The sequence below is a fragment of the Drosophila sulfurigaster genome, chromosome 3, assembly GCF_023558435.1.
Source record: "Drosophila sulfurigaster albostrigata strain 15112-1811.04 chromosome 3, ASM2355843v2, whole genome shotgun sequence".
NCBI lineage: Eukaryota > Metazoa > Arthropoda > Insecta > Diptera > Drosophilidae > Drosophila > Drosophila sulfurigaster.
Window position 1 is genome coordinate 32,045,315 of NC_084883.1, and position 63,365 is coordinate 32,108,679.

General features: G+C 36.5%; 13 protein-coding genes and 2 long non-coding RNA genes across 19 annotated transcripts; 14 read left to right on the forward strand and 1 right to left on the reverse strand.

Moving 5' to 3' along the window:
• The first annotated feature begins 1,251 nt into the window (after window positions 1–1,251).
• LOC133843666 (uncharacterized) lies at window positions 1,252–1,972 on the forward strand. The gene is made up of 3 exons (XM_062277310.1): window positions 1,252–1,459; window positions 1,543–1,746; window positions 1,810–1,972. The coding sequence occupies exons 1-3, from the start codon at window positions 1,342–1,344 to the stop codon at window positions 1,905–1,907; spliced, it is 420 nt and encodes a 139-aa protein (XP_062133294.1). The 5' UTR covers window positions 1,252–1,341; the 3' UTR covers window positions 1,908–1,972.
• Window positions 1,973–3,999: 2,027 nt separating this feature from the next.
• Window positions 4,000–5,863, forward strand: LOC133843396 (uncharacterized). 2 transcript variants are annotated; one of them, XR_009894502.1, is made up of 4 exons: window positions 4,000–4,171; window positions 4,267–4,479; window positions 4,551–5,618; window positions 5,696–5,863. It is a non-coding gene; the product is annotated as an uncharacterized LOC133843396 (long non-coding RNA). The 2 variants fall into 2 exon arrangements; XR_009894503.1 differs by lacking the exon at window positions 4,267–4,479.
• A 1,585-nt stretch (window positions 5,864–7,448) lies between these two features.
• On the forward strand, window positions 7,449–8,589 carry LOC133840026 (uncharacterized). The gene is made up of 3 exons (XM_062271679.1): window positions 7,449–7,790; window positions 7,856–8,059; window positions 8,120–8,589. The coding sequence occupies exons 1-3, from the start codon at window positions 7,667–7,669 to the stop codon at window positions 8,587–8,589; spliced, it is 798 nt and encodes a 265-aa protein (XP_062127663.1). The 5' UTR covers window positions 7,449–7,666.
• A 229-nt stretch (window positions 8,590–8,818) lies between these two features.
• Window positions 8,819–10,056, forward strand: LOC133840870 (uncharacterized). The gene is made up of 3 exons (XM_062272999.1): window positions 8,819–9,094; window positions 9,159–9,368; window positions 9,431–10,056. The coding sequence occupies exons 1-3, from the start codon at window positions 8,992–8,994 to the stop codon at window positions 9,739–9,741; spliced, it is 624 nt and encodes a 207-aa protein (XP_062128983.1). The 5' UTR covers window positions 8,819–8,991; the 3' UTR covers window positions 9,742–10,056.
• A 3,689-nt stretch (window positions 10,057–13,745) lies between these two features.
• LOC133844686 (uncharacterized) lies at window positions 13,746–14,960 on the forward strand. The gene is made up of 3 exons (XM_062278774.1): window positions 13,746–13,972; window positions 14,035–14,238; window positions 14,306–14,960. Exons 1-3 carry the CDS (start codon window positions 13,852–13,854, stop codon window positions 14,596–14,598), a joined length of 618 nt encoding a protein of 205 aa, XP_062134758.1. The 5' UTR covers window positions 13,746–13,851; the 3' UTR covers window positions 14,599–14,960.
• Window positions 14,961–15,547: 587 nt separating this feature from the next.
• Window positions 15,548–16,785, forward strand: LOC133842982 (uncharacterized). The gene is made up of 3 exons (XM_062276313.1): window positions 15,548–15,991; window positions 16,056–16,259; window positions 16,325–16,785. Exons 1-3 carry the CDS (start codon window positions 15,871–15,873, stop codon window positions 16,630–16,632), a joined length of 633 nt encoding a protein of 210 aa, XP_062132297.1. The 5' UTR covers window positions 15,548–15,870; the 3' UTR covers window positions 16,633–16,785.
• A 764-nt stretch (window positions 16,786–17,549) lies between these two features.
• On the forward strand, window positions 17,550–18,603 carry LOC133844438 (uncharacterized). Its single transcript, XM_062278421.1, has 3 exons — window positions 17,550–17,781; window positions 17,858–18,055; window positions 18,120–18,603. Exons 1-3 carry the CDS (start codon window positions 17,661–17,663, stop codon window positions 18,482–18,484), a joined length of 684 nt encoding a protein of 227 aa, XP_062134405.1. The 5' UTR covers window positions 17,550–17,660; the 3' UTR covers window positions 18,485–18,603.
• A 1,330-nt stretch (window positions 18,604–19,933) lies between these two features.
• LOC133843336 (uncharacterized) lies at window positions 19,934–21,171 on the forward strand. The gene is made up of 3 exons (XM_062276843.1): window positions 19,934–20,203; window positions 20,265–20,471; window positions 20,537–21,171. Exons 1-3 carry the CDS (start codon window positions 19,960–19,962, stop codon window positions 20,965–20,967), a joined length of 882 nt encoding a protein of 293 aa, XP_062132827.1. The 5' UTR covers window positions 19,934–19,959; the 3' UTR covers window positions 20,968–21,171.
• Window positions 21,172–23,801: 2,630 nt separating this feature from the next.
• Window positions 23,802–25,273, forward strand: LOC133842018 (uncharacterized). The gene is made up of 3 exons (XM_062274907.1): window positions 23,802–24,057; window positions 24,122–24,325; window positions 24,394–25,273. Exons 1-3 carry the CDS (start codon window positions 23,937–23,939, stop codon window positions 24,858–24,860), a joined length of 792 nt encoding a protein of 263 aa, XP_062130891.1. The 5' UTR covers window positions 23,802–23,936; the 3' UTR covers window positions 24,861–25,273.
• Window positions 25,274–25,743: 470 nt separating this feature from the next.
• Window positions 25,744–32,564, forward strand: LOC133842920 (uncharacterized). 2 transcript variants are annotated; one of them, XM_062276226.1, is made up of 4 exons: window positions 25,744–25,784; window positions 31,000–31,227; window positions 31,280–31,486; window positions 31,561–32,564. In XM_062276226.1, the coding sequence occupies exons 2-4, from the start codon at window positions 31,110–31,112 to the stop codon at window positions 32,025–32,027; spliced, it is 792 nt and encodes a 263-aa protein (XP_062132210.1). In that variant the 5' UTR covers window positions 25,744–25,784; window positions 31,000–31,109; the 3' UTR covers window positions 32,028–32,564. The 2 variants fall into 2 exon arrangements, with proteins under 2 accessions (XP_062132210.1, XP_062132209.1); XM_062276225.1 differs by lacking the exon at window positions 25,744–25,784 and having other exon boundaries at window positions 30,805–31,227.
• On the forward strand, window positions 26,273–30,308 carry LOC133842922 (uncharacterized). Of its 2 annotated transcripts, XR_009894455.1 has the most exons (4): window positions 26,273–26,580; window positions 26,643–26,846; window positions 26,915–27,414; window positions 29,864–30,308. XR_009894455.1 is itself a non-coding variant. In XM_062276228.1 (3 exons), the coding sequence occupies exons 1-3, from the start codon at window positions 26,460–26,462 to the stop codon at window positions 27,334–27,336; spliced, it is 747 nt and encodes a 248-aa protein (XP_062132212.1). In that variant the 5' UTR covers window positions 26,273–26,459; the 3' UTR covers window positions 27,337–27,628. The 2 variants fall into 2 exon arrangements, 1 of the variants encoding a protein (XP_062132212.1); XM_062276228.1 differs by lacking the exon at window positions 29,864–30,308 and having other exon boundaries at window positions 26,915–27,628.
• LOC133842921 (uncharacterized) lies at window positions 28,599–29,869 on the forward strand. Its single transcript, XM_062276227.1, has 3 exons — window positions 28,599–29,020; window positions 29,085–29,288; window positions 29,355–29,869. Exons 1-3 carry the CDS (start codon window positions 28,900–28,902, stop codon window positions 29,783–29,785), a joined length of 756 nt encoding a protein of 251 aa, XP_062132211.1. The 5' UTR covers window positions 28,599–28,899; the 3' UTR covers window positions 29,786–29,869.
• Window positions 32,565–32,700: 136 nt separating the features above from the next.
• On the forward strand, window positions 32,701–34,088 carry LOC133842924 (uncharacterized). Of its 2 annotated transcripts, none has more exons than XM_062276229.1 (3): window positions 32,701–33,100; window positions 33,161–33,394; window positions 33,474–34,088. In XM_062276229.1, the coding sequence occupies exons 1-3, from the start codon at window positions 32,992–32,994 to the stop codon at window positions 33,737–33,739; spliced, it is 609 nt and encodes a 202-aa protein (XP_062132213.1). In that variant the 5' UTR covers window positions 32,701–32,991; the 3' UTR covers window positions 33,740–34,088. The 2 variants fall into 2 exon arrangements, with proteins under 2 accessions (XP_062132213.1, XP_062132214.1); XM_062276230.1 differs by having other exon boundaries at window positions 32,716–33,100; window positions 33,179–33,394.
• Window positions 34,089–38,009: 3,921 nt separating this feature from the next.
• On the forward strand, window positions 38,010–49,835 carry LOC133843031 (5-hydroxytryptamine receptor 2B). The gene is made up of 9 exons (XM_062276384.1): window positions 38,010–38,668; window positions 41,783–42,573; window positions 44,841–44,974; window positions 45,352–45,461; window positions 45,540–45,729; window positions 45,800–45,937; window positions 46,629–46,961; window positions 47,897–48,349; window positions 48,571–49,835. Exons 2-9 carry the CDS (start codon window positions 42,156–42,158, stop codon window positions 48,667–48,669), a joined length of 1,875 nt encoding a protein of 624 aa, XP_062132368.1. The 5' UTR covers window positions 38,010–38,668; window positions 41,783–42,155; the 3' UTR covers window positions 48,670–49,835.
• LOC133843032 (uncharacterized) lies at window positions 48,552–51,243 on the reverse strand. Its single transcript, XR_009894465.1, has 3 exons — window positions 50,995–51,243; window positions 50,343–50,934; window positions 48,552–48,675 (listed from the first exon to the last, which is right to left on the reverse strand). It is a non-coding gene; the product is annotated as an uncharacterized LOC133843032 (long non-coding RNA).
• Between the last annotated feature and the right edge of the window lie 12,122 nt (window positions 51,244–63,365).

Here is a 63,365-nt window from a genome sequence, read left to right on the forward strand (position 1 = left end):
TTGGAGGCTTTTGGCATTTCTGTTGCCGACATCAGTGTGTTGCTTGCGAATCAGATTGTTGTAAGAATTTGGATAATTGGTGGTAAGATATGATCAAAATTAGATATTTGTAAGCTATAAGCTTCAAATCTTATTTTTTCAGCTGCCATTACTTTGGATTACAGTTTTATCCATCAACATTGTATTTAATATAGGGATTGTTAGTCGTGTGTTCAGAATCACTGATCTGCAATTAGAGAATGGATATATTTTTCAATTGCATTTGGTGATCATCGAACCCATTTTTCTGGAAACATTCTCTGAAAAGGTCAAGTTATTAATTTATATATTTATCGGTAAGTACTACATACTTACATATCTTAGCCACTGATCATTTAATATATATGTATATATTTTACTCCACAGTTTCGGTTGTAGTCATTGTATTATATATTTTGGGCTTTGTGTTCGACGAGCTGCCAAATTCCACCCAATCCAATGCTACAAAACGAATTACAACTTCGGGCGGTACTGAAAGTTTTCATCAGCATCAACAATATGCGAGCTTGAGTGCAAATGGGAGAGCTCAATTGCCGAATTGAATTTTGCAGTTGGTGAACTATTGACCAATTCACTTGGCTAAGATAAAGACTGATATGAGGCTGCCCATATATTACGTAATCACGTTTTCCGCGATTTTTGACCCCTCCCCCCTGTTAATCAAAAGTAATCTTTTAATGAACATACTCCCCCCCACAATGATTACGTAATCACAAAAAAAGAAAAATATTCAAATTTGTTCTTTTAATCTATATTTGCAAAAGGAGATTCCAGCCAATTTAATATTATTTATTACCGCAAGTAAATAATAGAATATGTACATATATGGACTTAATTATAGAGTTGCATTCGGTACTTATTAACGGAGTAATCGGCGCGAAGCCAATTTTTGAATAAATACTTTTAACAACAAAATTTTTATAAAATGATTACGTAATCATTGTCCAAGACCCCTCCCTCTCCATGTAATCAAACATAATCACTCCCAATTGTGTTTTAGTAGCAGACAACATAGCGGCTGTCCACCATTCGACTGGAACCAGGACCAGGAAATTTCCTTGACCCCCTCCCCCTTCCCTGAGTGATTACGTAATATATGTTAGTATGTAATGACACAGCTCTCTTAAGATAAGAAAGACTTCTCTTAATCACAATTCAGTTAAGTTCCACATTGCGATTATATGCCGCTTTTAAGGTTTGTTAGCGGTGCTCGGCGATTCGAGCGTCAGTTTATTTTAAGCAATCGTTCAAAACACTTGCATTCCAAATATTCCAAATTGAGTTTTTGAATAAAGTCTGATTATGGGATGCCTTAAAGCTAGTGGAATCGCAATTACCATTATCAGTGTTCTCTTCACGCATTTTCTATTTATCGAATTCTGCATTCAGAGGACAAATCTTTGGAATCTGACAAATAATCGTAAGAAGATAACTAAATGGAATTATATTTAACTTTAAATAGGAATTTTTTTTAATATGTATAATTTTATAATTATCTTTCAGTTTCTATTACATCTATAATTCTTCTGGGTAACAGCTCTAGTTTATTTCTGAACATGTTTGTCTTGGCACGCATAATCAAGAACGATCCTCTCGGAGTCAAACTATGGATCGCTTATTCAATAGCTCTTGCTTCGCTTCTTATCTTGGCTATTTATTATAGAATATTTTCAGGAATAACAAACGACATTAGTTTCTTTTTTATAAGTAAGTAATAATTAAAAAAGATTTGCCCTAATTGTTATTACATTCTATTTTATTTTTCAACAGTTTACCTCTTTATTTCAACTATTATAATGGGTTTCCTTCAAAGGAATCTTCAAAGAAAACAGAATGTGACATTTGAGACTCAAATCAATGACTCTTAAAGCTAATGAAAATGATGATATCATCTTTACAATTACAACCTATTTTCAACATTTCAATAAAGCAACTCAAGAAATAAAATTGAATATTTGTGCAAGATGCTCAGAATGCCAATAACAAAAATTGTTCCGAAGCTCTAAAAAAAAAAAAAAAATAGAATTCATTTTGTATACCGCTGATAACAAATAATAACAAAAGCTCTTTCAAGAATAAAGAGTACTTACCCTTTAATGCTGAGTTAAGTAAGACGATTTTTATTTTGCGATACTCTTAAGTTTATCTTTGTAAATATTCCTCTCTATTGGGTTATGTTCATGGTGCGTTGCTTTGTGTTCGGCAGTCTATGTTGAGCATGAACACTAACAGCATTAGTGCTCTATAAAGCAGTTTTGTTAAACTCGAATTCAACATAAAATGATTGAAGGCATTTGGAATTTCTGTTGTCGACATCAGTGTGTTGCTTGCGAATCAGATTGTTGTTACAATTTGGATAATTGGTGGTAAGATATGATCAAAATTAGATATTTGTAAGCTATTGGCTTCAAATCTTATTTTTTCAGCTGCCATTACTTTGGATTACAGTTTTATCCATCAACATTGTATTTAATATAGGGATTGTTAGTCGTATGTTCAAAATGACCGATCTGGAATTAGAGAATGGATATATTTTTCAATCGCATTTGGTTTGGTGATCATTGGGCCCATTCTTCAGGAAACATTCTTTAAAATATCAAGTTATTGATTTATACATTTATCGGTAAGTTCTACATACTTACATAGCTTAGCCACTGATCATTTAATATATATGTATGTGTATTATACTCCACAGTTTACCTAATAGTTTCGGTTGTTGTCATTACTACATCACGAACTACAAATTCGGCTGGTACTGAAAGTTATCATCAGCATCAACAATATGCGAGCTTGAGTGAAACTGGGAGAACTTTGCAGTTGGTGAACTATTTACCAACTCACCTGGCTAAGATAAGGACTGATATGGAAACTGTGATGATTCTGAATATCTCACTCAATAATGATAATGATGAATGCTGTCAATGATTAAGAATTTAATGACTTTCAGTGCGATGTACCTGGCAGTGATGATTAAGTTAACATAAAATTTATCTTTTATAATATTAATAATATATTCTTGGCGACTTTCGGCATGCTTCTCTTACATATCATTAGAATTCATTTTGGTAAATTCAATTCAAAAATCGTGGTTATTAACGGATTGTTAATGATTTTTTTATAACTAACAATGCACTTTATTTGACAGTTTATATATTTATCTCGCTTATTATTATGCTCTTCATGAAGTGTTTGGGGAAAAAGAAGAAAGACGAATCGCTTACGTATTTTCCAACAAAATCCAGAAAATCAGTAAATGGCTTCGAATCACTAATGGGTGGAAATTATGATACACCCGGAAATGATGGAAAGGATGTTCCTTTAACTATTATAGTTAAGCAAATATCGACAAATCCCTTTGATTACGATACCGATTGTGCTAGCGATAATGCATCTGTATCTGCTTACTCATATGGAGGATACTCATATGGAGGTTACTAATATGGAGGTTACTCGGGTGATGGAGGTGGCTACGATTCGAAAAAACCGGAGTCTATTTTAATTTACATATTTACTTTTGTTTGCACTACCAAAAGTTCTGCCACTTATTGATATTCTTGTTGCATTCCTCTCTCAATTGTTTACACTCTCTTTTAGGCAATCGGCTTTTATTGCCGATTAGATCGTGCTCTTAACGATCAACAAAATATGTTTTATCAATATACCAAAAAAAATCATAAAACATGATATAAGATGTGCATATATGTTTGCATTTATTATTTAATTGTCTAATAATGATATAATAATAATAAATTTCTTTAAAAAGTTACTAAACATTTGGTTTTAGTTTTATTAAAAAAAAAATTAAAGAGAGCAAAACTTAAATTTCTCTTAAATCAACAACTTCAAGAGAATCCTCAACTACCTCAGAGAATCCACATAAGTTCCACATTGTGAATATTTTGCTTTCGTGAAATATGTAGACTTGCGTTGCTCAAACACATCATCAGCAGTGTCCGCAAAATCATCATTCAGGGAACGTGTATACAAAGTTATCTCAAACGAGTATTTAAATATTACTACTTTAAGATGGGATGCTGTGAAGTATTGAAAATCGCTTTTAGTGTCATCAATGCATTATGTACGCCTGTACTTATTGCGGCAATATACGGTGTGAACAAGGGATATCTTTATGGTGAGAAGTTAACCAAATGACAAGATAAAAGATTTTATTAGTATATTATGGCTAAGTTCAAAAATATATATTTATATTTATAATTATTTTTTCAGATTTTGCACCATTCGTTTTACTTTATGTAGTCTCGCTATTCATCAATGTACATCTTAATATGCTCAATTTGGAACGCACATTTAAGACGAATCGCAGATTAGTTATAACATGTGCTTCCTGCTCGATCTATTTTATTTTTTTGCGATTATTGAAACTTAATATAGTAATTGTATTTATATTCTTCATACATTTTATTAACTTTTTGATCCTATGTAAGTAATATTATGTTATTCATTATTGGAACTGTTATAGTTCATTACGATATGTATATTTTTCTTTTCAGGTTACCTTGTTATTTCGCTTATTATTGTGTGTTTAATACACTTGGATTTTCGAAAGAATCAAAACACGGCGCTTGATACTGAAATGAATACGATCGAAACGTTACCAGAGTAATGAGAGATCTGATATCGATACTACAATTCATTTCGAGAATTTATTATTGGGTACATATTCAACGCTCAATGCTCAACTACCTCAGAAGATTTAAAGTAGACTTTTATCTAAAATATCTAGTGATAATATCTAGTGATGCGAGTTATTTTTATTACTGTAAATTGTTTTATACTTCAATCAAAATCAAGTCAAATATATTAAAAAAATTATATTAATATATAAGTTGCTTAATATTTATAACTTTCTAGTGGAGTGCAAAATTAGCTTGCATACATAATTCTCTGAACTTTTGAACTTGATTCAAACTATGGCAGCCTCAATGAATCTGCATGCGATTGCTCAGATGTAGAATACGGCGGTGTCTACAGTTTCTGAACACCGGAGTCTATTTCAATTTTCACATTTACTTTTGTTTGTACTCATCAATATGCGAATACTTATCGATCTTCTTTATTTACATTTCTCTCTCGCTTGCTCAAATTCTCTTTTTGGCAATCGGCTTTTAATGTTGATTAGCTCGGGTAAGTTAATACACAACGTACAAACAAAGCATAAATCATGGGAAAAATGTGGATTTAGTATTTTAATGTCTTATTGTAATATTAATTTTCTTAAAAAATTGACTTAACATTTTGTTTTAATTTTATTAAAAAAATGAAAGAGCAAAATCAAGATTTCTCTTTTGGCGGTAAATTCAAGAGAATCCACTTAGGTTCCACATTGCGAGACTTCTAATTTTTCGAATAGACATGCGTTGCTACAAATATCAGCAGTGTGCCCAAAACCATCATCCAGTGAACGTGTATTCAAGATTATTGCAATTGAGTATTTAAATATTACCAACTAAATATGGGATTCAATGAAGTATTGAGAGTCACTTTTAGAATCATCAATGCGTTATTAACGCCTGTGTTTATTATGGTAATATGCGGAGTGAACACACGACCTCATCTAGGTGAGATGTCAACCAAATGACAAGATAAATGTTTTTAGTAAAAATATATAATATTCGTATTTATTACTATATTTCAGGTTTTCCGCGACCTTTAGTTTTATTTACTTATTTACTTTGCCTTATCGCGCTATCGATCAATGTACATCTAAATATGCTCAATTTTGAACGCACATTCAAGACGAATCGTAGATTATTGATAACAATTTTCTCCTGCTCAATCTTTATTTGTTCATTGCACTATACGGTACTTGATGGTGTAATTTCTTATCCAATAATATCAAAATTATTTCTCATTTTTGTCATATGTAAGTAATACTATATTCTTTATTATTACAACTGTTACATTTGATTACTATATATGTATGTATATTTATCTTTGCAGTTTACTTTATTGTTTCGTCTATTATCGTTTTTTTGATACACATGGATTTTCAAAAGAATCAAAACACGTCGTTTGATACTGAAATGAATACCATCGAAAGGATATCAGAGTAATGAGAGATCTGATATCGATACTAAATACCTTTGGAGAATTTATTATTAAGTACTTATTCAACGCTCAATGCTCAACTACCTCAGAAGATTTAAAGTTGACTTTTATCTAAAATATCTAGCGATGCGACTTATTTTTATTACTGTAAAATGTTGTATATTTCAACAAAAATCTAGTCAAATATATTAAAAAATTATATTAATATATAGCTGCTTAATATTTATAACTTTCTAGTAGAGTGCAAAATCAGCTTGCATACATAATTCTCTGAACTTTTGAACTTTATTCAAACTATACCTTAATGAATCTGTATGTGATTGCGCAGATGTAGAATAAGGCGGTGGCTACGATTTGTGAGCATCGGAGTCTATTTCAATTTTTACATTTACTTATGTTTGTATCAGGCTGACATTTATATACTTAATATTTTGTATATATAATATATGTAACATAATTCCCTGAACTTTTGATCACTATGCAAACTATGGCAGCGATGATGCTTCTGTATGTGATTACTCAAATGGAGAATATGGAGATTTTCATTTTCATATTTGTATGGAAGTCTAATTTAATTATTCTCTCAAAGAGTCTGCAACTCTTTGATGTTCTTAATATTTCTCTTATTCTCCTCTTTCCCTTTCTCCCTCTCTTTATCTCGCTAGCTCAAATTCTCTTTTTGGAATCAACTTATAATGCTAATGGTTTCTACTATACCAGCATACAAAAAAGGGCATGTAAAAATGTTTTAAAAAAAAATGAAATTTATAAAATTTATATTTATAATTTCTCTTCAGTCGGCAACGTCAAGAGCAGACATTGAAGTTACGAAAACTTACGCTGCTTAAAGAAATTAGCTGTAGGGTTCACAATATCATTATTCAGTATACGAGTATTTAAAATGTTCTGAAATAAATATTTCAAATACACTGTTCTCTTAGGATAAGAGACAATTCTCTTAACTACAGAATTCGTGTTTCAATAAAGTTACATATTGCGATTCGGTTTTTTCTTAGATTTCTCAGCTGTGTTCGGTAGTTTTTTCTAAGCTGTCATTCAAGACACATTCATTTTGACTACTACATTATTATGGGATGCTAGTGAGAACGCTGTTATCATCGCAGCTCTATTAGAGTCAATTTCCATTGAAAGAATGATAGTGTTGTTCAAAAGCGATGTCCAAATCAATATTTGTTTATTTTTTTTTTTTTAATTTTTTGTTTTTGTGGTCATATTAATCATTTCTTCCAATTTTTGTTTCCCGAATAGTGAAGTTTTTTAATTTAATTTTTTACTGATAAGTATTAATTCGTAATTTTGTGCTATTAGTCATTTTGTTTTCATTTTTTCAAATAAGTAATCAAACAATTTTTTGAAAATAAAGAGAGTTTTTTATTTTGAGTTCATTTTATTTTAAAATTCTCTTATGTTCACATTGCGCATCTCTCTCGGCCTCGAGTTATGTGTATGGCGCTGGGCTATTTTATAGGCAGTCTACGTTCAACATTAAGCACGAGGGCACAATAGCTGTCTAAAGTGAATTTTGGAAAATATCAACATGAAATATTTGAAGGCTTGTGGAATTGCTGTTACCATCATCAATGTGTTGTTTTCGATTGTAATTATTGGGGCATTATTAGATATTGTTAAAGTTGATGGAGAATGCAGTAAAGAGAATTGTGGTATGATATGATCACAATAAGATATTTTTGAACATTTCGAAAATTGTATTTTTTTTTTTTTTTAGCTAGTATGCCATTACTTTGGATTGTTGTTTTAATCAGCAACATAATTTTTAATGTGTGTATTCTTGGTTACATATTCTACAATGAGCGATCTGCAATTAGAGCGTGGAAATATTTTTCAATAGTATTTGTTTGTTTGATCATTGCGCCAACTTGTGAAGACACATTTGTTGGAAAGATCAAGTTAATGTTCTTTATATTTATCGGTAAGTATGGCATAGCATACTTAATCTTTGATCGTGTACTAACTTATTTTATCCCTACAGCTAAAATATTAATTTCGATTATTATAATAGTCTTTGTTGAAAAGACATTACCAAAGAAAGATGATTTGCCAAATTCAATTGAATTCTATGCTACAAATAGAATACCAACTAATTCAACCAATCAAAGGAGTAACTTTGCGACTTCGGCCGGTACTAGAAGATATCGTCAGCATCAACAATATGAGAGCTGGAGTGAAAATGAGGGAATTGAGTTGCCGGATACTCAATTTGAATATGATTTTACAATTGGTGAACTATTTATCAATGGTGGCACTGGCTCAGATAAAAATGATTTTGGGAACTGTGATGATTCTGATAGGCAGAATAATGATAACGATGGATGCTGTCAGGTCTCAAACGATGATAATAGTGGAGGTGGTTATGATTATAATTGCTCAAATGATTATGAATCTAATAATTGTGGTTGCGATGACTCTGGAGGTTATGACTGTGGTGGTGGCGATGATTAAGTTATCATAAATGAAATCCAATTACATATTAGTTCTCAGTAGTTAGTTCACAGTAATTCATTACATGTTCATAATCTTAAATACAATATTCTGCTATACCGATTGCACTTACAACAAAATAACAGCTTTTCATGTCATCTACTGAAGAACATTCACCCTTCGGTGTTCAGCTCGGTAATTCATATGCATTTTATACGTATATGTGTATAGACTCATATGTGTTTGTATTGTCTATAGATTTACATTCCACACTAGATTCCGCTATCTGAAGCTCTCGTACGCAGTTAGAAAGCTTAGGTTTCAGTTTGAACTGATCCGTCTCCGACAACACGTGTGTATTCCTTTATGTAAATTATAGTTGAATGTTTGTACTATATGTGGTATAACTGAAAACTTTTCAATATGGCATACCATATTTGTGGCGCTACAGTATCATTCTTAAATTTGTTGTATTCCCTTGGGTACTTTGCAATCGTGTTCGCTGACTTGGTCACAGGCGATGCCGGTGAGTTTGTGTATGTTTATGAATATTTATGCGAATTTGTAGAAACCGGATATTTCTCTTCCAGACAGAAGGTATTTGCATTGGCCTTGGCTTGTGGTGTACGCTGTGAATATGTGCGTCAACACATTTATGTTCAGACGCTATTACAGAGCCCAAAGAGTAGGCATTTGGTTTTGGTTCTTTATTAGTTTCGTCGTACTTCTATTACATATCTATAAGATTCAATCCGGTAAATTGAGTTCAACTATCAGAACTATAAACGAATTCATTTGTTGTGAGTACTTCAGTTGGCTCATAATTTTATTTTTCCAACTAATAATTAACTTTATTTTACAGTTTACATATTTATCACGCTAATTATTATGCTCTTTATGATGAGTATTTTAAAAGATAAAACAGACGAAACTATTGAGCCAACAAAATCTAGAAGAAAATCGGGAAGTGGTGCCGGATCATCTGTAGATGAAATTTGTGATGCACCCGCCGCCGTAGTAATAGGACCTCCTTTATCAATTACATTTCAGCATGTTTCCTCAAGTCCCGCAGGTCACGACGAAGACTGTGGCAACGATGGTGGATCTGCATGTGATGACTCAGATGGAGGATACGGAGATTGCGACGATGGTGGAGACTGTTGCGGCGAATGAAAAAGATATATTACATTTGCTTCCGCATTTCAATTGATTCCATTATGCCAATCTCTTTTCCTTGTGTTCTATGCCACTTGTTGATGTTTTCACCATTTTTCTCTCTCGCTTACTTAAATTCTCTCTTCGGAATACGCTCTCAACACTGACAACTAATTGGCTTGGTTAAGCGCTTTTTACTCAAACAAAAATTGTTGTGTCCGCCCTCAGAAAAAAATCAAATGTGCATTCATGTGCATTCAGTATTTTATTACGCATAAATTATATTGTAACAATATTCAGTGTCAGTGGGAATATAATAACATGTTAAATAAATATCTTATTTTATTTGAATTTTTGTATAATATATATGTTTGCGTTGTCCGCCTTAAGAGAATCCGCTTAACTTCCACAATGCAACTCTTTCACTATCACGTATTATTTGGATGCCCGTTGCTCAAACAAATTGCCCACAGTGTGCGCAAAACCATAATTCAGGACGCGTGTATCCGTAAATATCTGTATGGAGTATTTAAATATTACTGTCTAAATATGGAACACTGTAAATCATTGGGAATTGCTCTTACTATAATCAATGTTCTATTTTCGCCTGTGCTTATAGTGGCAATATACAGTTTTAAAACGGGATATCATGGAGGTGATACTTTAACTATAAATCAAAAAAAAAAAAAATATACTAATTATATTTGTATTTCAGACTATATTCCTTGGGATTGGTTTTGGGTTGTAGCGCTTTTCGTCAATATTCATCTTAATATGTTTGCTTTGGAACGCATATTTAAGAAGTATCACACGATAATTATAATATATGTCACCTGCACGATAATTTATTGTTCATTGTGCATAATAAAAATTGCCAATGATGCTCAAATAAGAGTATATATTTTTCATTTTATTTTTGGTGGTAAGTAGTTCTGTACTAGCAATAAAAAACTGATTGTGATATATATGTTTCATCTTTACAGTTTACCTATTTATTTCGATTACCATATTATGTGTGCTACACAGGAAATAAAAAAAAAATACGGCGAATGATACTCAAATGAAAAGCATCCAAAGCTTACCAGAGTAATGAAATATCCGATGACAATACAAAATGAGTTTCGAGATCTTATTATAGAATACTTATAAAATTTTGAATGCTTGATTATCTTAAAAGGTTTCCATTTAAAATATTCAGTTTTATTATAATAGCTGGAATTATTTTTGATACTGTAAAATTTTTATTCAAATTAATGTTAAGTTAAGTTAAAATAAGCTATATGAATAGGTGATGTTATACATTATATTCTCTCTCGTTCTTGCTGCCTGCCAACCCAGATTGCATTTTTATATTCTTAAACTAAATGAATAAATTAAGATTGTTTATCAAAGGTAGTCAACGATAATAAGACATAACAAAATTAAAATAAAATATAACATATAACAGTAAGTTGGAATCCAAATTTCGAGACAGCAAACTTCCAAAGAGAATAAATTTGGATTGAATTCATTTAATTAAATATTCACAATCATCTTCAAATTGACATCAACATGAAATGATTTCCAAGAAATTAATTTTAATACATATAAAATTTTCAAAGCTCGCCTGACTAACCATGCCAAATAAATGCAGTTAATTAAAAATAAAGTCGAATAACTTAAATTCTCTGCCATAATATTATAATATTATATATTATTTGTTTATAAAATTTGTATCAAGGGGTTTAAAACTTGGGGATTTGGGCAGCACGCGTATGAATCTAAGAGTTCCCTAGGTCTATTTGTTTACTCAGGATCCACACTAAGTTTGTTAGATTCCACATTTTGGAGCTCTCTCACGCAGTCGATAAATTGCGTCATCACTGTACTCTTGATACGCTAAACTTATTATTATATATGTACATACATATGTAAGGGGTAGACTGAAATAAATTGTATGCAAAAAAATAATTTATGTTTGTAGGCATATGGTCACAGTTATAACTCAAAATGGGCTACGCTGAGGAATTTCGAAGAAACATACTCTCCCAAAGTGAATCAAGAAATGCTTAAAATAATTAACCATAACCTATCCTAATTGAAGACTTGGCCAAAAACTATATTGATTTATTAATTTATATTCTTTTTGTGCAAGATATTTTGTTGCTTGCAATATATTCTGTAAAAAAATTTTTGTTGTGCAAAATTTACTTTGTGAGAGTATAAACGAATCGGCATCAAACTGTTGATGAATGCTTTTTTATGCGAACAACTGTTGACGCACGATTTCGGGCAATATCCTACTTTCTAAACTAATTGCTTTCTTTCTCACTTGACTGTTCTCCCAATCGCTCCCATCGCTACTTTGCCTCTCTTGATTTTTCGCTCTTTGTTTAGTTTTGTTTTTTTTTTTCGAGTGTTCTTTCCTTAAGCAGAGCGCGAGCTGGAACCGGCAAGTTTTTAGATCTGTCTGCTTTTGTTGAACTATTTGTGTGCCGCTTTATATATTATAAGATAGTATTCATTTAAAGCGGTTCACTAATTCCTCGAAAGATTTTAGAACTATTCTGCATCAATATAACAAATGCAATTAGTTGACCATAATTTCTAAAAAAAAACGAACAGAACATTCAGGGTTCGGCATGTTACTATCATATGTATACAATTTGTGAGGCAGGGTAACTTCTCCCCCTACTTATTTTCAGAAACCTCTCTTAGTTCCACTTTTTGGAACTCTCGCACACAGACGAAAAATGTCGTCACCGTTTTTCGCTAAAGCCTCGCTGTCGGCATTTGTTTATAGTAAAAGTAGACCTAACACAATATAGTGATGTTTTTCTTATTTTAAAATACTCTTTTGAGATTTTTAATATGACTTGTTTCAGTTGGGGTGTTATAATTGGAATCTCTAATTGTATGTACTCAATTGCATATTTAGTAATCCTATTCATCGACTTGGTTTTAACTGAAAATGTTGCCAGTCTTCGTGAGTGATGTCATTTTTGGTGTATATAGGGGTGTGTGCGAAAATACTTAAGTTTAATGCTTCCAGCTGTAATGCAATGGATGTGGATTACAACATACACTTCCAACTTTTCCCTAAATGTGTATATGCTAGTCTGTTTTATAATAAATAATTATAAACCGATATGGACTTGGATTTCTATCACATGCGTTGTACTTCTATTACGACTGTTTGGGATTAACTACAATACACTCAATTCAATTGATAGAATTGTAGATGTACTTTTAAATAGTGAGTATTTCAGATTCCTCAATATTTTAATCAACTTATTAATTGTATTATTCCGCAGCTTACATTTTCATTTCGATAATAATTACGCCCATTTTGATGGGCAAGCCTAAAAACAGTCGGAAGTCTTCAATGTTTTCCACTTCAATCAATATTATTTATCAGCCTAGCATTTGTGCAGTAAGAAATGATAGATATTTTAAAAATAATGCGTGTCCTTCACCCGTGGACAACATTTCCTCAATTCAACAAGATAACACAATGAATGTTTTGTCAAAGAATAACACAACAAAAAATGTCAGTTCTTCGTCTAATTATTTGAAAGCAATTCTCTATAACACCACTAGATCAGAAAATAATAACGATTGACATAAATAATTGCAAATTTTGTGATTTTAAAGAATATCGGAAGAGTTACAGGCAACAATTGTATATAGAAACAAAACAAAATACATATCGCAAACCTAGTGTTGTTACTTTGTTGCAATTCTTTTGTAATCACGTCTACATTTTTTAAATAAATACAAAATGTACTTAAAACGAATTTTTGTATAAGGGTATGTGAAAGTCTGCTAAACACTTTTCAAGTTTATTATTCGTTTGTTAACTGAATAGATTCCACAACATGTGCTCGCAGAATTTGCTCAGTTAGCAGCTCTTTGTTATCCACTCTCTCACTAATTCTCTTTTTTCACTCTCCCTCTCGCTCTATCTTTCTCTTTTTTGTATCTTTTGTTGATTTCATTTGTCTCACGATACTGAACAGAAATGCGCTCAGTATACATAGAACGCTCGTTAAGCGTGGCTGTTTTTTTTATAGTATCACCTGTGGTTAATGTCAAAAGTGAATTAGTAAATATAAACAATTCACAGAAAACAATTCATTGCTATCGAAAATGGCTGAAGAATCATGGACCATCAAGTCGTGGGCAATTGTCATAGCTGTAATTAGTGCGTTATACTCGTTAATCTACATGGGAATCGAAATTTCAAATTTGATGAATCAGATCATTGGCCGTTAGTCATACATATACATTTTGATTAACCCCTACGCAAATTAAAGACAATTTTGTTTTCAGCTGGGATGTTGGCGACATGGACTGGAGTCTACTTTACGAACATATTGATGAACATGTTCTTTATGGGAAGAAAAGGCGACTGGGGGAAGAGCGAAGTAATACTTTGGATTATTGTTACATTAGTTGTGTATATCCTTCGACTTGTGCTCATTAATTATAGAAAAATAAGTGAGAGACAGCTGTTATTTGCAATAGCTGTAAATGGTGAGTCCGTTAATACTCTGAAATAACATTAAAAATAAGAAATTAATACGTTAATATCTTTTCACAGTTTATATACCATTAACATTCGTTGTGAAAGCATTATTGTACTATCAAGTGGCGAATCCAACTACAGACATTAGTACTTGTTTATTTGGAGGAGGACCAACGAATCTAAATTCAAAAAATATAGGAGAAGTAATTGTTGAAGATCTGTCACATACTCTTCATTCTACTACAGCCCCAAATATTAACGACTTAAACAATGATATTGAAGTTGTTTGTGATGTCAATGATCGTCCTCCAAGTTACAAAAATGTTATGGCTGGTCAGAATACAAACTTATTAAGTTCGAAAGATTAATACTGAGCACACTCTTGCAATTGTTAACGTAAACAAATATTTTGACATTAATTGCTCGAATAATATGGATTTCCCCTATAATAATAGAAATGGAAAGGCCATCGACAATAATGAATCTGAAAATGAAAGCAGCAATCTGGATTTGATGACAAAGATAATGCAAAATGAAATTGAAACGAGTTATTTATCAATACACAAGTACGAGTACTACCTCAATCTCAGGTGTGATTATCTTCACAATGAACAAATGTAATTTATGTGTAAACTGCCAGACGCTCTACGTTTGAGTGTATTATCTTATCTCATGTATCAGCTAACAGAAGCAACGTTGAACTTCTTCAAACATTTTTCTACACCTTTTTGTGTTCTTACTTTACAAAAATAAATTATTAAATAAAATTTGAATTTATTATGTAGTTGATAAGGGTATACACTATTCACTACTCAAGCAAACAGATTGGAATTTTAGCATTTATTTGTTGTGTTAATTTCCAAGCCTTATGCTAGCTGTCATTGACTCTCTTTGGCCTTCCTCTCTCACTCTCTTTGGCTTTCCTCTCTCGCTCTCTCCCTCACTCTCTTGGCTAGTAATACGTTCGCCAATCTACACAAAATAAATAGAAAAATTTTAAATTTTTTGGACTTGTACTTGTTTTTACATAAATACAACAATAAATACAGATATGTGTATTATTTATTTTTTTGATTGGTACCAAATAATCATCTTAGAATTTATTGAAAGAAAATGTTTTTTTTATATTATTCTCTATCATTTTATCATTTATTTTAAAGTAGTAGTATATGGACATATCAAAAACATATTTAAGTATTTTTTCGTTTCAATAATTTGGTATATTTGAAGCGCACTTTTCGCGTCGGGCTCACTTGAGTGTAACTTTCCTTGTCGTTTTATAAAAAATAATTCACTTATAAGAAGATCTCAAAATAGCATTTTTTATAATAAATGAAATGCTATATGTATAGAATGAAATAATAGCAAATTCTGTGAGGAGTCTCTGCATAGTTTGTAGCTCTTTGCCATTCACGCTCTAACTTATTCACTTCCATTCTCTTTCTATCTTCATCCGAATGTCTCTTTTGATGATTTCATTCATCGCTATCTCACGATACTGGATAAACATGCGCTCTGACAGCAGTCAACGTAGAGCTCTCGCTTAGCTTAGCTGCTTTTCAATACTGACAGCTAAAGTTAAAGTGAAAATCGAATTAAAAATCATAAACTCGCAAAAATCCAGCTCATTGACATTCATAATGGCTAAAGAACCATGTACCATCAAGTCGTGGACAATTGTCATAGCCCTAATTAATGTGTTATACTCGTTAATATACATGGGAATCGAAATCGCCAATGTTTTGAATGAAATAGCGGAAAGTAAGTAATACATATTTTTGATCTTTTTGAATATACACATACCAAAGGTAAATATGTTTTTCAGTTGAGATGATGGTGCTATGGATTATGTTGTACACTTTAAATTTTTTGATAAACCTATTCTTTACTGGAAGAAAAGGCGATTGGCAGAAAGCCATGGTAGTTATTTGGTTTATTATTACGGTAATTGTATACATCCTTCGACTCGTGTTCATCAACTATAGCGTCTTGGGAAATAAAAACTTGATATTCGCAATTTGTATAAATGGTAAATCCGTTAATACTTTGAAGCATTTGCAAAGACAATAAATTAATATGAATATGTCTTCACAGTTTATATACCATTTACACTCGTTATTGAATTATTACTCTATTATCAATTGGCGAATCCAACTACAGACATTAGTAGCTGCTTATGTGGGCACAAAGGAAGAAGGACGAATGCAATGTCGAATACTATAGGGGAAGTCATTGTTGAAGATCTATCACACAGCCTTCATTGTACTAGAGCTCCAAATAATACCAACTTAAGCAGTGACTCTCAGAATATGGTCAGAACGCCATATAATGTTATGAATCCTCCAGATTACAACAATGTGGTGGCTGGTCAGAATACTCACTTATTAAACTCGAAGAATTAATACTGATACCATTATAAAAATAATATGAATTAACACTGTCATAAAAGTATTGGAAATGTCAAGGACTACAGTCTGGATATGATGCCAATGAAAATGGACAATGAAATTGAAATAAACTTTTTATCAATACTTAAATACTACCTCAATCTCAGGTGTGATTGTTTGTTCAATAAACATATACAATCTATGCAGTAGCTGACAAAACCTTTATGTGAATGTGAGTGTGCTTACATTTTTAATGAAACCTTTTGTACTTACAATTAACAATAAAAATATAAAATATACATAAATTAATTGCATTATTGGTAATATTAAATAAAATATTTATTTGTTATGCATAAGGTTCAAAGCATGTGCTCGTTTCTATATGTCATTTCTCTCACAAATTTAATCACCAAATTTCGGAAATTTAATCGAGAAGTTTGAAACGACTTGCTAAAATCAGGAATAAAATCTTGAATCTTGAAAAAGGTTTATTCTTAAATCCATATCAAAATTCTACATAAATTCTAAATACAAGAATGAAATAATATCAAATTTGAACAAAGAAGGCAAAATCTTCAACAAAATAAAAAAAATGTTCTAAAATGTAGATTACTCAAAATAAAACAAAAAGCAAAAATGTCTAATGTTTATAAGAATTTTTATGTTGTTAATTATACTTTTATCAATCGAAATTTGCTAATGCGCCTAGTATAAATTTTCTGTAATGTGGAAGTCAACTGAATGTTTGTAAATAAACATAATTCTGATAACTAAATAGATTCCACATAATTTGCTCACTATAAAGAATTACATAGTTTGTAACTCTTGGTTATCATCTCGCTCACTTACTCGCTCTCTTGCTTTCTCTCTTTTGATGATTTCATTCAGGTACTACATAAAAAATAATGCGCTCACTCACCAGTCTAGCGAGAGACCTCCTTAAGGATGGCTGCTTCTCAATACTGTCAGCTATAGTTAAAGTAAAAAGTGAACTAATAATTATAAACAGAAACTAGCAAAATCAATTCTTTACTATTCCGATAATGGCTGAAAACTCGAGTAACATCAAAAAGTGGGCAAATTTAACAGCTGGAGTTAGTGTGGCCTATTCGATAATCTGCATTGGAATCGAATTCATCACTGCGTGGCATTCTTTCACAGGCGGTTAGCTATATACACCTATTTATAATTTACACACATACATATTTGCACATACATAAAGCCCAATTATGTTTTTCAGTTAGAATGTTGATGACTATACTCTACTTTACAAATATGTGGACAAACTGGATTATTGGGATAGATGACATAAAATGCGAGAAGATCCATTTAATATTTTGGTTTGGTTTCACATTATTTTTGTTAATTATTCGACTCGCGTGCACTAACTACAGCAACTTGAGTATTGGAATTTTGGTATTCACAATTTTTGTAAACGGTAAATCCCTAAAAACTAAAAACAAACACAAGAAATTAATATATATGTTAATATTTCTTTACAGTTTATATGCTATTTGTACTTTTGGTAATATTATTATTGAATAACAAAATGAATTATTCAACTACAGGCATTGACAGCAGTTTAAATTCCAATCATAATAACTTACACAATGATTCTGACAGTGGTGGTTTATCAAGTTCTAGAAACATAAACAATGATTCCCAAATTGCCTTTGGTACAGCTCCAACTTTGAATGATTTAAACAACGATTCGCAGAATAATTTTGGTACATCCTCAAATTTCACAGATTTAAATAATGAATCTCACAATATGGCAAGATCGGCTGATATTAATATTATTTACAATGTTAATGATCCTCCTCCCAGTTATGATGATGTTATGAATCTTCAGAATGGAAAATTTTAAAATCATATTATGTAATACTGGTGTCACTTCAGCTAAAGTAATCAAATATTTTAATAATAATTGATTTAATAATACCACGATAATAATAGTATTGGATAGGCCAAGAAAAACAATGAACCTCGAAGTGAATGTAGCAAACTATAAAATTATATAAAAATATTATTATAAGCATATTACTTAAGTCCATAATGTCACAGTGATAATAATTGTAATGCTGTCAGAGTTCGCTGATGACAAAGATAGTACAAAATAAAATAATAACAATTTATTTAAAAATACTCAAGAACTACATACCTCAATTCATTTAATAAGTACGATTTATAAATAAGTTTATACTGATAGACGTATGAGATGTGATGCTTAAACTAAAATAAAGCAAAAGCATATGGTCGCTGGCATTGTGCTCTCATTGACCTTCCTCTCTCGATCACTTTAGAGTCTGTCTAGTAACACGTTCACCAATTTTCTCATATTTAAAAGCGAATTTTTTGAAATACTGATGTCTGTGCTAGCGATCTTAAGCTCTGTCTTTAACATAATCGCTACGAAAAAGATCTACTTCATGAATTAAATCAAAATTCTACAAAAATATTTAATTGAAATTCAACACCATAAGGTTCTTTCTAGAATAGAATTTTAAAATGTAACTAAGAAAACAAAATTTTTTACCAAAAACAAGTTTTAAAATTTAGATTGATTAAAATAAAGAAAACAACAAGATATTTAATTGTGTTTTTTTTATACATTTAGGTATGTTGTCTTATTTTTTATTAATATAAGCTACTTGCCGGTTTTTTTTATATACGAACCAAGTAGAGCTCGAACTCACGACCAACGACAACAGGGCACAATGTTTTGCGGAATCTCTTCTTACTGAGCTAACAGCAACTACACCAGAAACTTAGATCTAATTTTAAAGGAAGGGATATGCACTTCATGAATTTGATATATTTTTAAACATAAAAAAAGATTTTCAAATCTTAAAATGATGATTGGAGAACAAAATATTGTATAACATTTTTTGCGATCGAAAAGTTATAAAATTGAGATTTGCAACCTTTTTTTTTAATATATTTTAATTTGAATTTTTGTCTCTGTATCTATGGATTTGGATTTCAATCATACTAATCATATTATAAAATTATAGGAGTAATATATAGTATGAATTCGAATAAAACATTAAAAGTCATGACTGATGTAAAGCGAAATTGTCTACAATTCTTTGATCAATCGATATTTGTTAATGCGCCTAGTATGAATTTTCTGTGAGGGTATGCGGAAGTCTAGTGAAAGCTTTCTGAGCAAAGCTTCTTTTGATAACTGAATAGATTCCACATAATATGCTCGCTATTTTTGTGTAATTTGAACCTTTTGGTTATCACTTCGCTCACTTATTAACTCTCTTGCTCTCTCTCTCTCTTATTTTCTCTTTTTTAATGCTTTCATTCAAAGCTATCTCATGATACTTAGCAAAAATGTGCTCTGACACCAGTCTACATAGAGCTTTCGTTCAGATTGGCTGCTTCTCAATACTATCAGCTAAAGTTAAAGTGAAAAGTGAACTAGTAACTATAAACAGAAACTCGCAGAAATTCCTTATTATTCCGACAATGGCTGACATAAAGAAGTTGGCAGCTTCATTAGCTCAAATAAGTCTATACTACTCCATAATCTGCATGGCAATCGAATTGACCAGTATGAAGGATCATTCCGTAAACGGTTAGCCATATAAACCTATCTTTGATTGACAGTGTATATGAAAAATAATTATGTTTTTCAGTGGTAATCGCAATGACATGGTTTACAATCTACCTTATAAATACGTTGATAAATTTTTGGATGTTAGATACGGATTACAATACACTTAAGAAGGGCCGTTTAAGATTTTGGTTTGGTTTCACGTTATTTTTATTAATTATTCGACTCGTGTGCACTAACTACAGCCACTTGAGTATGGTAGTTTTGTTACTCACAATGGTTGTAAATAGTAAGTTTCTTAAAATTTAAAAAATTGAGCACAAGAAATTAATATATATCAATATTTCCTTACAGTTTATATCATATTTGTACTTTGGGTAATAATGTTATTGATTAACAAAATGGATAATCCAACTACAACAGACATTAGGAGCAGCTTAACTTCCGTCGCAGTTAATAATGAAATAATAAGTGTCACTGCGGATGAAACAAATATTGAAGATCTATCAGATAATCTTCGTTCTGCTATAGACCCAAATCATGACGACTTACACAATGGTGGTCGTGCTATAGGCTCAAGTTCTAGCAACTTAAACAATGATTACCAAATTGTCTTTGGTACAGCCCCAACTTTGGATGACTTAAATAGCGATTTTACAGAGTTAAACAATCATTCTTACAATCTGTCCAGATCGGCTGACACTAACATAACTGCGAATGCGAATGCGAATGATCCTCCTCCAAGCTACGATGATGTTATGACTCCTAAGAATGAGAAATTATAAAATCTTATTTTGTTGACATTCCGACAGCTAAAGTAATCAAATATTTGTTTAGTAATTAATTAAATAATTCCACCACATTTATGTATTGGAAAGGCCAGTAACAATAACGAACATGGAAACGAAAGAAGGAATCTAAGTATTTATAAGCAAGTAAGAAACCTACAGTTGAGTGTGCTCAACTCTGAAATACCCGCCACAAATTATGAGTAAAAGCAAAACAATGCGGTATTATTCCTATTCCTGAAAAGCCTGAAACCCACCAAAGGCTACAGAATGCAAAATATACCAGATTTTAAGTCGAATCAATTATGACCACAAGTAAAAAGGCGTTTTTCGTATACAAAAAATATTTAAAACAACTTCTACAAATTGTTTCTGATCGCAACCAAATTTTCGAAAATTATAGTTTTTATATTATTACAATCTTATCGACTAGGGGGAGCGGCAGTGGGCGTGGAAAAAATTTGAAACAAACTTGATCTGCGGGCTATATCGTCTTGGCTGTTGACGCTGATCAAAAATATATACACTTAATTTGCCCTATGCTTGTTCCATATATTTCCTGAAGGCACAAGGTTTTAATACTCTTTTACCATATGGGTATGGGGTATAAAGAGTGATCGATTTTTATAACCATGTTACTTAAAATCCATAATGTTACAGTGATAATAATTGTAATTCTGTCATAGTTCTCTGATAGCAGAGATTATGCAAAATGAAACTAAGACGAACTCAAGTACTCAATCCACTTAATAAACATAATTTACGATTGTACTGACGTATGTGTGTATTAAATATCCTCAGGTAAAAAAAAAGCCTTAAGTATGTTTTAACTAATTACTTTTAATTATTTTATATTGTGTTTTGATAAAAAATAAAAATATAAAAACTTTGTAAAATTTAAATTTGTTTTTTTTTTCTGTGAAAAAAAGAAGGTGTTCCCTGTCATTAGCCTCTCATTGACCTTCCTCTCTCGATCACATTCACCAATGTTTGCAAATTTAATAGAGACTTTTTGAACTATACCATAATCTTGTGCAGTGAAAGACTTTTACTTTACTGTCTGTGATAGCAGCCTTAGATTAAACGATATAATAGCTAGGAAAAAAGTTCTTATTTATTAATTGATTTGTTTATATTTATTACAAGTAAGAAAGTTACAGTCGAGTGTGCTCGACTGTGAGATACCCGCTACCCATTTTTAATGAAAGTATTTCTTTAATAACTTCCACAATTTTTATCTGACCAAATTTTCAGGAATCATAACTACTACAGTAATTATTGTATATACCAAAATTCGCAACTCTAGCTTTAAAATTACGCTTGTTATTCGATTTTTTTGATTTGCGGGGGCGGAAGTGGGCGTGGCAAAAATTTGAAACAAACTTGATCTGCGTGCAAACATAACAAATGCTGTCGAAAAAAAATTATAGCTCTATCTCTTATAGTCTCTGAGATCTAGGTGTTCATACGGACAGACGGACGGACGGACAGACGGACATGGCTATATCGTCTCGGCTGTTGACGCTGATCAAGAATATATATACTTTATAGGGTCGGAGATGCCTCCTTCTACCTGTTACATACATTTCCTGCCGGCACAAAGTTATAATACCCTTCTACCCTATGGGTAGCGGGTATAATAATCAATAACTTGCTTAAGAGTATAATGAAATCGGCTATAAGCTTCTGTTGATTGCAATTTGAGTTGATATAAACAAATGTTAACGCACGTGCTCCGGCAATAGCCTACTTTCTAACAACATTTTATTCTCCCAATCGCTCGCATTGCTATTTTACGGCTCTCTTGCTCTTTCGCTCTCGGAGTTGCTCAAAATTGATATCTTTGAAACGCTCTCTTGTTACTCACCAACTCAGTGACCACTCTACGCAGAGCGCTTGATTAAAGCGGCTGCTTTTAATTTAATTTCGCACATTTTAATTTAATTTTTCACATTTTCTGCAATCGGCTTTGGATTTATCAATAATTAGCTAATGAATAATTAAGATTGCTTGGTTTAATCATTCTTACACTCTGAGTATTTTTTGGAGGCAGTTCTCTGACTACTTTATATAAGAATATTATTAATTGAAAAGAGATATCAATTGTCTGTAGACTAATGCACCATATGTGTATATTATTTGTTTCGTGGTTTACTTTTGATAAATGAGGATAAAAAATAAGTAGTTATCTGTAAGTCCCAAAAAAATTATCAGCCTTTGGCGTGTTATCAGTCAACGGTAGAATGTATTCTTATACCTAAAATGTGGATTCATATTCTACTTTAAGTTCCAGTTTTAGAACTTTCACTTACAGTTAAAAAAAACGCTATAACAATTTTTGCGGATGATTTGCTTAAAAGTAACAAAAATAAGTCTACCACAATTTAGACATGTTAATTATTTAAGAAGAGTTCTTTAAGTTTCTGAAAATTATTTTTAGCTTGGCTACTATACATCTTAATCTCCATCTTTTTCTAACTTTTCCCCAACTATATATTTTCCAAAGTTCTTTATTATAAGTAATTTTAAATCAATTCGGATTTGGATTTTATTTACAATAATATATGAAATCGAATAAAAACTTTACAACTAATGTGATGCTATAATCAAAGTGGGTGAATGTGCCTAAATTATTTTTTTGTAAGGGTATGCGCAATTCTAGTAAAAGTATTTCAATCAAATATTGTTTTGACAACTGAATAGATTCCACATCATGTGCTCTTGGTTATCACCTCGCTCACTTGTTCGCTCTTTCTTTCTCTTCCTCTCTATGTCTCTCTTTATGTTTATTTTGCTGATTTCATTCGTTGATATCTCATTAAGCTTAGAAAAATGTGCTCTGACACCAGTCTATATACAGCTATTGTTCAGGTTGGCTGCTTCTCAATACTGTCAGCTAAGTTTAAGTAAAAAGTAAACTAGTAAATTATAAACAGAAACACGAAAACAGTTCATTACTGTTGATAATGGCTGAAGAGAAGAGTGATATTAAGATGTGGGCAGCTTTAACAGCTCAAGTTAGTGTGGCCTACTCGATAATCTGCATAGGAGTCGAATTCATCACTGCGGCGGATCTTTTCACAGACGGTTAGCCGCATTCAATTATCTCTGATTAACCAAATGACCATTTGAAAAACAATTATGTTTTCAGTGGGAATGTTGATCACATGGTTTGCACTCTACCTTATAAATATTTGGATAAACCTGGTATTTTCGGGAAAAAGCAGCAATTGGGGAAAGAGCGATATAGTAATCTGGTTTGGTATCACGTCATTGATATTAATCATTCGACTCGCGTGCACTAACTACAGCCACTTGAGTATTGGAGTCTGGGTATTCACAATTATTGTAAATAGTAAGTTCCTGAAAACTTAAAAAAAATTTAAACACAATTAATTTATATTTCCTAATATCTCTTCACAGTTTACATGCTATTTGTTCTTTTTGTAATAATAACATTAAGTAACAAAATGGATAATCCAACTACAGACATCAGGAGCAGCTTAACTTCTGACCCAGATAATAATATAATAATAAGTGCGACGGCGGATGAAACTAATATTGATGATCTGTCAGATAATCTTCGTTCCGCTATAGGCTCATATCACTCCAACTTACACAATGATTCTCCCAGTGGTGGTGTAATAGGTTCAAGTTCTAGTAACTTAAATTGTGATTCCCAGATTGTTTTTGGTACAGCTCCAACTTTGGATGACTTAAACGACGAGTTCCAAAATGATTTAGCAACAGCACCAAGTTATGGCTTATTAAACACTGATTCTCAGAATTTGGCCAGATCAGGTGATATTCACAATATATTTAATGCAAGTGATCCTCCTCCAAGCTACGATGATGTTATGACTCCTAAGAATGAAAAAGAAAAAGTATAAAATTATATAACATAATGTTGATATCACAACAAATCAAATATATTTTTGTGAATTGATTTAATAATAATACGATAATAATAGTATTGGATAGGCCAAGAACAACAATGAACCTCAAGGCGAAAGAAGCCATCTAGGTATTTCTAAAAAAAAATGATCCATAATTATAAGCATGTTACTTAAATTCCATAATGTCACAGTGATAAGAATTGTAATGCTGGTAAAGTTCACTGTTGACAAAGATAGTGCATAATCAAATTATAACGAGTTATTTGTGAATACTCAAGTACTACCTCAATCCACTTATCAAGAATAATTTTCTAGAAAAAAGACAGACACTCTACGTTTGAGTATAATAACTAACCTCAGGTGACAGCTTTAGATGTGATGTTACAAAAGAATGTCCAAATTTGTAATATATTTGTAATTACTTTATAGCTTTTAGTATTTTTTTTTAACAATAAAAAAATATATATATATATATATAAAAAAATATATTTCCATTATGTAACATTTTGTTTGTCAGAGTAAGATCTATAAACTTCTGTTGATTGCTATTTGTTTTTGATATAAACAAATTCTAGTGCACGTGCTCCGGCAATACTTTCTATCAAAATTTAATTCTTTCTCTTCTAACTTTTCTCCCAATAGCTTTTATTTCATTTCTATATTACCGCTCTTTTGCTCTTTCGCTCTCGGAGTTAAAAAATTTTTATGTTTTTTTCAAAGGCTCTCTCGATACTCACCAACAGAAAGGTCAGTCACCAGTCTACGTAGAACGCTTGATAAAAGCGGCGGCTTTTTAAATCTGTCCGCATTTGTAATGCCAAGAGTGATTTCGCACATTGTAGATTCCCTGCAATATACATACATATGTGGATTTATCAATACTTTTTGGAGAAGGAACAAAAGTTGTTGATTGCAAATGTATGTATTGTGTGTATTGTTCTCGACTGTAAAATATCCGCTTCACATTTAATCATAAAACATGCCTAATTTATATACCAATAATAGCTAATATATACCGTAGGCTATATTTAATATAATACTATTAAATTAAAAATATTCCATAGAAAAAAAAGTGTAACACAATGTCAACCAATGCAACTAAGGACCGACTGCACAGCCGTTTTTCATCATATACAATTATTTTTTAAATGTCTTCTACTATCTTAAAATCTCCGAGATATAGCAAAGATGGACAGACAGACAGCTTTTCTAATTACTTCTCTAACTTCTATCAAGTTTTAAAATAAAGAAATATATTTTCTGCAAGGGTATGCGAAAGTCTCGTGAAAATGTTTGAATCAAATATTCGTTTGATAACTGAATAGATTCCACATTATGTTCGCGATTTATTTACACAGTTTGTAGCTCTTATTTTCTCTTTCGCTCTCCCTCTCTCTATTTTGTATGTATCTTCTGATGATTTCATTTGTCACTATCTCATGATACTAAGCAATAATACGCTCTGACACCAGTCTACGTAGAGCTCTCATTCAGGTTGGCTGCTTCTCAATACTGTCAGCTAAAGTTAAAGTTAAAAGTGAACTATTAATTAATAAACAGAAACTCACCGAAAACAATTTATTGTTATCGATAATGGCTGAAGACTCTTGTAACATCAAGATGTGGGCAGGCTTAATAGCCCGAATTAATGCGTGCTACTCGATAATCTACTTGGGAATAGAAATCATCAATGCGTCGGATCATTACATAGGCGGTTAGCCATATACCTATATTTGATTGACCTATAAGCATATGAAAGACAACTATGTTTTTCAGTCGGAATGTTGGCAATATGGTTTGGACTCTACTCCTTCAATATATTGATAAACTTATTCTTTGCGGGAAGAAGCAGCAAATGGGAGAAGTTTGATGTAGTCTTTTGGTTTTGTTCCACGTTAATTTTGTTAATCATTCGACTTGTGTGCACTGATTACCGCAATTTGAGTATTGGATTCTTGGTATTCGCAATATTTGTAAATAGTAAGTCCTTGAATACTCTTAAAAATGTAAAAAACCAAAAATTGATATATGTTAATATCTCTTCACAGTTTATATGGTATTTTCACTCATAATAATATCATTATTGGGTTACCAAGTGGACAATCCAAATGCGGACATTAGGAGCTGCTTAAGTTGCGACCAAGTTAATAATAGAATAATAAGTGTGGCGACTGATGCTGCAGAAGAAACAAATGATGAAGGTCTATCGCATAATCTTCGCTCTACTATAGACTCATATCGTACCGACTTAAGCTCTAGCAACTTAAATAATGATTCTCGGATTGCTTTTGGGACAGCACCAACTTTTAATGACATAAACAACGATTCCCAAAATGATAATGCTACAGCCCCAGATTTCAGTGACTTAAACAATGATTCTCAAATTATGGCCAGATCGGCTGATGCTAATGTCAATGATCCTCCTCCAAGCTACGATTATGTTATGACTCATGGGAAGAAAAAATTCTAAAAATGTATTATGTAATATAATGTCCTGATATCACAGCAATTGATTTTGTAATTCAAATATGAAACTAGTATTCAATAGGTCACGGGCAATACTAAACTTAGGAACGAAAGCAGGAATCAAATTATTTATAAAAAAAAATAACAATTTTAATATTCATAACTCTAAAACTTCTTATTATCACAATGATAAAATGTTAATTATTATGCTGACAGTGATCAATAAGGTTGATGACACAGGTAATGCAAAATCAAATCGAAATAAGCTTTTTAACAATACTCAAGTACTACCTCAATCTCAGGCGTGATTAACTTCGCAATGAACAAATATGACTTATGGGAAAACCTGCAGACACTCTAAGTATGTGTATATTTATTAACATATCTCAGGTAACAGCCTTAGATGTGATTTTACTAATGAAATAATGTCGAAAATTGTAATATATTTGTGATTACCTTATAGCTTTTTATATTGTATGTTCACAATAAATTTCTAAAATTTAAATTTGTTTGTTGTGAATAAGTTCCAAAACATCTTTTCGCCGTCTTAAGTCTCTCTTTGGCTTCGCTCTCTCTCGCTATCGCTCTCTTGAGGGACTATTATTTATATATTGATCCGTTACCTTGGGCAGTGACAGATTTTTACTCTGTTGTCTGTAGTATCGTTAATAGGCATCAACTTAAATAAGATCACTATGCAAAAACTTTATTTTATTTTCCAAGACACCTTATTATATTTATTGTAAGCAATAATTTCGATAATTGTATTTCTATCATATAACGTTTAGTTTGTCTGAGTAAGATCTATAAGCTGTTATTGATTGCTATTTGTTTTTTATATGAACAAATTCTGGTGCACATGCACCGGCAGTAGCCTACTTTCTAATAAAATTTTATTCTCGCAACCACCCGCATTTCTACATTACCTCTCTCTTGCTCTTTCGCTTTAGAAGCTAAAAACTAATCTTTTTTCGAACGCTCTCTTGTTACTCACCAACAGTTAACTCAGTCACCAGTCTACGCAGAGCCCTTGAATAAAGCGACTGCTTTTTAAATCAGTCCGCATTTGATAATAACTAATGTGATTTTGCACATTTTAAATACCAGTAATATTGCCAGCTCTCGGCTACGGATATATTAATAATTAATTATTGACAAATTAACAGTGCATGGTTTAATATAATATATCATAGTCATTGCTTATCGCTGTCTTACAATACGAAAATATTCTCTGTAGAAGGTTATCTGAGTGCTCGATATAAGAAAGATCTTGGAAAGAGGAATAAATATTCCTTTGATAACTGAATAGGTTCCACATTTTGTGGTCGCTATATTTGCACAATTTGCAGCTCTTATTCGCTCTTAGTCTCTCGCCCTCTCTATTTTGTATGTATCTTGTGATGATTTCATACATCGCTATTTCATGATACTTAGCAAAAATGCGCTCTGACACCAGTCCGCGTACAGCTCTCGCCCAGGTTGGCTGATTTTCAATACTGCCAACTAAAGTTAAAGTAAAAAGTGAACCAGTAGTTATAAACAAAAAACAATTCATTGCTTATCGACAATGGCTGAAGACTTGTGCAACGTCAAGATGTGGGCAGGCTTAATAGCCCGAATTAATGCGTGTTTCTCGATAATCTACTTGGGAATAGAAATCATCAATGCGTTGGATCATTACATAGGCGGTTAGCCATATACACCTATATTTGATTGACCTATAAGCATATGAAAGACAATTATGTTTTTCAGTCGGAATGTTGGCAATATGGGTTGGACTCTATTCCCTCAATATGTTGATAAACTTGTTATTTTCGGGATGCAGTCGCAATTGGAAGATGTTTTATGTAGTATTTTGGTTTTGTTTCACGTTAATTTTGTTAGTCATTCGACTTGTGTGCACTAATTACCGCAACTTGAGTATTGAATTCTTGGTATTCGCAATATTTGTAAATAGTAAGTCCTTGAATAATGTTAAGCATGTAAAAAGCAAAAATTTGATATGCTAATATCTCTTCACAGTTTATATGGTATTTTCACTAATAATAATATCATTATTGGGTTACCAAGTGGACAATCCAAATGCGGACATTTCGAGCTGCTTAAGTTGCCGCCAAGTTAATAATAGAATAATAAGTGTGCCAACGGATGCTACAGAGCAAACCAATATAGAAGTTCTATCATATAATCATCGCTCTCTAGACTCATATCATACCGACTTAAGTTCTAGCAACATTAATAATGATTCTCAGATGGTTTTTTGGCCAGCTCCAACTTTTAATGACACAGACAATGATTCACTAAATAATTTTGCTACAGCCCCAGATTTCTGCGACTTAATCAATGATTCTCAAATTATGGCTAGATCGGCTGAAGGTAACGTTTCTTTGGATGTAAATGATCCTCCTCCAAGCTACGATTATGTTATGACTCGTGAGATGGCAAAACTCTAAAATTATATTATATAATATTATGTAATCCTGATATCACAATTGATATTTTAATTCAAATATGAAAGTATAATTCGATAGGTCACGGATAATACCGAACATAGGAACGAAAGCAGCAATCAACATATTTATAAAAAAAAATTAACCATTTTGATATGCATGACTATAAAAATCTATAATGTCACGGTGATAAAAATTTAATTTTAATGCTCGCAGTTATCAATAAGCTGTTGATACAGATGATACAAAACCAATGCGCTTTGTGTCAATACTCTAGTACTACCTCAATCTCAGGTGTAATTAACTTCAAGATGAACAAATATAATTTGCGACTAAACTGACAGCCACTCTACGTATGAGTGTATTAACTTATCTCAGGAAAAACTTTAGATGTGATGTTAAAACGAAAATAAGGTTGAAATTTGTAATATACCACTAATTACTTTATAACATTGTAAAATATATTTTAAAAATAAATGTAAATATAGAAATTTTATTAAATTTAAATAATGTTTGGTAAGGGTGTGTACTATTTAGTTAATAGTACTAACTATATAATATTATATATTTATTAACATCTATGCTGCTGACGCTAGTCAAGAATATATACTTTATGCGATCGGAGATGGCTTCTCACGCATTTTACATTTATTTCATTTAAGCAAAAGTTATAATACCTTTCTACTCTATGGATACCGGCTATAAAAATTCGACATCCAATTTTGCTAAGCACTTAATGTAAAGTTAACAGAAGTCTAGTTAATTATTTACAAAGAGTTCTTTATATTAGATATCCTAGGCTGTTTTATAATAAGCTATCATAAATCAATATGGATCTGCATTTTTATAATACCAATCATAGCATACAAAATATCAGAAAATGCCTGGCAACCATCATATGATATAGTATTAAAATGAATTTCTTATTTATTACTATGTAACTTTTTGTTTTGTCTTTAATTACGACGTTTAAGTTTTTTTTTATCACTCCAAAATTTGTGAATGAATTTTCTGTTAGGGTATGCGTACGTCTATTGAAAGCATTTGAATGAAATATTCCTATGATAACTGAATAGATTCCACATCATGTACGCTCTATTTTTGCACAATCTTCAGCTCGTATTTATCCACTCGCTAACTTATTTGCTCTTTCTCTCTTTTATATATCTTTTGGTGATTTCATTCGTCGCAATATCGTAAATGTGCTCTGACACCAGTCTTCGAAGAGCTCTTGTTCAGGTTGGCTGCTTCTCAATACTGTCAGCTATAGTTAAAGTGAAAAGTGAACTAATAATTATTAACAGAAAACAATTCAAAGCTATCGATAATGGCTGAAGACTCAATCACCATCCAGATGTGGGCAGTTTTTACAGCTCGAATTAGTGTGCTCTACTCGGTAATCTACATAGGAATCGAATTCATCAATGCCTTGCATCATACGATACGTAAGTAATATAGACCTCTCTTTGATTGACTATATATAATTATGTTTTTCAGCACGTGGAATGCTAGTGATTTGGCTTATAGTCTATGCTTACAACGTAAAGATAAACTTTTATTTTGCGGGATGCAATCGCGATTGGGAGAAGTCTTATGCGGTAATTTGGTTTTGGACAACGATAATTTTATTGGTTGTTCGACTTTTGTGCACTAACTATCGCAACTTAAGTGGCGGAATGCTGGCTTTCGCAATATTTGTTAATAGTAAGTTTTTGAATACTTTTAAAAATGAAACAAAAAAAAACATGAAAATAATGTATGTTACTATCTCTTCACAGTTTTTATTGTATTTTCAATTATAATATCAATAATATTGGGTTATAAACTGAACAAACCAAAGGCAGACACTAATAGCTCCAAAAGCTACGACCCAGTTGAGAATAGAATAGTAAGTGTCACTACGGATGAAACAAATATTGAAGATCTATCAGATAATCTTCGTTCCGCTATAGGCTCATATCATACCAACTTGCACAATGCTTCTCCCACTGGTGGTGTTATAGGTTCAAGTTCTAGCAACTTAAATTATGATTCCCAGATTGTTTTTGGTACAGCTCCAGCTTTGAATGACTTAAACAACGATCCCCAGATTAATTTAGCTATAGCCCCAGATTCTAGCGACTTAAACAATGATTCTCATAATACCGATAGATCATCTCATATTAACGTTATTGTTGATGTGAATGATCCTCCTCCAAGCTACGATTATGTTATGACTCCTAAGAGCGAAAAAGAAAAAGTATAAAATTGTATTATTTAATACTGATATTATAACAGCTATAGTAATTGAATATGTACTTTTAAACAAATTGATTAACTAATATCTCGACATATTGGACAAACCAAGAACAATAATGAACCTGGAAATCAAAGAATAGCTAAAGTAATCAAATATTTTTATAAAAATTTATCTAATAATGCTTATACGAAAATTGTGTTAAATATGGCATGGAGAATAATCAACCTAAAAGCCAAAGCAGGAATTTACATAATCATATTAATCTACATAAAATTAACCCCTTTTAAAAATTCATAATGTCACGATGATAAAATGTTAATTATAATACAGGCAGCAATCAATACGGCTGATGACACAGATAATACAAAATCAAATTGAAATGAGCTTTTTATCAATACTCAAGTACTACCTCAATCTCAGTTGTGATTAACTTCACAACTAACAAATATAATTTACGAGTAAACTGCCAGACACTCTGCGAATGAGTGTATTAACTTATCTCAGGTTCTACAACAGAAATGCTGCTAGAAATTTTAATATGTATATTTTAGTTATTATATTTTATATCAATATATAATTTTTGTATTGTATTGTATTGTAATATATGTAAAACAATAAATATAAATATAGAAATTTTATACAATTTAAATGAATTGCGTGATTCGTAAGGGTATACACTGTTCACTATCTAAACAGACAACAATGGAATTTAACGTTTATTTGTTGTGCACAAGTTCCACAGCACGTGCTCATTGTCGTTAGACTCTCTTTGGTCGCGTTCTCTCGCAATTAATCTCTCTGGCGCTCTCTCGCTCTCTTGAGGGGCTGGCAAGTAATACGTTCGCCAGTCTACGCTGAACCCTCGTTCTGGGCGAGCGGTCTCGGGTTCGGATTTACGTTTGTTTATGTAGTAAGAGCGAACCCCTATCCACAGCTGAAAGGAAAGGAACGGCACTCGTCGCACGCCAAGATGAGTAAATTTTTGGACTTGGGCCTTGGCATTTCCCTAATCAATGTCTACTATTCGCTATCATATTTTTTAATGTGGTGCGTGGAGCTGCAATATGGGTACGATGACGGTAAGATAGAGGATTTATGTTTCATTCAATTTACTTGTAATTATTCGTTAATTCAACCAGATGTTTTGTTTTCCATAGACACTGTGACATTTGTTTGGCTAGCTGTTTATACATGCAACCTCTTTCTCAATGTGTTTCTCTTTTTGGGGCTGCGCAAGAGAGATCGTCTGGCCATTCTGGTCTGGTTCTCTTTGACGCTGCTCTGGTTTTTGCCCAAGCTCTATGGTCATTCAAGGGGCTGTCGATTGGACAGACGCGGTTCAACGTACAAAATGGTCAATCTTGTTATGGAAAGTGCGTATAAGTCGCACATTATTGCGAAACTGAACTTAAGTAATCCATTGTGTGTATCTCTCTCTCTCTCTCATAACAGTCTATGTGATTATATCGTTTCTGGTCATGATACTGGTTTATATATATCTGCCCCAGCGGAGCAAACGAATTTTGACCAAACAGCGCTCCGTTAAGGACAATAACGATGATCCCCGGGACATTCAAATGGTTGACTTAATGGACAAAGCTGCCCCCTCAAATGTGGAGGAGATAAATGCCAAAACGGATGTTGTGGGCTGCTTGGATCAAAAGGTCACAAGCTTTGAGTTCCATAAAGCTGAGAACGGCAGCGATGACGATAATTAGACTAATGTACATAGCGCAAAAAAAAACCAAAACAAAAAGAAAAAAAAAAACAATACTTAACATTCCTGCACAAATTTTTAGAAAATTTACAACTTTAGTAATTTGAAATTGTTGTTGACTAATGAGGGTAATCAAAATGTAAATTATTGTCACAAACTTAGCCAATCGTTCCAAACGCGAGTATGCTCACCTGATGCACTGACTTACATATACATACAAACATATACATATACATATATATACAACCAAACATATATAAAATATATTGTAAATTTGTTAAGTTTATTCTTGGTATTTTAATGCCTGACAATAAAAAGACCAGCGACTAGATGTCGTATCATTGCAAAAATTCCTGTTCAGATTTCAATTATTTCCTTGGCCAAATTAATGCACTTATCGGAAAAGCCAAAAGTTTTGTTGGCAAGAAAACAAACAGAAAAGCTGAGAAACGAGCAAACAGTCAAACAGACAAGCGGACAACAGCAGCAGCAGCAGACAAGCAGCCAAATGAAGAGAAACTTAACTAACTTTTGTAGCTGGTGCTTTTGGCCCAATCTCTGTGCTCTGTTCCTCTTCCTGTTGTTGTTGTTGTTGTTGTTTATTGGCTGAAACTGAGATGAAAACTGGGCAAAAGAAAGCAAAGGGATTACGATCAAAGCGTTCGATTGAGTGTGTCAATAAATTCCTGCCAGTCGCCCGAGTGTAGAACATTTGTCCGGGCATCAGCGATAAATAGTTGGTCCCCATCCTCACATCCCCTGCGACTGCTGCTGTTGTTTCTGCTGCTGCTGTTGCTCCCTAAACCCGATGAGCAGCTCTCTAGAGCATTTGGCCAAAAGTTTTCGTGTGAATTTAGTGCGGCTCATTAAGCTGACCGGGCCACGTTTCGATGTCCTTCTCTCAGTCTCCAGTCCGACCAACGTCACTCATGTGTGTAGTTCCCTCTATCTATGTGTGTGTGTTTGTGTGTGCGCTATAAGTGTGTGTGGCAATGGCTTTTTGTTCAAACTTCATTATGTAGCAATGATGAAGAGGAAATTGTTTGGGCCATTGTCATTCGCAAAGTCATTCGCCTCAAAAGAGAGCGCAAGCATTTTCGCCGTTGCCGATGCCACACGCATTTGTCAGTCTTTTCATTTTCATTTTCATTTTGTTCGCTTCGCTTTTGTTTTCCTTTTTATTTAATTTAACTTGTGTTTGGCTTCTTTTTTCGGCTACTGCCTTTTCGCCACACTTAGTAAGGTTTAAATGAGCGCGCTCATTAAGAAAATTAATGCTAGGCATTCATTAAAAGTGTCAAAGTGCGCACATTAAAATATCATATAAAACTCTAACAGATCCTTGGTCATGTCCTTGGCTTGGATGCCATTTTAGCTTCAGCTTCAGCTTCGGCTTTGTTTTTGCCGTTGACATTGTTATTGTGTCTCGATTTTATTAACAAACAAACATTAAAGACACATAAAACGTTGACGCAGCGATGCGTAGCTTTGTTTTCCGCTGCTCATAAAAAAGTATTACGCGCGAGAGGGAGACTTAGAGAGACCAAAAAGAAAGAGACAGAGAAAGAGAGAGAGAGCGACACAAAGAACAAGCGAGATCATATAGTATATATATCAGAAAATATACATTTATAGTGTATGTTGTCTCAGGGCATCTCGTAAAACTAAACCGCAATTCATCAGTAAATTCATTTTGGCCCCGTCAACCGGTCGATGCTGCTCTGATTGTTGTTCTCGTCGCACAACTGCAAATAATTTAGTGCGCCGCCTGAAAATATGCTACGGTTTTATGCGCTCATAAAATGCCCAAAATTGTTTTTATTATATGTAATTATTGTGTTGTGCGTGTGCCAGTGTATATGTGTGTGTGCGCGCTAGTGTGTAGCAAGTTTATTGGCATATATAAACTTGAAAATGAACTGATGATTCCTTCGCTATCGTTCCCCCTGCCTTTTCCTTTGTCTTGCCTTACCACACATAAAATTTGAGCTCATTTTCGGTTGTCAGTTGTTAGTTGACAGTTTCGTTTGCTTATCTGTTGCCCGCTTCGCTTATAAGAGCAAATTATTAAGCTTTTTGCTTAACTTTTTAGCCATTCGAAACAATGGCAAAAAGTCAACAAACTTCTGCTGCAATTGGCCTTGCATCAACAGCAAAATTCGCTGTGGCAGCCATACTAAAGTGCAGCACGTTTAATAGCTGGGGGAAAGTTGATTTTATGTCACGCACTCTGGCAATGGCAAAAGCTCGCCCTTTACTCTTAATGCTTCCCATCACACACACAAAGCCATATACACAAACAGAGACACACACGCACTCGCAGATAGTTTTCAACTGCTACACGTAGCTTGCTGCAGGGGTTTTTGTCAGTCGTGAGTGTTGCGATTGCATTACAGTTTTAACTTTCTGGCTCATTAGGATGATGTGCACACTTATTAAATGTGTAGGTTAAAACTGCCATCGGGCGCGCATTGAAAATGGCTCATTGCAGCAACCAGATTGCTCATTGCAGCAGCAACAATAACAAGAGCAACAAATACGCATTTAATTAAAATTCTCCCAATGGTCGGAATTTTCTTTAGCCCCTGCGGTCTTTAAATCATTGCAATGCTCGAACTTTTCTACAATAAAATACTATAAAGCAGGAAATTGCCAGTGAAGCGAAGATTTCAATAAACAGTACGCAATTATTATTAACTTTTATTTCAAGTGCAGTAAGAAATCCTATAGAGAGTTTCACTTTAATTTAGAGTGGGCAAGTTTCAAAGGCAATTATCATTTCGTTGGTATTAATTATAAGAGTGCAATTCAATAATCAGTCACAATCGTGTTGATTGCCATTAGAGTTCAAGTAGTCCGTTTGTAGTCTTGCTTTTGTTGGCCACTCAAAGGCATTAACTTGAGTCAGCGCCACGCGTCGTATACTTAATATGCGCCTAACGCAAAACTTGACTAAATTGTTGCCAGTGTTTTATGTGAGGCCGCAGAGAAAGCGGAAAAGAGAGTGGCGCATATTTTATAGAACAAGGCACAAATGCAACAATCAAAGTTTTATTGTTGTTCAAATATTGAAGAAGGAAATGTTAAAGTGGCAGAGTCAAAGAATGGGTCGTGACCCCACATAAGCCACAAAGGCAATGCTAACTTAAAAGACAATCACAAAAGGCCGACCAGCAGCAGTCAAGAGACTAGAGAGTGGAGGTGGTTGCTGACCAACAAATGAATGGACGTCGTAATAATTGCAGACGCCAGGACGTGTCCAAAATGTCACGTACTGGCAATAAACCGCTGCTAATTTACGATGGCCCCCAGACATGGACTGGGCCAATAACAAAGCTCTGATGGCGGCGAAAATCAAATGGCAAACGAAGCGGCTCTCCTAAGCAGCCACTTGGCCACTTCGAGAGTCGAGTTGAGCCGCCATGTGAGGCGAGAGCAGTGGCAAGGGTGAAGCGAATGTTTGGGTGCTTGGATGCTTGGGAATGTGGCACGTTACGGCGACTGCATAGAAATGGCCTTCAAAATGGACGCAAATATCGAAAATGCCAATAATGCCGCATAGTAGACTAAGCTTAATGCGCATTAGATGAAGGACAAAAAAAAGAGAACAGAGAAGCACGCAGACACAGCTGCAGAGTCCAGTAGCCAATGTTTGTGGTAAGTGATTGGGTGCGGCAGAGCATCCACCGAAAGTCAGTCCAACTTGCGGTGGCCACGCCGTTGCATTAGTCATATTAAAAACTGCTTAAATGCAAATCCCCTTCTTCTACTTCTTCTACTTCTGCATAAAACGCGGTATTGTTGAAAGTTGCCTGGAGCGTGCAGCATGCAAATGGAGCTGGCCAAAAAAAAAAAGAAAAAATTTGTTTGGCTTTGCAGCTTCATTGAGGCGGAAATCCCCCAACTGACTGCTGAGTGTTACCACAATTGCAGCAGCTTAGCTTGAGCTTGAGCTTCAGCTTGATGCTGTTGCACTTAAATGATTTAATTGCAGTGAATTTGAGGCGCAACAAATTACCGTGGCGCAGCCCTCAACAGGCAGCCGCATTATTAAGAGAGAGAACAGAACAGAACAGAGAGATCCAATTCCCTTTTTTCGATTTCGAAAAACAGGCATTCTCTTAAATTGGAGACTTGGAGACTTTCCACACAGTATAAGAGCGTGGCATGCGACAGGCGCGTGCGTTGGCAAAGTCTACAGGAAATCAGCTGGTTGCGCTTTGAGCCTTCGCCAGAAACGGCCACATTGAGGCAGTTTGTCAATAGTTATGCTTGGGTATAGGTTAAAGACGCATGTGCTGAACCGCCAGCAACAGGACATTAAAGACCAAAACAGTTCCCAGCTTCAAGACTGACAACACACACTTGGTTGAGAAAACAAACAATACAAAAAGTGCAAAATCAAAATCTAATTAAATCAATCAAAAATGAAAGTAGAATTAAATCTTTAATTCTAGTTGAAATTGAAAATGAAACGACAAAAATTAAATTAAAGTCAAAATGCAGAGTGCGCGTAATGAAATAACAAAACGTGAAAGACCCGCATAATTAGGACGAAAAAAAAGTAAAGAAAAGTGAAATCAAATACAAAATCAGCCGTTGACACGCACACAAATACCAAGGCAGACTCACACACACACACAAACACAGTCACAGTGACACAGATACACATGCAGATGCAGAGATTGCGGCTGTGAGTCAAGTGCGGGGGTGGGGCATTGTTGAGGTTGCCCCTTGCCATCGTATCGTCGACGGTCCTCCTCATCGTCTCTCGCCTGTCGTCTGTCGACTGTCGGTTGTCGTCTGTCGGTTGTCGGTTGTCGCCCTGTGACACTCGGTATAAATATTTATGTTGACGAATTTACCTGCGGCAGAGCGTCGCTAATGAAGCGAACAAAATGAATGTGAAAGGACATAATTATGCTTATGTGTGAGTATAATGAATACTTATGAATATTTATTTTTTTTTTTCGTTCGTTGGTTTTTTTTTTCTGCACTTTTTTTAACGTTTTCCAAGGTCAGTCATCTGCCAACTGCCAACACTCATCGTCATCGACATCGTCAGACCATAAATCCACCCGAGAATACCAATAACTCAGCACTGCGAATTGCTATGAGCTGCTGCTTCGGCAATCAGAAATCGCTGGAGAAAAGTATAAGCAAATATTTTATATTTATTTTTCGTTAGTGAAAGAAAGATTGCTGTTGCAGTTGCCGCTGTTGCTGCTGTTGCCATGGAGCTACTTCCACAGAACTGCTTTTACGATTGCATTATTGTTTGTCATTGCATTTGTTGAGGGGCAAATTGCAATGGTAGCAACTTGGCCGCAGGTCAATCGAATCGAATCGAATCGAAGAGTCCAAGTTTTTATGGCTCCGTCCTCTTCACTTGATTAGTTCAATAACTAACTTCGCACAGCAAATGGGGCGCAGACAGTTGCAATGCGATGCGTCGTCAACGGCAATGACAAAGTGCAATTAGTGTCGCGGCATTAGAAACTTTCTCGATATGCTGAAAGTTCAATGATGGGGCAAGATCAAGTAGAAATGCGCACTTAAGTGCAGATTGTAGTTCGACTCTGTTCATCATTTTTGAAAGTTTTTTCTACATGCTCTATCTATACATCTACAATTTCAGTTGAATATTGCAATTGCTTTAAAGCAACGCTCAACAATTGCCAAAGCATTGTTCTGGTATTTAGCAACTAAAATATACATATTTGATTAAAACATTTGCTCAATAAAAAGCCACTACTAATTGGCACATTGTCCAACTGCCACAGACAGTCGAAAGAATAACATGAGAGCGAGGAAGAGATGAAAGGATTGAGGGACCCAAAAGTTCTAGGCAATGGACACAGCAAATAGAATTAAAATGTGTGCTACACATTTTCAAATGTCCACACAAGAAGAGTCAGTTGGAAAACGAGAGAGAGAGAGAGAGAGACAGAGAGAAAGAGGGAGATGGATGGGGAAAAAAGCACAGAAAGAGTTAAGCCTGATAAAGATTATGCTGACACAACGGCAGGCAAGTGGGGCGAGTGGGGGTCGACGCTGCCAGTTTCAGGCAACACACAAAAAAAAGAAAACTTTTTGTATATTTATTAGAGTATGAATTAATTCAAGTGTGAGCAAATGTGAGTGTGTGTGTGTGGTATATATACACTGCATTCTACACAGCGTAAAAGGATTCCATATCCCTGACTGCGGTTGTTAAGCAAACTCGCTTCTCGTCGGGGTAGCATGCCCCAAAGCGAGTTTGTTGCAAACGTCAGCAACTTGTTTTTATATTTTTGCGTTGAGTTTTTTTTGTTTTTGTTTTACATGTTGTGGCTCCCGTTACAGTTGTTACACAGCTACCTTCGTCTGGAATTTGGCAGAACAAAAAATTGCGATATACAGCAAGCAGCCTTGGCACAGCAGCAACAACAAAAAAGTAATAGCAACAGTCACAGCAGCAGTAGCATGAACAACTGCAACAACATGAGTGAAACCACTCGCATTCATAATTAAAAGCGATTCGCGAAATGCACGAAAAGTAGCAACCAAATAGAAAAACGTAAAACATGAAAATAAAAGTTGCAAAAACAGAGACAGCATACAAAAAACAGTTAACCCTGCGCAGCTGACAAACATTTAGTGCATTTATTAATAGCCAAGCTGAGACAGAGGCAAGGTAAGCTAGAGGGAAGAAAGAGAGAGAGAGGAGGGGAGCCAAGGCGTTGGAGGCATTGCACACTTGTATGGAGAGGCAGGAGGAGATGCGCCTGGTTTACCTTGACTATGAAAATATTTCTCACACATGAGCTGCTTGGGCGCATCGCCCTGCCACACTACCACTGTTGCTGCTTGTTCCCAATGGCTGCCTCCTTCCCACAGCGTTCAACGGCATTAACATTTTAGCCAGTCTATGAAAAACCCAAAAGACACACATATACAACAGTTTCAGCTCAGCTGAAGCGAGGGAAGCCTGAAGAGTTTGTGCATACGAATGGCAAACGAGTTGTGACAACTTTAGGAGCAACTCTCGCTGCCAGTCAAGGCAGTTTGCTCAGTCTGTGTGTATCTTTCTTCGCCTGCAACCACACACATTTGTTAATGTGTATGCACACTCACACACACACAAACACACACACACACACACACTCGCTTGCACTCACATGCAAATGAAAGCGCTGCTGCTGCTGCTGGTTGCTTAGTGTTGTGTTAGTTGAATTGCTGCCTCGCTGGCTGCCTTGACAGAGACAAAGGTCACCTAATGTGTTGCATTCTCATGCATACAAAAGGGCAAGTGGCGCCACCAACAGTTGCACTCTCTCTCTCCCCCATGCATTAAATGATTATAAAGTGAATGGTGTGCTCACAAAGGTGCAAGCATTCTTTATTCTTTATTTATTTTTTGTGCTCTATATAGAAAACACTTTCAAGCGCTGCGAAACGGCGGCGATTTGAAATTCGTGTGAAATTCACTGCGTCCTTCGTAGGGCAGACGACTTCCAGAATCGAAACGAACTCCTCTTTGGGGCAGAGCTGCTGTTGTCAGCAGCAGTTGCAGCAAGCAGAGCAGCAACAGCGGCAGCAATCGATGTACTCCGAACAACATTGTGAAATAAACTGAAATGCGTTTGAATATAGCAGATAATCAATGGGATTTTATACAGATTAAGAAGGGGTCAGCAGGTTAGATTGGGGCAATTGCGCAATAAAAATACTGCGACTGTAATACACTGCATAACAAACTTACGACTGTTAGATAAATGAATCATATTAGTTGCACTTTCATGTTTAGTTGGCAATTTGGTGACACGTTATGATTACGCTTGGAGTTGTTGTCAGCGTGATTGTTGTTGTCGCTGTCTGTGCTCGGATTTTTGTGGCAAATCAAATGATTTATTTTTGGTCGCATTTTGTTGTTGGTCTCTTTATGTTTGCCATTCACAACTGACAGTCTATCTCTCTTGCTATCACTTCCCCCCTCTCTCTATCATGCTCACTCACTGACTCTCTGTCTCTTTTATTCTCGTTGTTGCTTTCGTCATTTCAGTTTACGTGTTAAGTGCTTGGCAAGCACGATTAAGGCGCTTTATCACCCGCAACAACGGCACCAACACGAGCGACAAGCACACCAGCAACAGCAGCAGCAGCAACAACAACAACAACAACTGAAACAAAATCAACAGCAACAGCTGCGACGCCAGCAACAAAGGCGCTTACGGCGAACCTTGTCGCAACAGCAGCAACAGCAACATCAACAGCAACAGCAACACCAACATCAGCAGCAACAAGAACTGTTTTAAGCACTCGCTCATACATTGGCCGCCACGCCCATTGGCAAGGAGTGGGCGTTTAAGTAGAAGCAACACAACAACACATTACTACACAACAGCAACACACAGCAAAAAATATTCGTGTACATTATGCTTGGCGCAACGACAACGCCAGCAACATTGCTGGAGTTTGGGGCAATTGGTGATGTTCCAAGCATTTTGGAAATAGAACTGCCAGCAATATTGTTCAACGAGAGTCTCTACATTGAACTGAATGGCAGTGTGACACAGCTGGATGCCAGTGGCATTAACCAGACCAGCTGGAACATTAGCAACAACATCATCAGCACCGGCAGCAGCGGTCTCAATGCCACCCACAGCAACAACAGCGTCGTCGGCAGCGGGGTCAACAGCAGCAGCGGCAGCAATGCAAGCAACCAACTGGCGACGACCGAGGAGGAGCAACAGAGGGCGGCCAACGAGCGAGCTGCAGCCGAGTTCTGGCTGCTGGTCAAGATGATAACTATGACCGTTGTGCTCGGCCTAATGATACTCGTCACCGTTATAGGCAAGTACACAACAAGTATATAAAAAAAAATATATATATATACATATATAAAAAAGAGAGAAAAGTTTATCAAAAATACATTCAAGTCGCCCTCGCTTCCGTTTAAAGCAGCAGCTGGCAATTTGAGCTGGCATCTTCTCCTCCTGTTTTTTTTTTTTTTGTGGAAAGTGTTTTTGAGAGTGGGCGTGTTGCCAGATTTAGGCGTTAAATTATTCTCAAATTTATGCCGCCGGGGAATTTGGTACAAAAGTTTCCATATCGCCGCCAAAGTGAACTGTAAATGAAGTGAAATTTATGATGCAGAAGATTTTTATTGCGCCCCTTGAAAATTTTATTGATTTTCGGCTTACAAAGATGATTTGCTGCCTGCCTGTGATGCCACGACACACGACAGCAACCGAGCGGGGAGGTGGAGAGATTTGGAGTAACAAGGAGCAGAGCGTAGGAGAGCATGTGGCAAGCAAAGCGTGGCAACTTTTTGCTTCAAGTCGCGTTAAAAAGCTTTGTGTTAAACGTCGCACTTAGCCTGCGACTGTGGCAGATAGAGCCGATTGAGCGGGAGGAGTTGAGGGATTCGCCTGGGACGCCATGCCAACAGCGACACACACACACACACACACACACAGACGCACACAAACGACATGCGACAACAACGCGAACAACGGCAAACAAAGTTTCAAAATGTTTGTCGCTTTCTTTTTTTTTTGTGCTTTATTTCTGTTTGCTTTTTTTTCGTCACTGCTATTGCAATTTTTGTTGTTGTCGGCTTCGACACGTGAAAAGCTATTAAAAGCGCGCCAAGGCGTCAAATGGAAATTACGCAAGCACCAACACACATAAGCAGGCACTCAGCCTGCACACACGCGCAGACACAGAGAGACAGCAAACAGTGTGTGGCTGCTCGGCACACGCGGCGTATGTGCAACATCCTGGGCAAAGCGACGGCGACAGAGAGACACACGGACACAGACAGTGGAAGCGTCATATGCAAATGCATTTCTGGCACGAGCCAAGCGAGGACAAAACGTTTTGATAACTTGCAGACAAGCGGAGACTCTCAGCAATGACAACAGCAACGGCAGACAGACAATAGCCCAAAAATGGGGGCAGTTGGGGGATAGAGCAGAAAGTTTGAGGGCAATGCTTTTGGGGTGTCGCTGTGGCAATTACAATTTGCCAAGTTGCATGCGCTTAATCAAAGCGTGCGATGCCAGGCAGGCAGGCAGCAAGTCCATCAGACCATCAAACAGGCTGGCAGGCAGGCAGGCAGGCAGGCAGGCGTCAGGCAGCTTCTGCGTCTCATTTGCATCACACAGAAATTGACAGAGACTGCAAGCACCTTGCCACATCGTGCTGCACAACAGCAACGGCCATACGTTGCACGATTGCCGGCAATTAGGGAGAACTTTAGAACAGGTCCTTGGCAGTACTCCTCCTCCTGCTTCGGATGCTGATTGATTTCAGCATAGTTAAGCAGTTGACCCAATTTCATTGCTGGCATTTTAATAAGGTCTAAGGTCAGAGGTTGCTGCTATGGCTGCTGCTATGGCTGCTGCAGCAAGTCACGTCCAGCTCAAAGTTAATTGTTTAACGTTTAAATACGGAGTGAATAAATACAGATTGTTCAGATTTATTGAGAGAGTTTAATTTCAATTTGAACAATTAAACAAATAGCTATCTCGATTCATTTGCAACTCTTGATTTAATTTGTATTAATCAGACGCATTTATATCGTGTAGGTATTGTTGTACATGCATGCCATAGTATGGCAATAAAATGATTACTTTAATAATTGGCATTCATCAGATAGCTGCGTACAGAATAGTTGACATGCCATTCCGTACCTGACACATTCATTTTATGATTAAAAGATCTTTTATTGTAAATGTAGCAAAGTTACCTTTATAAAATTGTTGTTTAAATTGTTCTATTTATACATGGATAAATATTATTAAAGTACTCCAAAGCTATTTTTAAATTTAATTGGTATATTTTAAAATAAATTAATGTTTATGTTATTTATACAATGTCTGATGGAATTTTGCAATTTAACATAAATATCATTCAAAGCTAATTTTAGATGTACATAATTCCAATATTCAAAAATAGCTAAAAATATTTGTTATCTATAACAAGTCTCATCGAATTTTGCACTTTCATGCGAACGCCACAAAAAACTAATCTAAAATTAAATTGCTAAATTTAAAAATAGCTAAAAATATTCGTTATCTTTGCCACTTTGATTATAACATATTAAATTTTTATAGGAAACGTATTCGTTATCGCTGCAATAATTCTGGAACGTAACTTACAGAATGTTGCTAATTATTTGGTGGCATCTCTGGCAGTGGCTGATTTATTCGTTGCTTGTCTCGTCATGCCACTTGGCGCCGTCTACGAGGTGAGTTGTTATTATTATTGTAAATGTAGATTGAGTCTTGTTGTTGCTGCTGCTGCTTTGTTGTCGCCGACGTTGCAGCAACACAAACTTCATTACCCTAATGGAAACTTTGAACGAGAAGCGTGCAAATGAAATTAAGCGCAAAGAGTTGACTTTGCCATACACTCTCCACAAAGGAGACAACTTCTATGTGTGTGTGCACGTGTGTGTGTGTGCGTATGTGTGTGTATATGGGTAATGAGCCATTGCTCGTTGTTAATTGTTTAACTTGCGTCATCTTGGCAGCAGTCGGAGACAATGACATAATTTAATTGCACTCAAACCCCCGCTGGCAAAAACACTCAAATCTCTGACTTGTTCTTTTCGCAAATCTTCAGATAAGCAATGGCTGGATACTGGGACCCGAGCTCTGTGACATTTGGACCTCATGCGATGTGCTTTGCTGCACAGCTTCCATTCTCCATCTGGTAGCCATTGCAGCTGATAGGTGAGTGTGAAATCATCATAAAGCAATTGTTTGGCAGTTTAGCACATTACGCATACGCTACGTTGTTCGTGTGTTTAGATATTGGACCGTTACGAATATCGATTACAACAATTTGCGTACACCGAAGAGAGTATTCTTGATGATCTTCTGCGTGTGGTTTGCTGCATTGATTGTCTCGCTGGCACCGCAATTCGGCTGGAAGGATCCCGACTACATGAGTCGCATCGAAGAACAGCAGTGCATGGTTTCACAGGATGTGGCCTATCAGGTATCAGGCACTCAATAGCAAATTTGCTAAATATCACGCAGTCCATCATTGTCTCGTATTTCTACCGCAGATATTCGCCACATGTTGCACCTTCTATGTGCCATTGTTGGTCATCTTGTTCCTATACTGGAAGATCTATTTAATCGCCCGAAAGCGCATTCAGCGTCGCACACAAAAGTCATTCAATGTGCGGCTAACTGAAACAGAGGTGAGTAATCGATTCGTATGTGCGTGTACGACACGTGTCGTGCTGCTAATGAGCACGAGATTGGGCCACAATTAAAGTAATACATTTTTGTGGGATGCTTGTCACAATAGCAAAAGATTATTACGCATACGCAGTGAGTGGCAGTCAACTAATGAAATTTGAGATGATGATGATAACCCATCTGGCAGTCACAATGAACGTGTCATTAACCGAAACAATAATGCGAATCCTTTGCTGCCCATTAGCATGTGGCCCCAGCGAGCACTTGAAGCCCCAACAATGCCACAGCCAGGATTTATGCTCCCTCCATTTGGGCTCGTTTCATGAATGGGTTGCGTTACGCTGGAATAAAGCACCGAATTCCGCTGAATTGTAGAATATATATAGAGATAGAAAACAAAATGTGCCTCTGGGGTGCGACTAGCATCACTTACACAGCTACTCTGCGCTCTCTTTTGTAGTCGTTGGTGTAGCTGTAATGGATTCCATTTGTGAATCAAACAGCCAAATAGTTGAAGAGACGGCTGAATCAGACGTCTATTTAATTTGCAGCGTCCTAACTAAATATTTTATTAAATACTTAATTAAAGAGAGAGCGCATTTCTGCTTTTAATTATTCTTTTATGCAAATCGTCTAATAATGAACCATGAAAATTCACCATAATTATTTTAATATTTTATTTTGCTGTAGTACGATTCGACAGCGCGTGAACTGCAAAAGGAGCAACGGGGGAAGCGACGCATGGCCAAGCGGGAACAGGATGTCGAGGAAAATGGAGCTGGCGATGGACAGCCACAGCGACGCACACGCAAACGCATGAAGATTTGCTTTGGACGAAAATCAAATACGGCCAACATCATTGCGGGATCCGAAGGTGCTGTGGCTCGCTCGGTGGCCGCCATTGCGGTTGACTTTGCCAGCTTGGCTATTACACGCGAGGAGACGGAGTTTAGCACCAGCAACTATGATAACAAAAGCCACGCGGGCACCGAACTGACCACCATATCCAGCGATGCGGACGATGTAAGTAACCAAACAGTTAAACAGACCCATCACCTTGTGTTTGTATACCCGTTAACCGTAGGGTAGAAGGGTATTGTAACTTTGTGGCTTCAGGTAATGGTACCCTATGAGGTATATACATATGTATATGCATTCTTGATAAGTGTGATAAGTCTGTCTCCGTATGAACGCCTAGATCTCAGACACCATAAAAGATATAGCTTGATTTTTTGACAACACTTGCTATTGCTGCTCAAATAGCAATCGTAAATTCAAACCAAGAGTCTCAATAGGTACACGCAATAATAATTACACCCGTGATAAGATAAAAAAAAACTTAGGACTCATTCAAGCAATTAATTGATATTTGCTGATATGTTTTACTGTTGATAATTGCTTTTGTTGATAATTTCGTATATTTTGAATACCAATAATCGAAATATAACTTTTGGTATATTTTAGTATTTTTTCAATATGTTTAATTGGATAAATTGTAACGATATTTCTGCACTGTTTTGCTTTTATTAAACATTTCTATGAATATGACTTTTAGTATATTTAAGTATTTTTTCGGCACATGTATTCAGTATATTTTAATGACATTTCTGCACTGTTTTGCTGTTATTAAAAATGGGTAGAAATATAGGTTTTAGTATATTTTTATATTTTTGTCCATCATATTGTTTTGGTATATTTAAAAGATTATACAGATCAATTTTGCTGTTGGGTAGCGGGTAGTTCACAGTCGAGCACTCCCGATAGTAACCTTATTTCTTATTTATTTACAATATTTTTACGAAGATACAACACACTTTTGCTTTTATTGAAAATGTGTAGCGGGTGTCTGAAAGTAGAGCACTCCTGACAATAGCTTACTTACTTGTTTTTTTTACCATCTCTTTGTCTTTCATTCTCTCCATCTTCGAACTCTTTGTCTCTCGTCTCTCTCCTTGCAGTATCGCACTAGCAATGCGAACGAAATCATTACGCTGTCCCAGCAGGTAGCCAGTGCCACACAGCAACATCTAATCGCCTCCCATTTGAATGCCATAACGCCGTTGGCGCAATCCATCGCCATGGGTGGTGCAACAAGCAGCAATCAGACCCCGGGCAGTGGCGGAGGAGCAGGAGCAGGTGGTGGCACTAGTCCAATGGGTGGTGGCAAGGGAGTGCTGTCGAGCATTGCGAATCCCCATCAAAAGCTGGCCAAGCGCCGGCAGCTGTTGGAGGCAAAGCGAGAACGGAAGGCAGCACAAACATTGGCCATCATCACCGGCGCCTTTGTCATCTGTTGGCTGCCCTTCTTTGTGATGGCACTCACAATGAGCCTGTGCAAGGCTTGCGAAATTCATCCAGCAGTTGCATCGCTCTTCCTCTGGCTGGGCTACTTCAACTCCACACTCAATCCGGTGCGTAAATGCAAAGAGGAAATGCGATTTGTCCATCCCCAAGCTGCTTGTCTGCCTGCCGTGTTGCCTAAGTGGCCATTTGGCCATTTGGCCGCGTGCTTTGTCGAGTCAATTATGATTGATCAATCGTTTGGCATACGTGCAGGATTATTACTATGATACTTTCCTTTCACTCATTTCTTCTTTTGTTTCTTGTCTGTTTCTATTTGCTACTCTTACAGGTCATCTACACCATCTTCAATCCGGAATTCCGACGCGCCTTCAAGCGCATACTTTTTGGCCGCAAGCATGCGGCACGTGCCCGCAGCGCGAAAATTTGATTTCAACTGAAAGGAAACGAGGACCAGTATCTGTAAGTCCCATCAAAAAAAGGTGAAAGCGAAAGTTACTATTCCAAAAATATGCTTCAACTACTAACTATGAGAACAACAACTCACCAAGAACAACTAACAAAATGGTATGTAAATATGCTCTAAACGGAAATGGAATTGAAATTGACATTGCATTGCATTAGATTAATGACTAGTTAATGGTTAAGTATCTAGATGTAAAATTAGCTTAGTAGCGCGCGTTAAACGATGTTTTAGCAGTGACAATCCCAAGTACATGTACTATTAAGTAATATTCCTTGCCTACCTTAAAGTACCACACACGTGCCCCGAAATACAACCGATGGAGAAATCTAACAACAATTTTGATATGCTATTAACACAGCGACGTCGATGTACATACATATAAATTATATATTCGAATTATGGTAACTGTAAAACGCTTAATTATATTCGTATTGTAGTTGATATATATATGTATATGAGTAAATGTATGTGTGTATTTTATAAAGTTTCTAATGTCTTCCCTGTGTCTTAAAGAAGTCAGAGAACAATTAATGTTACACAAAGATTTAAATACCATGTGCAAAATCTCCACTTTCACATCAATTTCAGATCTCAATTTAAAACAAAAGAAAATTTCTAGTCAAGAACATTCTTCATATCAACTCCAGCTGAAAAAGGAGAGTATCATACCGAATACTAAAGTATACTCAGGAATTGTAGGCGAAAGTGGAGACGGGAACAAACAAATGTCCTGTAAATAGTTTTAAAGGCTGGGTCCAAAAACTTTGTACGCTTTCCAAAACCAACAAAAGAGAAAAACAAAACTGTGTTAGTTCCATGTGTTGCGAGATTTAAGCATACGCATTAGATATTTATGTTTCGCGTTCAATTAATTAGCATAAATTAAGTTTAAAATTAAAAACATTTGAAGCGGGTCTAACTAACTGAATGTGTAACGAATTAACGCACAGTTTGCAAAAAAAATACATTTAAACCAATTCACTCACTTTGTATAACGACAGACGATAGCAATTAGAAACCATAGCAGTAAGACAAGAGCAGCATATTATAAATTCAACAAAAATAAAAAAAATAGTTTAAACAAATATCAAATGAAATTATTCAGAAATTGTGTAATCAAACTATGTAAATGTCTGTTATTTTATGCTGCAAGACTAAAACAACTCAAATGAATAAAAACAACAAAAGGCAAAGGCCAAGCACTTGCATTTCATTAGCTAAACATGAAACACATATTTTTACATGCGAGAGAGTAAATTTTATTTAATGCCGCTGGTGCAGAAAACGTATGTGTGTGTGTGTGTGTGTGGCAAAAGCAAACAAAGCAAAAGTCAAACTTTTGTTTATTATCTACTTTGTCTGCAACAAAGAGCAACCGCAGCATAGGACGATGATGATGAAGCAACCGCACTTTTATGCAGCAGCAGCATTCAGGTTTTAACTATGAGTATTTACAGATAATTTTCAATGTAAATGGACTTAGAGCCTTAGAGTAAATATGTATAAAGAGCGATGCAACTACAAGTTGCAGTTGCAAATGCGTACGTGTGTCTGGCTAATACGAATACGCTTCAATGTGCAAACACATACATACATATAGTATACTTAGTTGATAGGCTATATAGATGTGTACTCACTTAGGCATTCATTAGATATATGTATATGTATATATTGTACTTGTAATTTGTCCGTGTGTATGTATCCGTGTGTCATCTGTGTGTTATTGCAATTTCTCGATGTGTACTTGATGTCAAAGTTATTAAAATTGTGTTTTATCAAAAAAAAGAAAACTCTAGTGTTTTATTTGTGTTTGCGCTGTGTCCCGGAATTTTGTTTGCTCTCTCTCAACTCAAAATTGACAAACTTTTGCATGCCACACCGACCGCACCACACGCACGCACGTAAGCAACAAATGCCAGGCGCATTGCCAAATGCCAAAGTTCAAGTGCACATGTCGAGTGTCGGATCTGGGATTCGGATATGGCTTCGGATTCAGATTCGGGCACGCGCTTGACGAATGCCCTGGCAGCCTTCATAGAGATGGATTACGCATTGCCATACAGCCCGCAACACCGGAACGGGGCAAAAGCCGACAAATGGCCCAGAAATAGCTGTACTTCCACTGACAAACGACCAGCAGAGGCAGAGGCAACGGCAACAGTAACAGCAACGCGAATCAGCACCCTCAATCAACAGCAACAATAACACAGTAATACAGCGACAACACAGCTGAAAATCAATACATCATGCAACACTCACATTACCAGGGCCAACAACTCTTGCTCTTACGCTCATTTTGTCTGTCGTTTTACTTGTTTTGCCAACATTGACAACATTGTCGCCGCGGAAGCTGCATTATTGCACTGGCAGTTGCAGTTGCAGCTGCCACGAGGTAAGCTTATCAGGTTGCAACAGCAGTCGCTATATCCCCAAGGAGAACCCATATTGTAAATATTTGCCAAACACATTTAATTTTCTGCAGCCTCAAACTTGACAGGTTTGACATGTCAAAGATTGACGAGAATAACAGCAAAAATAAGAAAGCTACTCACTGCTCGACTGTGAGATATCTGCTACTCATTTTTCAAGTTAAGCAGATCGAAATTAATTCAAAAATATACAAACAATAATATTATATACCACAAAATACTAATAATATACCAACTGCTGCAGTGATACCTTCTAAATTCTAATTCTATAGTGCAAAATATACCAGAACGTCAGCCAAAAACAAACAGACAGACGGAGATGGTTATATCATCCCGATCAAGAATCTATATATTATACTTTATGGGGTCGAAGGTCCCTCTTTCTGCCTGCCACATTCTTTTCCTTGAGGCACAAAGTTAAAATACCCTTCTATCCTATGGGTAACGGGTATAAACAGGCACTTTTTGCATACTCTATAATAAATAATTAATTTTTATACAAAATGTAATTTAATTGAAAATGCACAACAAAAAAGTAATTAGAAATAGACTTACTGTCGCTGTGGGCAAACAGTAAATACTCCAAGCAGCTTATGGTCATGTCGAATACTTTTAGCCTGACTCATCCCTTTAAAGCCGTCAAATATTCAAGCAATTTTATTTGATGTTCTTTACTGTATTTATATAACCAAGCAAAAAAAAAAAGCTGCCGTAAAATTCACGTGCATAGTTTAAATAGTTGGCCAGATATATGTCACGAATGTGAAAAATCAATCAATAACGCAAACGTTGTTGTTGTTCTTGTTGTTGTTGATATCGAGTGAATCCAATAAGCCGCGTCATAAGCCACAACCGCAGGACATAAGCCCACAGACCGAATACTTCAAATATGCAACATCATTTTGCCGCCCCGCTGTGCGTGACTGAGTGTGCGACTGTGTGTGTGTGTATGTGTGTGAGTTTGTTTGTTGATACACAATTGCATATAAGTATATGTAAATATGCGTGCCATTATTAGCTACTACACAATATTAATTTCCTTTTTTCGTCCCTTCTCGCTCTCACTTTCGCACAATAACAACCGCAGGATAATGTCAATAAAGTTGGATTTTTATTAAAAAATGTCTTTGCCCAAATGCCATAAATCGAATAAATATCCTGTGTATGCCGCACACACAAGTGCCACTCGCAAAAAGTACACACTCAAGTGACAGCGAGAAGAAAACTTGGCGTTCTGCAGTTAATATGCCACATGAGCGTTGCGCGCGCTCTATTTACTTGGGCCAACATTTTCGATGCCTACAAAAGAAAGTACGAGGCGGAGGGAAGTAGTATAAAAAACTTTCAAAAGCAATTCGAAAGGTATTAAAAGTATTAAAGAGAAACGGGTGATTATAAACACGAGCTGTTGTTGCTGCTGCCTGCCCAAAAACTTTGAGTGCGTCTTCTCGTATCTATCAGATACTTTTAACAGACATACTTAAAGCCACTCAGTTGAGTTTCTGTGTATCTATCTCGCTGTGTGTGTGTGTGCAAATAACACTCGAACGCTTCCACAACTGTAAGTACATGAGTACAAGCAGCTAGTGCTAGAGCTCTGTCTCTGATTCCCTCTCAATCTTTCACTTTCTCTGCCGCCTCTGTGTGCTACACAAAGTTGTAATTGAATTGCAACGAACGTGCGTAAATTGCTCGAAATGATTAAGAGCTTATGGCGCAGCATTAGTTCAAGGACTAAAACGACTTAGACATGGCAATTAAGAACACCTGCCGATCGACCAGGCAAATTAAAGTCACTCCCAAAGCCAGCGACATTGATTGAGCGGTCTTAAAGTCACTGCAGCAACGCACTATAGTTCTTTATACTATACTATATACATATACTTTATAAGCTATCGTTTATTTCTTTTAAACTATGCGACGCCTGGCAACCATAACAGTGATGAGATGAACAAGTTGTGTTTATTAAAGCGCAGCAGGTAAAACAGCTCGTAAAATGCTGCAAAATATAAAATATGAATTTATGGCTGGCAACAAACTCATTTTAAAGTTGTTGACACCACTTGCTGCTGCCCCTTTGGACCGTTGTGTGGCAAGCAAGTACACACAAAGCGCCGTTGACAACTTGGACATTTTTGCTGAAGTCTTTGCAAATTTCGGTCAAGTGCACTTTGGCAATGCCTTTGCAACAAGGCGCTGCATTGTGCAGCGTTGCAACTTGCCATCGCCATCGCCTTAGGTAGAGATGGTGCAGCGAAGACAGCGCATAAAAGATGGCAATCAATTAGAGTAGTTAGACAAAAAATGTTCGTTAATTAAGAAAGAAGAAAATATTATTAAAGATGAGCTTGCCACTTATCACCTGTCAGCTGCAACTAGAAGTAAAGCAAAAGTATAGAGTAGAGCAGTTGCTGTAAGTGAAGTCTAATCAAATTCCAGAGCGCGTCAAATCTTATCTTCATATGGCATCCGCAGCAACTGTAGCAAGGCACGTGTCCAGCTCGTGGCATGCTGACAACTTGAGCGAAATACCAAAAAGGACACGTACGTAATGAACACCAACACGTACGCAGCAGCGACAACGTTTCGGGCTTAGAGTTTCAGCTGGCCAACTTGCACATCCTCGAGCCCTTGGCTAAGCAGCAGCAGCGCCAGCAGCAGCAACTACTGCAACTAAAATAAAACTTGCTGAAAAACTTTTAACAGTTGTTGCTGCAAGTCTTTCTACTTCTACTTCTGCTGCTGTTGCCGTTGCCGTCGAAGGGCGTCCAGGCATAGTGGTGTTGGTCCTGGTTGTTGTTGCTGTTGTTGGCGTTGTCTTGGTGTTGCTCAAGTAGGATGTGCAGCCGGCGTGACGTTGCCGTTCAACGCACAGCGGAAGTTCCTGTCGACTGTTGCATTTTCGGGCGTTGGGCACTTGTCGTTGTTGCCGTTGTTGTTGCCACTGCTACAAGTGCAGTTTGCTTAATTTTTATGCAACATGCATATAACATATAACAACGCTTCTGTGTGTCTGCAGCAGTTATTGCGCTTGTTGGTTTTACATATTTACTTGGCAAACACTTGCGTATAAACGCTGCTTTTGCTATCTCAGTTGCAGTCCCTTGCTCACCCCTTCAGCAACCACTCTTTGGCAAGTTTTGTGCACTTGGCCAAAAAAGGTTTTTGCCTAGCTGCGGCCTTGGCTAAGTTCAGCCACTGACATTGTGACTTCCGTGCTCCCCAGCTCTTGAATTCCACTCTCTTCCTCTCCCTTCCCTCAGTCTTTCACACTCAACCCTCAGTGAGTCGCGATAAATGAACATGAAATTGAAATTTAATGTAGCGCAGCCGCATTCTGCATTATGATTTGCACATGCTAAGGGAACAGGAAGAAGGTGGCCAACAGCTGCTGCATCGCATCGCTCAGACTGCGGCTGAGGCAATACAATTTGCCACAATGCACTTTGGTGCCGCTGGCATCGACGGGAAGTGCACAAAAGCCACCGATTGCACACAACTTGACTGAGCAACACGAAACTTTCAAACTCGCCACACACATATTAAGAAAGCCCAGAGGAAACTCCATTCTTCGAGTTACCAAAAAATTTGCTTGAATTCATTTTGAATATTTTATGTGACATTTCCAAAGGCGATGCAGATAATTGAAACGTTTTAATAAAAATGCAGAATTTGCAATTGCCATAGCCAAGTCTATAAAATACTTCTTTAAGCAATTTAATGAAATACTTGGAAAAATGCCAGAAAAATATGAAATCACAGCATGATAATCAGAGTCAAGCCCAAAGTTTCGGGCTTGTGAACAATGTTTTATATACCCTGTGTAAAGGTGTACCCACAAAAGGGTATATTCAACTTAGTTGGAATAAATTAAAAATCAATTTATATTGGAAGTATATTAACAAACATATATTAGTATTTATTCATTTATATAATTCCTATATATTAATAGACTTTTAACTTTACAGCGTATCTACCAGTTGTAAACATTTTTATTCAGCGCTGTGGCATGTTTTCTTATTGTGCTTACTTTCATTTTTCAAGCTGGTTTTATCTGTCGCTGACTTTTTAGATGCGAGATTCGGTTTGTTCGCCTTGCATGTCCCGGCAACATTTAAACATTCTCCCCCGAAAATTCCACGCCTTTTTCGCACCTTTTGCACCAAACGCTTTTGGCATTGCCTTTTGCTTTTGGCCTTTTGCCTTACCTCTCCCTCTACCACATCCTTTCAACCTACCTCTACCTTCGATGTTTGCCCGTTTGTTACACTTTTTTGTTCACATTTTGTTTCGCTTCGGTTTGCTGCCCTAAAAACTCTACACGCACATTTGTTGTTTTTAGTGTGTGCGTGTGTATGCTGTGTGTTTACCTTTGAAAGTGAAAACACTGATAACTGCTCTGCACATCTCTCTCTCCTTCTATCTCTCTCCTTCTCTCCCTCTCTCTTTCTTTACCTATCTCTCTCTCATAGTCTACACAACAGCTACGTCAATGTTTGCCTACTCTTATACGTCGTCATAGCACGCTCTTCTACACCATGTAACGTATACGCAGCGTTGCCTTATCATAGGCAATTTCATTGCATTTGCCGGCTCACACACACAGACACACACTCAAGCAGTTATTTTTTTGTGATGATGCTGCTTCTTGATAGACTGTAACAAGTTTCCTTTATAATGAACTCCATTCCAATGAGCTTGGCCAGCTCGTTTATCTTTTCGCTGGCAGCATAAAAAATGCCCTCACTAATTTGCAGTCAGGTGAAATGAAATAAAATGCCATTTGCCACCAGCCACAAAAAAATAAAAAGAAGAACTTGGTTAAATAATACGTTCACAATTCGCTTTAAATGCAGCACATAACGCGCTTCGCTGCAGCCTTCTAATGAACCACGAAACTGCGCTCCCATGGAGGCAGTTCTCCTGGTTGCTGCTGCTGCTCCAGTTCTGTCATAGCTTCCGGCGCTTGGCCACTAGTCGTGGGCGTTAATTAGCGGCTATCATATTTCTGGGCGACTGCAGCAGCAACCAAAACCTGTTGAGGGAGCAAGGACTAGGAGGCGTGTGTGTGTGGCCAAGGCTGCACTCGTTTATTGGAATTTATTGCGCACCGCCGTGGGCTAACTATTCGCTTTTAGCTGCCAGCTGTAGCTGTAGCCATAGCTGTTGCTGCTGGCTCCAGTCAACATGCAATCGAAATGAGCGCACGCCAAACTGCGCTGGCATTTCCGGACACCATTCCGGACGTGGCAGGTCAGTTGAGTTGAATTGCGTTTTAGTTGCTTTTGTGGGGCGGCCTGTTGCCCGTAGCGTTGCGTGCCATTTAGCCAAAAGCTGTCATTTTATTGTTAGCCAAATACAAATCAGAGTGTGCTAATTACAGTCAACAGCACAGCACAGCACCGCACAACACAGTCGAGCGTAGAGAGTGGGCGTGGCACGTGGCATGCAACACTGAGTTGACACCTCGGCCCCAAAATGGCAAGCAAAATGTCTGAAAACGGGGCGTGTTCTCTGTGAGCGCGGCCCGTGCTGTTGCCTTAATTCCTTTTGATTGCAGTGCAAAGTGTGAAATTAAAATTCAGCGCATGCTAAATGCTTTGACACTTGCCTATGATAGTTAGCCCAACTCCAACTCTTTGCCCACCCTTCTTCCATTTCCTGCTTCAGCTGTTTGTTGTCCTTGGTTTGTGTATCTGTTTGTCTGTATCTGTATCTTTCCATCTTTTGCCGACTCCTCCCCCAGCAGTGTGTTTGTCCATTTGGCTGCTTTGGCCAAAAAACGCTTTTGTTAATTTTTGGCACGTTCCGAGTTGGCGTCACTTTTGTGTGCCCTCGTTGCTGGTTGCTGGTTACTCGTTGCAGTTATCTCTTTATATTTGGCAACATGTTTCACAGTCGACAACAACGTGTCTATTTGTGTCGAGTCCATTAAGAGTGAGATACGATGTGACTAATGGTCAGTCAGTATGCTGTTGCTCCCCCGCCTCAGCTGTAAAGGCTTCGATGCCGTCCATGGCTGTTAAACGTTTCGTTTAATAATTTGCATGGAATTTAAAAGGCAGATTCAACTAGCCACAATGACCCACAAGCACTTGACAGTTGGTAGTCATCAATTAAATAACAGCGGGAAACATGGTTTTTACAGCCCCACTTACAGAGCTCTCAGCGCAGCAATTACACATGCAAAGCAACGGAGAAAGAGCGAGCGAAAGCTGAAAGTGTGGCAAGCTACGGTTACAAAACGAAATTCGCATGTTGCAAACTGGCGAAAAAGGACACCGAAAATACGAAGCGGTCCAACACTGACCTTCCTCCCTCTTCCTATCGTATCCCTGGCCCAATATATCAAATGTCAGTTGAGCTTTGGCAGCATTTGAAATGTCCACGTGCCCGTCGACGTTCTCATGTCCAGACGCAGCCCGTTGCCCGTGGTGCCCCACAGATGCATACTACAGCCCGCCAGGACACATAAATTTTATCTGCAAGCGGCCGAGCCAGGGCCGTGTGATTGTGATGAATGCGAAGCCGGCGCACAAGCAGCGAAAGAGATGGCAATGAAGGGCGAGAGAGAGAGAGAGAGACAGAAGCATGTATCACATGTGTGTGCGTGGCAAACAAATAGACGCAAAATCCCAAATTAATTTGCAGCGGCTGACCAATCGAGCAGGTCAGACTACAGTCAACTCGAGTCGAGACTCGAGTTTGTGGCAGCAAGTTCGGGGGTAGCCCCAAGCAGCCAGTAACCCCTGGCCAAGTGTTGCCTGGCCAAGTGTTGGATTTCTTGCACAATCAGCAGGCCTAACAAATGGCACTGCATATATCAAGAGTCGCAACCGGGGCCCCCAAAAAAATACAAAAAATTGTGGATACAGAGTTGGGCTAAAATACCTTCATTATGCACGGAACGTGAACGTTGGGGAAACAAAAAAAAAATGGAAATGGTAACGAAATCATTTTATGTTTTTATGCCAAAGCATTTAATATCAATTTTCAGCTTAAACATGCAACAGTCGTTGCCACAGCAGTTACAGGCAGTTGCCGGAGCCATTCCTTGCCGCCGCGTAACATGAACCGGAAAGGCCAGTGCGCTTTGGGAGGTGGTCAGAGAGGGGGCGGGGCAGAGAGGGGGGACTGATGCCTTGTGTCGTGGCACATTTAGAATTACGACGTTGCAAGCAGCCAGGCGTTGAATCGTCCAGCCAAGCGGAGCAACCAGTAAAGCCAACTAACTCAAGTGCTGGCGTGTTCAGACTAATCGCTGGTTACGAGTACAGTTACATTTGCAGCTAATGTGGCATGCACACACATACACACACACACACACTCGCACACACAATGTTGCAGCTCGACACCGTGCGCTAAATTCTTTATTCGCATTTCGTGTGGCTAATCGCATTCGTATGGGAGCCAAAAACAATGTCTGCTCCAATTGCTGTTTGACTGGCCATTTGCATATTGAACTATTTTGTATAAATTTAAATGTTCTCTTTATGCTTTTCTAACATATAAATAAGTTGGCACGCCCATCAGCAACATGCAGCATGCAACGATAATAGCTCACTTTGCATACAAATTGCAACAACTATAACGAATCAGAGGCAATCAGAAAAAGGCGTAAAAGGCGTAAAGCAGAAAGCTGAAAGCAGAATGGAAAACGGAGAAGGAAGGCTGCAACGTTTGGTGTCAAAGTTGGTCATAAATTTGTAATAGATGCCACCTTCAGCGACAACTATGAGCATCCTTTCAATAAACTCGCACGTGAGCTGACACAGAAAGCAAAAGAAAATGAAAGAGTGAGAAAAGTTTGCTACCTTAACGTAAATTCATTTTACAAAGGCAATAAATAACGTTGCCAGAAACATGATTAACATGCGGCCGCAGCTCGAAAGGATTGTCTATGGTTAAAGCGCTTTTACAGCGGACAAAAAGGAGACCGAGAAAGTGTGGGGATTGCTGTCTTATGGACATACTTATATACTCTCGTATTTATGCGAGCCTTCACATTGATTTTATTAAGCAAAGGCGCCTGCGGCGTGAAATCGCTCTCAAGCAGCGCCCCACAAAGGGGAATTTCAATTTAACACGCAGACAGGATCTGACTATGGCTCTGGGCACTGAGCTCTTGGCTCTGGGCACTCTCTGGCCCAGGATGGGCTATGATAAATTGTGGGGCAAAATGGTCGGTGACGAGGTGGGGTGGGGTGCGTCGATACAAAGAGTTATGAACACGACTTGACCTCAATAGGCATTTAAATATAAATCAAATGCTCAAAATAAACCCCATGGACAGAGAAGTACAAGACAGGACACTGCTAAAGGACAGCATAACGTTGTTCGCATGTTGTGTAAACGACTGCGACTCCTGGCCAAGGTCAATGCGTTGAGATTTGTGTGTGGCAATTTCGTTGTAGTTGTTGTTGTTGTTGTTGTCTTCCTGTTGCGTAGTCTTCCTACTCTCCATCTTAGCTCCTCTTGCCGTCTGCTGATATCTATCAGTCCATCTGGCTTTTATTAACATAAGCATTAGAGTTAGAGAGACGAAGAGAGAGTTGCTCGATTTGATGAATCGCGGCAACAAACAAATACCAATACGTCTGCAAATCTGAATTTGAATCGCCTTAGTCGTTGCCTTTGCCGTTGTCGATGTCGTTGTCGATGTCGTTGTCGTTGTCGTATCCGCATCCGAATTCAAGTCGAATAAATGGCAAGACGATTTCTTTGTTTTTGTGCAAGGGCGACCAACCGGTTGTGTGATAAATGGGTTTCACGTGGCGCATGATAAATGTTAATTTGCTAGCAACAACAACAGAAATAACAACACAAACTCTGCTCCTGCTGCGAGGTGACGTCCAAGTTAAGCGACTTCCATAGTGTTAAGTCCTCTTTTCATGATACGAACACATTCAAGCATATGGTCAGCCATTGGAAACGTAAGCTTATTGCATCCACATTACATTGCCAACTGCTCTCTGCCGCCTGCCGTCAGAAACAATCAATATAATTGCTTAATGCTGACCAAACCAGCAACACTGACCGGACTTGCGTAATTGCAATTCAGCTTGCAAGCTGCAACTTCAGCTCAGCCTTACGGCTAGAGATGAGACCATTCAGCGATTACCCACAGCATCAGCAACAACTGTGAGGGGAAGCTTATTGCAGATGCAATTATAATGATGAGGGCGTTACGAAAGCCGTAACGTAGACAATCAATTGAATGCCAGCAACGAAGCAAGTGAAAGTAACGAGTTCACGACTCTATTCGCAAGGTAATGAAAAGAAATTGCAGCTCTGCTTGAAAAGACACATTAACAAAGCTGAAAATTCAACGAAAAACTCGCATCTTTTTAAAGAGAGAGAAACTCTTGATAAATAGCAATAGTAGTAAGCAAATATAAAATGCGAATTTCATTCAATGTCCAAAGAGAACGTTAACATCAGATGAATTAAATTTCGACTTTTCAAAATAACGAATATTTGTCATGTTAAATTTAAGTGAATTGTTATAAAAGGTGATTCATCTTATTGCAGTAAGCAATTGTATTCGTATTGCAATAAAAATCATAATAATAACGTTACCTAGATAGATAAAAAAAAATGTAAATTAAGAAAAATGAAATTACCGAATATAAGATGTAAATCATAAAAAAAAATAATCAATACGATGAAGAGCAAAATACGATGAAGTATCAAATGTGTTTGAATCATTTCAAAATAATTTGTATTAAAAATGTAATATGCTTAATTAAAAGCTAAAAAGAAATAAAGCCAAATTAAAACAAAAAATAATAAATTAGATATTCAGTAAACGTTAGTTGATGATTTTAGAATAAAAAGCTAGCAGTATGGAAAAAATGAATAGTAAAGGCAAAACAATGCACTAATAATACAAATTTAATATACAATTTTGCTTAAAATTCTACTCATATAATTTACCAATTATATTCACAGTCGTTACCATCACAATTTACTTCGCATCTCTAATTCGTAGAGCACACACTCGCACCCACAATTTGTCAAAATCCATTTAATGCTCGAAACTGTAAGCAGCTTTTAGTTTGAAGTTTAATTTTCCCTCACTTTGATTTACGCAAACTAAAAAGCTCTTCACAATGCTGCCCGCCCCCTGATCCTCTCAACCCATCTCTGTCCCTTATGCTGAAACTGAATCTGACTCTGAGCGTGGAACTCATTGTAAGCAACCTGCCACATACACACACAAGGACACAAGAGGCAACAGTATTATCTACTGCAGTTGTATTTACACAGGTTTCACACAGTTTTACCTCCCTATGGAAAAGCAGCAAAAGAGCGAGTCAGAAACAAAGGATAGAGGGGGGGTTAGTGAAAGAGAACGTAAGTTCCATCTGTTGACCAAACTCAGAAAACATTTCTTGGTCGAGCTGTTCGAGTTGTTCCCCCCATTGTAACTGCTGCAGCTCGAAATTTGGTTTATAATTCAACTTTTTTTTTTGGGTGAAAAAGCGTTGATTGAAAACACAAGCAGCATTTTCCATCCTCTCTCAGTCATTCACTCTCTATTCGATCCATCGACATGACGTTGAAAAGTAGCTTAGCATTGCATTGATATTAAAGTGAGGCCAGAAGTCAACTTGAATATGTCTGGCTCTCTAGTGTCCGACTGCATATCCGTATACTTGCCACTTAAAGTCATCGAAAAGGTCACTCAGTCTGTTGCTCTTGTGCTCGATTGTGGTTGCTGTTGCTGTTGTAGGTGTTGTTGTTGTTGCTGAGTGACGACCCCAAGAGGATGACAGGATGGTTGGCTGCTGGCAAATTGCACAGCTGTGGCCACGACTTGAGCTGACCATTTTATTTATTAAAATATTTATTTAAATGCATGCAGATGCTGTCGCAAATGTTTTCATGACGCTGCCAGCAATGAAAACAAAAGCTGGCAAATGGAAATAATAAAACTGAAAAGTTGTTTTTGCCGTTGTTGTCGGTGTTGTTGTTCTTGTTGTTGTTGTTGTTGTTGGTGCGCGGTCTGCATATAAAAATGTCTGACACGTTGCAAAAACTAAACAAAAACACAACCAAAGGCAAAAGCAGTCGCTGTAGCTGTAGCTGTAGCTGTAGCTGTAGCAGACAAATGGCAAGGCTAAGACCAAATGAACACACAAAAACAGCAAGTGAAGTGCCACGCCTACACACCCACACCCATACACACACACGAACACACACAAACGAGTCTCACATATGTATGGGCCCATAAAAAGTCACTGAAGTGGTATTAAACGTACCGCCAAGTGCAACGGGCGAACGCCCTAGCAACAAGAACGAGCAACAAAACGGAAACGGAAACCCAATGGAACTCCAGAGATGGCTCCAACTCACACAAACACACAAGCGCACACAGACTGTGGGTCGCACACACACACGCACACAGCAAAGGTTAATACTGACTACACTTGTGGCTGAGCATTCGCCATGCGAGTATTAGGTCGCATTTTCCACATTCCCAGCCAACTCACTGGGCAACGGCAACAATAATAGAAAAATTCCATCTAACGACTTGCCAAAGAAACTATTCTCTTTCCAAATGCTCTTGCAGCGGCATTAAATAACTATATTTATGATAGCGGCAAAACTAAAACTGTACTCAGCTGCCATTAATTGCAATCTCTTTAAAGTTTTTACATTATATTCTCTGCTTCTTTTAAATTTCACGTTCAATGACAAAAGATTTATATACCCAGCGGTTAGAGTATGGCAAATAGAACAAATCCAGACCAATTTGATCGGTTTTTTTCTGGAATTGACTTTTTCTTTTTGCGTTGGCGCGTAATTTTTGATTGAAACTGAGTGGCTTTACCTTTTTTTTTTTGACCATCCTACACACACCCACAGCTGACCCCAAAGCTTGTTTATTTGGAGTGTGCGGCTGTCGAAGGCATTAAGCATTTTTTAGACTTAACTGCCATACACAAGAAAAAAATACTATATATATAGTACAAAAAAGGTGACTCTGCCAGCTGTTGCTTCTTTCTGACCCAAACAATCAGGCAGCAAGCAGCAGTCGAACAACTCCAAAAGCTGGCCAGGCTCTGGCTCTGGCTCAGGCTCAGTGTTTTATTGTGCGCCGAGCGGAAAAATGAAAGGGAAGCAACTGAAGCGCTGCAGCAACATAAAAGTAATAAGCAAAAATGGTTTGCCACGCACACACAGCTGGGGCAACAAGGAGACCGCTTAGAGGAATTAAAACCTAAA

What these genes read in the sequence shown, in the direction of transcription:
- LOC133844686 (XM_062278774.1), top strand. Translation starts at nt 13,852, where the DNA reads ATGGCTGAAGAATCATGGACCATCAAGTCGTGGGCAATTGTCATAGCT. An exon ending in GATGAATCAGATCATTGGCC is followed by an intron (nt 13,973 to 14,034) that starts GTTAGTCATACA and finishes TTTTGTTTTCAG; the next exon opens with CTGGGATGTTGGCGACATGG. An exon ending in ATTTGCAATAGCTGTAAATG is followed by an intron (nt 14,239 to 14,305) that starts GTGAGTCCGTTA and finishes ATCTTTTCACAG; the next exon opens with TTTATATACCATTAACATTC.
- LOC133840026 (XM_062271679.1), top strand. Translation starts at nt 7,667, where the DNA reads ATGAAATATTTGAAGGCTTGTGGAATTGCTGTTACCATCATCAATGTG. An exon ending in ATGCAGTAAAGAGAATTGTG is followed by an intron (nt 7,791 to 7,855) that starts GTATGATATGAT and finishes TTTTTTTTTTAG; the next exon opens with CTAGTATGCCATTACTTTGG. An exon ending in AATGTTCTTTATATTTATCG is followed by an intron (nt 8,060 to 8,119) that starts GTAAGTATGGCA and finishes TTATCCCTACAG; the next exon opens with CTAAAATATTAATTTCGATT.
- LOC133840870 (XM_062272999.1), top strand. Translation starts at nt 8,992, where the DNA reads ATGGCATACCATATTTGTGGCGCTACAGTATCATTCTTAAATTTGTTG. An exon ending in CTTGGTCACAGGCGATGCCG is followed by an intron (nt 9,095 to 9,158) that starts GTGAGTTTGTGT and finishes TTTCTCTTCCAG; the next exon opens with ACAGAAGGTATTTGCATTGG. An exon ending in TATAAACGAATTCATTTGTT is followed by an intron (nt 9,369 to 9,430) that starts GTGAGTACTTCA and finishes TTTATTTTACAG; the next exon opens with TTTACATATTTATCACGCTA.
- LOC133842924 (XM_062276229.1), top strand. Translation starts at nt 32,992, where the DNA reads ATGAGTAAATTTTTGGACTTGGGCCTTGGCATTTCCCTAATCAATGTC. An exon ending in GCAATATGGGTACGATGACG is followed by an intron (nt 33,101 to 33,160) that starts GTAAGATAGAGG and finishes TAATTCAACCAG; the next exon opens with ATGTTTTGTTTTCCATAGAC. An exon ending in GGTCAATCTTGTTATGGAAA is followed by an intron (nt 33,395 to 33,473) that starts GTGCGTATAAGT and finishes CTCTCATAACAG; the next exon opens with TCTATGTGATTATATCGTTT.
- LOC133843666 (XM_062277310.1), top strand. Translation starts at nt 1,342, where the DNA reads ATGGGATGCCTTAAAGCTAGTGGAATCGCAATTACCATTATCAGTGTT. An exon ending in TTGGAATCTGACAAATAATC is followed by an intron (nt 1,460 to 1,542) that starts GTAAGAAGATAA and finishes ATTATCTTTCAG; the next exon opens with TTTCTATTACATCTATAATT. An exon ending in CATTAGTTTCTTTTTTATAA is followed by an intron (nt 1,747 to 1,809) that starts GTAAGTAATAAT and finishes ATTTTTCAACAG; the next exon opens with TTTACCTCTTTATTTCAACT.
- LOC133842920 (XM_062276226.1), top strand. Translation starts at nt 31,110, where the DNA reads ATGGCTGAAGACTCAATCACCATCCAGATGTGGGCAGTTTTTACAGCT. An exon ending in TGCCTTGCATCATACGATAC is followed by an intron (nt 31,228 to 31,279) that starts GTAAGTAATATA and finishes TATGTTTTTCAG; the next exon opens with CACGTGGAATGCTAGTGATT. An exon ending in TTTCGCAATATTTGTTAATA is followed by an intron (nt 31,487 to 31,560) that starts GTAAGTTTTTGA and finishes ATCTCTTCACAG; the next exon opens with TTTTTATTGTATTTTCAATT.
- LOC133844438 (XM_062278421.1), top strand. Translation starts at nt 17,661, where the DNA reads ATGGCTGAAAACTCGAGTAACATCAAAAAGTGGGCAAATTTAACAGCT. An exon ending in GTGGCATTCTTTCACAGGCG is followed by an intron (nt 17,782 to 17,857) that starts GTTAGCTATATA and finishes TATGTTTTTCAG; the next exon opens with TTAGAATGTTGATGACTATA. An exon ending in ATTCACAATTTTTGTAAACG is followed by an intron (nt 18,056 to 18,119) that starts GTAAATCCCTAA and finishes ATTTCTTTACAG; the next exon opens with TTTATATGCTATTTGTACTT.
- LOC133842921 (XM_062276227.1), top strand. Translation starts at nt 28,900, where the DNA reads ATGGCTGAAGACTTGTGCAACGTCAAGATGTGGGCAGGCTTAATAGCC. An exon ending in GTTGGATCATTACATAGGCG is followed by an intron (nt 29,021 to 29,084) that starts GTTAGCCATATA and finishes TATGTTTTTCAG; the next exon opens with TCGGAATGTTGGCAATATGG. An exon ending in ATTCGCAATATTTGTAAATA is followed by an intron (nt 29,289 to 29,354) that starts GTAAGTCCTTGA and finishes ATCTCTTCACAG; the next exon opens with TTTATATGGTATTTTCACTA.
- LOC133843031 (XM_062276384.1), top strand. Translation starts at nt 42,156, where the DNA reads ATGCTTGGCGCAACGACAACGCCAGCAACATTGCTGGAGTTTGGGGCA. An exon ending in CACTTGGCGCCGTCTACGAG is followed by an intron (nt 44,975 to 45,351) that starts GTGAGTTGTTAT and finishes GCAAATCTTCAG; the next exon opens with ATAAGCAATGGCTGGATACT. An exon ending in TGCGGCTAACTGAAACAGAG is followed by an intron (nt 45,938 to 46,628) that starts GTGAGTAATCGA and finishes ATTTTGCTGTAG; the next exon opens with TACGATTCGACAGCGCGTGA.
- LOC133843336 (XM_062276843.1), top strand. Translation starts at nt 19,960, where the DNA reads ATGTGCTCTGACACCAGTCTACATAGAGCTTTCGTTCAGATTGGCTGC. An exon ending in GAAGGATCATTCCGTAAACG is followed by an intron (nt 20,204 to 20,264) that starts GTTAGCCATATA and finishes TATGTTTTTCAG; the next exon opens with TGGTAATCGCAATGACATGG. An exon ending in ACTCACAATGGTTGTAAATA is followed by an intron (nt 20,472 to 20,536) that starts GTAAGTTTCTTA and finishes ATTTCCTTACAG; the next exon opens with TTTATATCATATTTGTACTT.
- LOC133842922 (XM_062276228.1), top strand. Translation starts at nt 26,460, where the DNA reads ATGGCTGAAGACTCTTGTAACATCAAGATGTGGGCAGGCTTAATAGCC. An exon ending in GTCGGATCATTACATAGGCG is followed by an intron (nt 26,581 to 26,642) that starts GTTAGCCATATA and finishes TATGTTTTTCAG; the next exon opens with TCGGAATGTTGGCAATATGG. An exon ending in ATTCGCAATATTTGTAAATA is followed by an intron (nt 26,847 to 26,914) that starts GTAAGTCCTTGA and finishes ATCTCTTCACAG; the next exon opens with TTTATATGGTATTTTCACTC.
- LOC133842018 (XM_062274907.1), top strand. Translation starts at nt 23,937, where the DNA reads ATGGCTGAAGAGAAGAGTGATATTAAGATGTGGGCAGCTTTAACAGCT. An exon ending in GGCGGATCTTTTCACAGACG is followed by an intron (nt 24,058 to 24,121) that starts GTTAGCCGCATT and finishes TTATGTTTTCAG; the next exon opens with TGGGAATGTTGATCACATGG. An exon ending in ATTCACAATTATTGTAAATA is followed by an intron (nt 24,326 to 24,393) that starts GTAAGTTCCTGA and finishes ATCTCTTCACAG; the next exon opens with TTTACATGCTATTTGTTCTT.
- LOC133842982 (XM_062276313.1), top strand. Translation starts at nt 15,871, where the DNA reads ATGGCTAAAGAACCATGTACCATCAAGTCGTGGACAATTGTCATAGCC. An exon ending in TTTGAATGAAATAGCGGAAA is followed by an intron (nt 15,992 to 16,055) that starts GTAAGTAATACA and finishes TATGTTTTTCAG; the next exon opens with TTGAGATGATGGTGCTATGG. An exon ending in ATTCGCAATTTGTATAAATG is followed by an intron (nt 16,260 to 16,324) that starts GTAAATCCGTTA and finishes ATGTCTTCACAG; the next exon opens with TTTATATACCATTTACACTC.